At 37.2% G+C, this 68,105-nt stretch overlaps 3 protein-coding genes and 1 non-coding gene across 5 annotated transcripts in view; 1 reads left to right on the top strand and 3 right to left on the bottom strand.

Moving 5' to 3' along the window:
- Positions 1 to 7,389: 7,389 nt before the first annotated feature.
- LOC121429543 (helicase-like transcription factor) lies at positions 7,390 to 42,980 on the bottom strand. Of its 2 annotated transcripts, none has more exons than XM_041626614.1 (21): positions 42,878 to 42,980; positions 36,135 to 36,457; positions 35,188 to 35,354; positions 33,055 to 33,292; positions 31,268 to 31,342; positions 30,263 to 30,619; positions 29,025 to 29,221; positions 27,728 to 27,798; positions 26,105 to 26,625; positions 24,882 to 25,037; positions 24,037 to 24,169; positions 22,136 to 22,274; positions 20,913 to 21,092; positions 20,176 to 20,303; positions 19,444 to 19,523; positions 17,830 to 17,931; positions 16,577 to 16,699; positions 16,042 to 16,154; positions 12,829 to 13,009; positions 11,067 to 11,147; positions 7,390 to 10,622 (listed from the first exon to the last, which is right to left on the bottom strand). In XM_041626614.1, the coding sequence occupies exons 2-21, from the start codon at positions 36,450 to 36,452 to the stop codon at positions 10,458 to 10,460; spliced, it is 3,525 nt and encodes a 1,174-aa protein (XP_041482548.1). In that variant the 5' UTR covers positions 36,453 to 36,457; positions 42,878 to 42,980; the 3' UTR covers positions 7,390 to 10,457. The 2 variants fall into 2 exon arrangements, with proteins under 2 accessions (XP_041482548.1, XP_041482549.1); XM_041626615.1 differs by having other exon boundaries at positions 29,025 to 29,218.
- Positions 39,783 to 39,854, bottom strand: TRNAR-UCU. Its single transcript has one exon. It is a non-coding gene; the product is annotated as a tRNA-Arg (tRNA).
- Positions 42,981 to 63,056: 20,076 nt separating the features above from the next.
- Positions 63,057 to 64,949, top strand: LOC121430029 (WAS/WASL-interacting protein family member 1-like). The gene is made up of 2 exons (XM_041627300.1): positions 63,057 to 63,888; positions 63,925 to 64,949. Exons 1-2 carry the CDS (start codon positions 63,199 to 63,201, stop codon positions 64,195 to 64,197), a joined length of 963 nt encoding a protein of 320 aa, XP_041483234.1. The 5' UTR covers positions 63,057 to 63,198; the 3' UTR covers positions 64,198 to 64,949.
- Positions 64,950 to 67,956: 3,007 nt separating this feature from the next.
- The window catches only part of LOC121430253 (putative uncharacterized protein ENSP00000383309), a 16,448-nt gene continuing 16,299 nt past the window's right edge, over positions 67,957 to 68,105 (bottom strand). The window contains exon 3 of the mRNA XM_041627530.1: positions 67,957 to 68,105. This exon is cut by the window's right edge and continues 980 nt beyond it. Coding sequence (XP_041483464.1) covers positions 67,957 to 68,105 — 149 coding nt within the window.

Raw genomic sequence — 68,105 nt, 5'->3', positions numbered from 1 at the left:
AGTATAATATCAAATCTTACCTCTCTGAATTTGATGGGTCTTCCAGAGCTTTTGGGTGATTGTCGTCACTTGTAAGTTGACATAGTAGTAGCTAAGGAGTTGTTTGATTCGAATATCACGCCAAAGCTAGCTCATGTTTATTCATGAGCGTGAAAGGAGGCGCGGAGATCTCGGCATGTCGAATCTCGGCACATGTCGAATTAAGGGCACGTTACTCTATCCATGCTCTTTTCAGGAAATTTTCAACGGGCGACCTGTGACCAATGCCCTTCTCCCACCCAGAGCAGCTTTTCGCCTACTTACAGCAGTGGGCTGCACTCCAATCTTCGTTGAAGTTTGAAGACCAGGTCTCTTCACAAGCTTTGCCCCAGCATATCCACTATATTTACCAAAGATAACAAGTGCCGATATCAGAGCGCTATCATTCTGTAGTTTATCTATTTGCTGAGCGAACTTTGTAAGAGGGCCTCTGAAGGAGTCACCATCTTCTTTGAGTTTGATGTTGAGGGTATCAACAAACTGGTTAAGTTTTTGCGAAAGCTCTTCATCACCAGCAGATGCCTCAATCCTTTGTCCCCTCTGTGAGAAAGAATTGTCAAGAGACCTCTGTAATCCCAGGGACTCTATACAACTATGCAGACTCGTATAGCAAGCCTTCTTTGCAAAGTCAAAAAAGTTTCCCCTAAAGCGCTTTTCCAGATGGGCCCTTGATTTTTCATCTCTGTTTTCCTTCATTTTCTTTTTGAGATATGACAATGTTTTAACGGCTCTGCGAAATTCCTTCCTATCATCATCGGTTCCGTCTTTTCCGTACGCCTTTTTCCTTAGTGAATTTTTGCATTTTCTGGCCTGAGAAAGAGATTTTGGTTCGTGTTCAATGTAACTTTCACTTCGTTTTTGCTCAACAAATTCATCATTTTCAGCGAAGTAGTTGACGAGTATGTCTGAAAATTCGGTTGCTGCAATTTTAGGACTAACAGTGTCCGTGTTCAGGTCAAAATTGATAATAGAGATTCGATCTTTAATTGCCTGGTTATGAATTTTCCAGCCGTCATTACACAGGTGCGGAATGTTAAATATGCGTCTTTGTGCGACATTCTCTGAGAGGATACCAAAAAGCAAAGCGAAGAGAACGTACCTGGCCATGGTGTTTTATCGGTGACTTCACGGGGAGGCGTCCCGTTACCAAAACGTGTCGTTTCGATGAAATGTAGTTAATTCAGGTGTAGAATTGGTATTCTCCTAGTCACTTGAATGTCCAAAATTTGACACGATACAAAATTCACGAAAATAGTCTCAAACATATAAATGGTCACGATATATAAAAACAAACAGATAAAAGCCTAGGGAGAAGGCAGTCTACTTGGTAAAAATCGCTAATTCGCAGTGGTGTGTAACCGTACCAGAGACGCCATGTTACAGTATTCCTATCATCTAATAGATAATCTACATGTACATGTATTAACGTTTTCTTATGACAACTCAATTAACACGTAACATTGGTATGAAAGTCAACCAGTTTGAAAAGATTATTACCGGTATATAAGCTGCATTACACATCAGTATACAGTATATTCTACCCCACTGATTCATTTCCAAATACAATTGCTTTTTCCCCCTTTTTTTCATTTGAAGATTGCACTTCTATAATTAATGAGCACACAATGGGTTATAACATTGTAATTAAAGGGGTGGCCCAGGCTGAAAGTAATTATAGCTTAATAAATAGAGTAGAACTCACTGAGCAAATTGCCGAAAATTTCGTCAAAATCGGACAACAAATAGCAAAGTTATTGAATTTTAAAGTTTAGTAATATTTTGTAAAAACAGTCATCATGAATATTCATGAGGTGGGCTGATGATGTCACGTCTCCACTTGTCCTTTTGTTTTTCATTACATAAAATTAGGTTTATTCAAATTTTTTCCTCCAAGAACTCGAAAAAAATGGATTGACAATTGATTTAGTGCATTAGATATTTATTGCTGCAACTTATTTCATTTTAATAAGGGAGACATTATTCACACAAGTATGAAATAATGAAAAAAATATGATTTTATGTAATACATGTATAAACATAAGAAAACGGAAAGTGGAGATGTGACATCATCAGCTCGCCTAATGAATATTCATGACGATTGTTTTCGCAAAATATTGCTTAACTTTAAACTTCAATAACTTTATCATTTGTTATCCGATTTTGATGAAATATTCGGCGTTTTGCTCAGTGATGTCTACTCTGTGTATTACGATATAAATATTTTCAGCCTGGACCACCCCTTTAAACACTGTCTTTCGTACATGAATAATCCTAATCAATGGTATTTCAGTTGAAATAATGCATATTAAACCCATATGGATACACATAACTTTCATAAGATAAACTTCTTTTTGTTCCTCAAATTACAACTAGCTGCATGTTCATGGATTTTCAAAATGGACCCAAAACAAGTGTGTGTAATTTTGCCTCGATATCAGTATACCACGAAGTGTTTTGTCGCATTTTCCCACCTCTTTGGTGTACTTGGAGAATTATTTTTTCACAGCAATGCGCATTCTTTTCCACTGCTCTCCGTTGTGTTGGGTTGACCATATTTGGCCAAATCTGGCATGGAAATGGCTGGTAATAACTAGCCAATCTAGCCACACCCTTTTGATTTTTCTGTGTTGGGTACCTATAGTCAGTTTGTCGACTCAGGATACCTTTTTTCGCTCAGCTATGAGCTCGAGAAGCATGTTGCGCTCCGCGATTTACCAATTTCTTTAAAATGCTCAGATTGCTCTCGATCTGCCACTGCAAGCTGGAGTGGGATCCACTTTGACTGTACTTAGCAGACAACATGTGCTCTACTGAGCATGCTCAGAACCATGGACTAAAGAAACCATCATTGGTGAAACAGAGGGGGTTTAAACCCCCTCCGGGTTTAAACCGTGGACTAAAAAAATCCAGGAGGGGGTTTAAAATTCCTTTGTGAATTTTGGCCATAATGTCTGAAATATTTTCTTTTTATGATGTTGAATTCCCAAACAACATTTTTATGATTTATTCCCTTTTTCCTGATTTTGACCATGTCCTTTTCACTGCACGTGGTCTACATGCATTCATGGAGAGTGGGCCCCTTGGGACGAATGTAGATAACATAAATCAAAATAATAATAACAAGTTTCAAACAAAAAGTGGTGAATTTACATTTTGAAATGGTTATTTATTGTTTTCATGGTGTTGCCAATTTAGATTTTAAATTATTGGTTTGAATGACATTCTTTATTCAGGAATGTCACCGCATACTGTGCATGGAAAATGGTATTGCTTTCATTCAAGAATCATACCCATTGTGTCTGTCCATGAAAGTTGTTCATAATTCTTGTAGCTTGTTAAAAGTCAAGCTTTGCAAAGTATGGAGAACTCAAAAATGCTTTCTTTTGAAGTTCTATCAAAATAAATGATAACATTATTAATGGTGTTAAAATGATAACATTCTCCAAATTGTTTAACTTGCACATCGAAAGCAAATGCAAAAATGACAATTTCAAACCAAAAAAAGGAGAAGCTGAAGGGAACAAACAATGAAAACAAACATTTTGAGCTCTCATTGGCTATTAGGAGGAGTTGCTTGCACTGTTTGTTCCTTTTAATTTTCGTTTTCCTGTTTGAATTCATCTTCTTAAATAATTAAATTATTGCATTTGCTCTTTACTTTGTTTTGAGCAAATTTGACTTCAACATCCTATTTTGTGGTATCAACTTCCTTTGTAATTTCATTTAATGAAATGTGACCATATTTGCTAGTTATTAGCATTATAAGTCAGTGGTGAATAGTATGAAATTTTGTGAATCCATTTCCCATATCTCAAGTGCATGTAAAAGTTAAAGATAATCATTTATGGTTCATAAAACAAAAGTACTTTTTTTATGTGTGTGAGAAAATAAATCTTTGCTCATGTTGAAAACCATTCCATGTTTTAAAGTACTATAAAAAGTGTAAAGTTTTGTGTTAATTGAGTTGTTTAATTTCTATGAATTTGATATGACAATCTGCAACTTGAGTGTATAAGATAAATATGTTGACTATTATCATTATGTTGTGTACAGTATATTTGCTTGATTACTGCATATAATTATTTTGTTGTGTATTTGCTTGATTACTGTGCATGTATATTTTTTATTGAAAATATGAGATTTCTACGATTGGATTAAAATATCAACTGCCTTTGATATCAACTGTGACAGCAAGGACAATTACTATTAACTATCAAGTGTAAGTATTTAAATGAATTATTTTGAATACCATTACCTCTTACATTTTAGTATTCAAAATGTAATATGTTTTTGTTAATAGCCCTTGTGATGTTTTTTTCAATGTATATGTAGTATGTACAGTAGTTACGGTACAATTGTCATATTTATTTTCAAGTAAATCACCCTGCCAAATGATTTTGTCCACACAAAATAATTCCACGCTATTTTTGAGCCATTTTTTAACAGAAAATAAAACAAAATTGATGGTGATCGATGACTTTAATTTCAACAAATTCAATCAAATGTAAATATGCATTGAATGACTTACCTCATACATGTACATGTGCATTGGTACCTGTAATATATTGCATTTGAATGTTTATTGGTGACGTTGTACATTGTAGTGATTTGCAGTTATGTGTATTTTTGTATTCATATTTGTATTTATTGAAAATAAATCACCTTGCCAAGTAAAAACTAAAATGTTACTTTGTTTATTCTTTCACCATTCCTTTGCAATTTTTTTTTGTTCTTTTTTTAAAACCCAAAACCTGATTATATGAAGAGGGAGTATCCCCTCCACCAGTAAATGGGAGTTTTTGCACTGCCACACAGAATCAATTTAAACAGGCAGCAAATGCATTGAAAATGAAAGTCAATTCACATTGGAAATCGAAACAGCACTTACATTCAACGTTTCGGAGCTGACAATATTGCAAATATGTTGTTTGTTCTGAGTCAAGGACGAAACTGCTGTTTTGACTAAATGATCCTCGACAAAAACTGCATTGTCATTAAAGGAAACCAAAACCCAAGAAGAGAAGCAATCTTATTGGAAAGAGTGAAATGAGAGGAACAATTTAAAAAAAGTTTCATCAAAATCGGTTATGAAATAAGCAAGTTATGGGAGTTTGAAAACTCTTGTTTTACTTTCTATGGGCATCCTCAAATTGGCAAACGTGTTTAAAAAATGGCTGATTTTGTGGACAACTCTCCATTTGTTTTGTACACAAATTTTCAGATTTTCCTCATCTTTCAAATTGCATCTTGCCTCCTTCTTCTGAGCACAACATATGTCATGGGAAAATATAATCCACACCATATATGTCAAGATCAGGAGGAGATAATGTGAAATATGTAAAATAAAGGGGAAAATATGAAAATGTATGTACAAAACAAATGGAGAGTTGTCCACAAAATCAGCCATTTTGAAGCACGTTTGCCAATTTAAGGATCCACATAGTAAGTACAAGACTTTAATTGTCCTTAACTTGCTTATTTCATAACCGATTTTGATGAAACTTTTTTGAAATTGTTCCTCTCATTTTACTCTTTCCAATAAGATTGCATCTCTTCTTGGGTTTTGGTTTCCTTTAAAGGGTATTTGACAATAGATAATCTGCATTCCAGAAAGCATCTAGGTAGCTATTGCAGAAACTCCCTAATAACCATGCCTAAATGGAAGTGGCAGAGCTATTTTGACAAATAGATTTCAAGCAATGTAAACCCCTCAAAAGAAGTTCTGCAACTCAAGTTTGAGTGCTAATAAATTTCTTAGTGAGCCATCATCACATGTAAAAGTTGTACCAATGGAAAGTATGATGATTCCTCTTTACAATCATGTGTCATTTGTAATGCTAGTGTTATCATGAAATACACAGACATGATAAATATGCAGCAATGTAAAAAATGAAATGTTGCAAAATTCGTTGCCATCTCATGTTTGAGTTCTGCAAGTTTGAGTGCCAATAAATTTCTTAATGTGCCATCATCATGTGTAAAAGTGATAGCTTTAGAAAGCATGATTATTCTCCTTTACAATCATGTGTCATTTGTAATGCTAGTGTTATCATGGAATACACAGACATGATAATACGCAGCAATGTTAGAAATGAAATGTTGCAAAATGCGTCCGTTTCCAATAGCAAATTTCCAATTGTTTTGAGGACGGACCGAGTGCATTCACTGTCGCCGGCCGGCCAGCATGGTGGAAATTCTATAGAAATGGAGACTCTTTTTAGAAATTAATGCACTTTGCAACATTTCACTTCTGACTTTTCTCAATGTTCATGGTGACTGCATAGTCCATGATTACATAATCACAGCAAATGGCATGTCATTGTAAAGAGGAATAATTCAGCTTTCCAATGAAACCAGTTTCATCTTTTATACTTCATTAACTAAAGAGATATTATCCCCAAAAACTGAGTTGCAAAACTTTCTTTGAGGGGTTTATCTTGACCATGCATTGATGGAAAAGCTGTCTCTAACTAATACAAAGTTTCAAAGAAGCCACTTTCTATGCCTTTTTAGAGTTAATTTTACAATTATTGTCCTTTATTTCAGTCTTCTCTCAACTATGGTATCACATTACCTTGTATGTTCTTATTCCATCAAACTTGAATAAAATAATTATTAAAGGGGCACTCCTGGCTGAAATTGATAGGTTATGAACAGATGAAATAAAATAAACAAAACACTAAAAAATTCATCGAAATTTGGTCAAGGAATAACAAAGTGATGACATTTCAAAGCTTTGCATTGTTCCATGCATGTCTTTATGAGATGAGCAAGTTGATGATGTCATATCCCCATTTGTTCTTTTGAATTTTTTATATGAAATTATATCTATTCATATTGTGTCCACCAAGAAAGAACAAGAAAAAAAATGATTGACAGAGAATAATGTCCAAGACATTCATTGGAGCAACTTATGTTGTTTAATACAAGGAGACATAATCATGCACACTTGTAAGAAAATATGAAATGATTATGTTTTCATGTAATACAAGGAGGGAAAGTGGGGACATGACATCATCAGCTCACCTAATTGATATTCATAATGGCATGCTTTTAGAAATATTATGTAAGTATGAAATTTAATAAATTTTTTGTTTACGGATTTGGACGAAAGTCATAGCCTTTTGCTTGGTTACTAGTTATTGATGATGATGATGTCATTTCTGTTATTTTTCTTTATTTTCTTTCTTTCTTTACTGCGCCATGAGCATCTCTTATAATGGATATTGGCACATTACAAATGTCATCATTATTATTATTTAGATTGATATCATTTTCAGCCCAGAATACCTTTAAAATAGGATGTGATATAAACATACAAAAGACATGAAGCAAGCATTATTCTGTTTGAACAGAGTTTAATCATGTTTACCATGAAACAATGTTTGTAACTCAAATGAATACACATGTGAATACGCATCCAAGAACAAAGTGACCAATATGTGATCAAGACTGAAATTTAGTCCCATGAAAATCCATCATAACAAAACAGTGTTCATATGATTGTTGCGTAATAACCATTGTTCAGGAGTTATTGAGATTATAAAATGAAAGTACCAAGACACATCGTCAGATTGAACTAATCATCTTGAAATTTGTCTTATTCATGAAGTCATGGGGGCATAATAGCTCAATTAATCATTAAAGTCGATTTCTAACAGAAACAAATCAATTGAGCGGGAAAGATCACAGAAAATTACAACATAATGAGATAACTGGAATCACTCTTATTGACATTCGCAATGTCAAAATACATTTTTCAACAATTTGTATCAATTTTGGTAAGTTAATGTAACTGAATGAGAATGGCAAGAAATAAAGTTGTAATTTGAAATGTTTTTGAGTCAAATTGAGGTACATGTATATCTGCTTAGTTTCATTTTCATTTCAATGTTTTCTTTTGCACAAGAGAAAGTAGAATATCATATACACTGTACATCAATAAATTCAGGTACGTGTTAATACTGTTCTTTACCCTTTTTTTACAGGTATAAACAAAACCAAATGCAAGGAATACCATCTAAAATGTTTTGGCTTTAAAGTATGATTGCCAGTCACTGAAAAACATAGAAATGGCAAACAATAAAACAACACATGTTAAAATATAAAATCAAGGTCAGCAAAGAAAAAAATGCCATACAATTTTATCTACATCATGCTGGTACTTTTTTGTATCAACATCAAGAGTAGGAAGAGAAACACCGAACATAAGGCATGCAATATCACATCAATAAACAAGTACCGTAGGCTCATTGCCACAAATATGAATATTAAAGTTCATCATCATGTTGCCATTTTTGTCAATATTCTTTAAAGAAAAGAAATGTATCATAAAAATACATAAAAATTATGCATTTACAATGTATACCATAAACCAGTTCAGGTATTTGCAATGCAGGTTTACATGTACCCTATATGTAACTATCTACTCGGGTCTTTGGAAGCTCTGCCTTTGCATATTAGAATGAAAACAAATCATGTCAACATATAACATGCAATATAAGGTGCATTCGATTGCCACAAGTAATGATTGTATTTATTTTGTGTAATTTCAAAACTTTCTTTTTTTTTCATTTTCCCTAAAATACAAGAAAGAGAGGACAGTCAATCTAAGTATCTTAAACGGTATATCATAAATAAACACATCCACAAGCCTCCTCATGAAGCTTTCTACAAGTACCTACAGCTACAAAATAAACAAGTTTCATCTGTAAACAACGCACACCAAATACTTGGCAATAAATTAGCACTGTGTATCGACATAAACAAGAAAAAGTACTGAAATGGCTCATAAATATGTCTTTGAAAAAATATCTACATGTTTTTATCTACTTTTGGCACAGCCATAATCTATGCTAAGAATATATGTTAACATACAATGAAAACGCAAGAAAAATGGAATACAAAAAGGTCATAATAATTATATAACAATGAATAAAAATAACGGAAGACTTTAATAAAACATATAAGAACATCTTTGGTTTTGTAATTCTGTCATTACTTCATTTAAGAAATGATGGTGTACTGAGGGAGACAGTCAGGAAATATGCAAATCTTCATTGGGGTAAAAAAGCCTTGTACCACAAATAACAGGAAAATGATGGCAGCTCAGGAAAAGCAGCATTTTGAAATGGTGGCAAGCTCATTTCGTATGAAAACAGTCTCTTAAATCCTGAATAGACCTCTCTCTATGCAAAAGGTTTCAATTTATGTCCTACCTCTTAAAACAAACCACTTTCTGAACTGTCCTTGAATTTCTCAGATTTTTGAGATACATGTTCAAGGCTTTTAACAGGCAAGTCATCAGGGGTTATGGAGACTACATAACAAAAGTATTGCAGAGAAAATATTATCTGAGAAGCAACTAGTAATGGATGTAACGCATTGCTACTCAATCCATTTTTTTTATAGCAACGACAAAATATCTCTTCTTACTGGATATATGAAGTTCAACAATGGGGGGCAACATATCCCATTTACATGTAGGGCCTATACTAGTTAATATTACAAATTAAGGAGTACGAAGTATGCTATCGTACATTATGTTTTCGTTTTGTGAATTTCTGCATTTTCATGACCATATGGAAAAATTCTATACACCAAATATGAAATTCAGTGGTGTAAAGCATGGAAAATTAGACTCCACTGAAAAATGATGTAGATTCGTTCAATTTATTTCGTAACTGTTTGGAACAAGGTCATTTTACCACTGATTTTAATAGGGATAGGTAGTTTATGATACAGCCACATCTTGGGCCTCCACAGACGGCTTCCCATCAAATGAGTATATAGTGGCTGCATGTAATCATACTCTGCCGAAATGGTATGAAAACTGCTTAAATGCACACAAAAATTTATGTAACACCATACCATATAGTTTGAGTAAAATAAAATCAGCTGCATTATACCTAAATGGAGGGAATGTACACATAAATAAGACACTCTTGTAATATACATTGAATCATAATATTTTGAATAGTTTATTCCAAAGTTTTGCAATCCTTTTAATGATATCATCATCGCTTCTCCTAAAGCCCTGTTGTTCATTTCCCTGAGGATGTTGATTTCTCCAATTCTGTTCTGCTGAATGGATTCCACAATCATGTTGCAGCTGCCATCTTTAACTTTCTGGCAATTTTGATGTCTCTGACTAAGTTCTGTCAACTGAATTTCTACATTCCTTTCACTGCCATTACCATCATCCCTTACCCTGCAGATCTTCTGTTGGGTCTCCTCCATTTAATCTTTTTCTGGATCTTCTGAATTCTGCCATCCTTTAATTGCAATCTTTATCTTTTTTGGTTATTAAGCTCAATGGGTATTTTAATGGTTCTTTTGTTCTAAGCTGAATCCGACAAACCTACCACTGCCATCAAGCCCTCTCTTCCGCGAACCTTCTGCAGGTCTTCTTTCTCATCCTACTGCTGGCTATTCATTCCCATGAGGATCTTGATATCCCTGACCCGGTTCTGTCGTCTTTCTTCAGGTGTTTGCTTCTTGCCGTCAAAGACGCTCTTCATCAGCTGCCTCTTCTTCTCTTGAAGCTGAAGCATGGCTTCCTCAACGCTGTTACGCACCAGGAACTGTGACAAGGACAAATAAACAATCATTCCCATCATCACAATATCAGTGCATTCTATAATCCATTTGCAGGGATGCCAACCACTTTAAAAGAGCAAAGACAAAGTATTTGGGGGAGAAACAACATTACTTTCAACCCTACATGTTTATATTGTGATTCAGAAAAAAAAATCAATGGAGCATGTCATATTTTTTAAAATTAAAATGGGGTATAAAATCTGCCAACAAAAACGACTGGCATCTCTCCATTTGCAGTCAGATGTAAAACAGTGGAAAAAACGTAAATACATGAGGATTTTGTTTTATTGAGACTTTAAATCAATTCAAATAAACTATTGAATAATTTGTCATCTCAGGGGACATACCTACAAACTTCTTAACATATGTTCCCAATTTGAAGAAAAGAGGTGCCAAATGGACAAAACAACCCAATGAACTTGACTTACTTTAGTAATGGTGACATCTTTGGTTTGTCCCAGCCGATGGCATCTGTCAAAGCACTGCTCTTCACATGCCGGGTTCCATGCCTTTCAAACAATACACACACAAAAACAATCTATTACTACTGAGCTCATAGTAAAATCAATCGCAAGTCCCAAATGCGTGCTGTTAATTGGTTGAAAATCAAGTTGCGCATGATTTTTAAAATTGTGATTGATTGCAACTCTTTCTGCAATAGGCCCCTGAGCTCATAGTAAATTTTGGGTTGCTCCTTTCCCACTTCTGTTGTTCAGGGATCCCAGTTGCCACTTAGGCTTGGTCAAAAAAGTCTGAAACCATTTAGAAGGCCCTTTTCCTACAAGGAAAGGTGATTTCTATGGCCAAAAATATGTTGAAAAAGTTTGAATTTAGACCCATGTCTGAAAAGTGGCATCCCTTTCAGTTGAATTTAAAGTGGGATGAAGTATCTTTACACAGCATACAAGCGTCAAGAAAGGACAAAATGAACACTCTTTAATAGACGAGTAGACTTACTTGTCAAAACCCCTAGCACACACACACTCACACGTATATCTTTGCATTGCTTTATTTCCAAGGAATGGTCTAATTGTTCCTCTATTGTTCCCTGTCCTCAAATTGGTCAACATCTGAGGACGTAATAGTAAGGCTTTCAAGGATGATGGTTCTCATGAATTTTCTCTTGTACACTTGTCCATAGGCAAATGATGGCTATAGATGGGCAGTCACAAAAACAGACACACTAAGACTAAACACACTTTGACCCTTAAAGGACAAGTCCACCCCAAACAAAACTTGATTTGAATAAAAAGAGGAAAATTCAACAAGCATAACACTGAAAATTTCATCAAAATCGGATGTAAAATAAGAAAGTTATGGCATTTTAAAGTTTTGCTTCATTTCGCAAAACAGTTATATGCACATCTCGGTCGGTATGCAAATGAGGAACTGGTGACATCACTCACTCACTATTTCTTTTGTATTTTATTATACGAAATATGAAATATTTTTTATTTTCTCGTCATTGTCATGTGAAATGAAGTTTCATTCCTCCCTGAACACGTGGAATTCCATTATTTTAACATTTTGGGCTTCAGGCAAGGAGGTCCTAATCAACAAATTCGTAAAAATCGAAATATTGTATAATTCAAACAATACAAAAGAAAAGAATTAGTGAGTGAGTGACATCATTGACTCTCTCATTTGGATGTAACTGGCTCGGTCATATAACTATTTTGTTAAAAATAAGCGAAACTTTGAAATGTCATAACTTCCTTTTTTTACATCCGATTTTGATAATTTTTTTAGCACTGTGCTCATCTGATTTTTCTCTATTGATTCAAATCAACATTTTTCTGAGGTGGACTTGACCTTTAATAAGGAATGGCTAGTAAACTTACAGGTTCTAGCAGACAGAGCCTAGAAGCTGCCATCAGGTTTAGCCCAACCCCTCCAGCCTTGAGGGAGAGCAGGGGCCCGTTTCATAAAGGACTTGAAACTGTTGTAACTTTGCCATTATGGCAACAACCATGGTAGCCTTGTTTCTGATTGGCTGCTGAGCCCTGTTACCATGGTAGTTGCCATTATGGCAAAGGTACAACAGTTGTAAGTCCTTTTATGAAACGGGCCCCAGAAAAACTTCAGGCGAGTCTGGATCATCTCTGCTGATCTCTCTCATCACACATACATACACACACACATCACTCCAAACGTGATGACCTTTGATCTTAAGAGATGGCTTTAACTTACAGGGTCAAGGAGATATAGCCTGGAAGCTGCCGTCAGGTTCAGACCGACCCCTCCAGCCTTGAGTGATAAGAGGAAGACTTGTGGTGAGTCTGGATCATCACTGCTGAACTCTCTTATAGCCTCGGTACGAGCAACGCGTGACATGGAGCCATCAAGACGGGTGAACTTGAAACCCTTCTCACTGCAAATGTAAAAGCGTGGTATTGAGAATATAGCCAGCTTACTAGAAGAAATACTACATACATGTACAGTACACCAATGTCAGAGGCATTCTGTATCATTCAACAATAAGGCAATTTTTTTTCAAAACTTCTGAGACAAAAGTCACAGATTTGACAGATTCAATGTAATCTGTAACACAAGACAAGACATGAAAAATATAAATAATAAATTGCTACATGTACATAACATACAGAAGACAATTCCATAATACAAAATGTTTTAAGAAGGACAAAAGTCCATAACAACCAACCCTTTTACACCTGACCCCTTTATTTTCTCTTCTTTTTTTTCTTGTTTTACTTCACTTCACAAACAGCTCAAGCCATGACAATTTGAGTGCATTCCAAACTGTCACATGTCATTATTCCATTCCTTTAATGTACACTTCCAAGGGACTTTAGATATCACCACCCCAGCTTTAGTCCAGGAGCCTTTTATAAAACACTGGCATTTCAAAGAATGAAATCCTGTTAGGTGCCCATTTACCTCACCAGGGGGCCGTTTCATAAAGCTGTTTGTAAGTTAAGGGCAACTTTACGAATGACTGGTGAACCTTTCTTACGCACTAAACCATCGCTAATGAATACACCATTTGCATACTTGCCAACTTTAGAAGAAAAGAGGAATCAATTTTTCACGCAGAGTAACGAGCGTGTGACATTTTGCGCGGGAAGGGTGTGGGGGTACCCCCTGCCACGGTTAGAAATTTTTGGAATTTTAGAACATGAAATGGGGGGCTTTCCTTCACTTTTGAAGTGCCTTTTACCTGTCCACAAAGAAAAAATATCTTAATGTTGTCCCAAAGTAATGAAATATGAAACAGGAAAATCAACAGGATTCATTTCATGAAATTGTACCATATATTTTTACTTCAAAAACATGTATTCCATTACAATAATAACTGGATATTTCTCAGAATACTCCCTGTATTTCTAAAGAATTTTTGCTTTATTTTTCACGAAAACAGACTAACAGTCTAAATGCATATGTAACTTACACATGAACTTATGCAAATGCACTGGTACTCACTAACCCAGGAGCTCCGACCCGCGAAGCGGCGGGCCGTGACTGGGCTAGGTACCGGTACTCAATTGCCGGTACTCAGTCACTGCCCACTGCACTCATGCACTGTCTGTATAAATGATCGGAATCACAGTCAACTCACATTCACAATCCAAACGACGCATTGGCGACAGTATCCAGTCTCTACACACTAAATTTGTAATTTTGGCTTCAAAATTTCACGGAAAACTATATCCTTTGGCCATTAATTCGACGATCGTTGAGCTGGATCTTACGTATGCACTTGCAGCGCGGTAACCCACGGAGCTCCGGCCCGTCGGTAACCCGGCGCGGCACAGGCCGAAGCTCCCTGGGTTAGCAGCGAGGTATACTCGCGCTCGCGACGTCGCAGCATGCATTGTATTTGCATATGTTGTCGCTCTAGCTGTGTTTGCACGCGTTTATGCAATGTGCGCGCCATGTGAGATAGGCAAAGTGAAAAACTATGTACAAGAGTGTGTTCAGTTAGTGGAAAAATAATGCTATTTGGGATATCGCGATATCCAGGTGTCCGCACCTTCAGATTGGTCTAACCTTCGCTCCAGCCGTTTTTTCAATATTATCAATGTAAAAATTAATGAAAATCGGAATTATAGAGTTGATATTTGTAATGCGGAATTGGCAATAAAAAATCGGGATGATTCCGCCAAAATCGGAATGGTTGGCAAGTATGCATTTGCCGCTAGAAAGGATCACCAGTCGTTCTTAAAGTCGCTCTTAACTTACCAACAGCTTTATGGAACACCCACTAGGGTCGAGTGTGGCAATTGTAGATCAATGTCCTACCAAAAGACATTGTGTTGCACTCAACCCAGGTGATGCAAGTGGGTACCTTGCAGGATAAGTTTTCTTGTATACATCGAGTGCTGCTGAAGAGGTGGCAGCTCATGATAAGGCAGAGATGATTAACAGTTGGACTTTGTATACTTTGGAAAAGGCACTATATTTTATGTGACCTACCACCAATAAGTCTCCACGTAAGGTTCTGTCTATAGCCAAAATAATAATTTAGTCTCCGAAATCCAGAAATAAAAAAAAAAACTTATCTGAAAACATATTCTTCTTTATACTGTAAAAATTTGAAGTTGAGAAGTTGAATAAAAGAAAAGATACAAGAGTTTCTTAGACACTACTTTTTTTCAGACTGCAGTATGCACATCTAATGCTTGAGCGAACCCCAAATTTTAAACCTTATTTTCTCCTAATTTTTTGAGCTCTTGATGAATTTCCTTTGCATTCAATCAAGTACTTGTCATGGTTATTGTAGGTTAATTTAAACATATAATATATCATTTTTAATCTTAGGAAATGAATTTTCAAGCTCAATACAAATCTCAATATTCATTCTGGTCGACTTATTGTTGGTTTGGGGGTGACAGGTCACTCATTATTATGGAATTACCCCACTGCAAACTTACCTCAATTCAATTCATTTATTATTTTCCATTAAAAAAACAAGATATGTACATTTGAAATACACATGTATATACAATAATAAATAATAATAATAATGAGACTTGTAAAGCGCCAAATCCACTCTGTAGAGTGCTCAAGGCGCATAAAGAGCTAAGAGTTAAATAGCAAAGTTTTTAGAAGATTTTTGAAAGTTTCGACAGAGGTACATTTTTTTATGTCTTCAGGAAGGCTATTCCACAAAGTGGGGCATGCAAAAGCAAATGATCTTTCCCCCCAAGTTTTTGAAACTTTCGGAATGACAAGTAAGCCAGAGGTGGATGAGCGCAAAGATCTGCCTGGTCTGTAGTGATTGGTAAATGAATGAATGAATGAAATGATAAATGAAATGAAATCAACAAAAATTGATCAAATACATAAGCATAGTAAATTAATATTTTCAGCGATAGAAATAAATGGAAAATGAAACACCTGTAGAAAGATTTTTTTAAAAAGCTTGTAAATGGCAGGGGTTACCTGAGGGGTTTCTTCAGCAAGTCAAGGAATGAGGTGAACTGAGAAACAACAACACTCTTTGTTGTCTTGTCTGCTGCCCTCTGTGTCAGCAAACACTCCATCAATGCATCCACCTACAACAAATCGACACACATATATAAAGGTTGTTTACTGGGTAGCATGAACAAAAGAATAACATTGTAATTCAACCTTTTAAAAACAATGATCTTTCTCATTTCATTCTTTTATTCAATCATTCACCTCTCATGAAGAGAAGTTAGGAAAAAATAAGAGATTTTCCTGAATTTAATACAATCTAAAAGAGGTAAGCAAAGGAAAAAGGGAGTTGAGATATTTCTATTCAAATCATAATATAAAATACTATTGTACTCAGTGGTCAGACCAAATTATCTAAATAAACAAATAAAAGTGGAATTTAACAAACTGAGCATTAGACAAAATGAGAATTGTAGGTGGGTCATTGAGCAAAATAGGCAATTAGACCAAATACGATTAGAAATAGACTAAGACCAAGAATATAAACCGTTTGTCCTACCTTTGCACTTGAATGCCACTCTCCTTCTGTATCTTCATTTCCAGTATCTGATCTATCCTTTGGCACATGGACAAGGGACTCTCGGCTTACCGGGTGACGACAAAGAGGGCAGCGCGCACGTTCCTGAAATAGAAATAATAATATTTAACATTTATAGAGCGCTAAATACAAATTTTCTAAGCGCTGCATACTATTACCCCATTCAAATGTTACTTTAGCATGGCTGTCCTAATCGGACACTCGTGCATTCAAGGAATTCCTTCCTACCAGGTACCCATTTACTAAAAGCCTTGCCAAAGAAAATAGTGCTGCGGTGTCCGGAGACTCATCCACTGAGCCATAACACCTCTACATCTCTAAAAATAAGATGCAATAAGAATATAGATCACACATCTGCATATGAAAATGCGAATTAGAGGTTGAGAAATGGTTAAAAACACAATGGATTAATAAAATTCCAGAATATCAAATTTTCTTTTCTATTTTTTTAAGGACCAAATAACAATTCAGGTTTTTAACACTGGCAACTTGTTTATTTTGGGATGGCTGGTCACAATTTGTCAGTGGGGGAATTTATATCAGTGTGACGGGTATATACCATACTTTGTAAAGTCTGTAGAACAGACTATGACTACACGATAGAGAGATGGCTGCGAGTGCAAGTGACAATCTTTTGCAATAAATGTATATACATTCAATTACCCAAGAAATGTGTGCTTTATTTTAACGGATGTGGACTAAGCTGGAATATGGTAACTATATAAATTAGCCAAGGAAACCCTATTTCATAACAATCAGTCAGGCGGGGGTGAAAGTGCATTGAATGCCAATCAGAAATTTCGAGTGGTTCTGACCACTGTCGACATCCATAGTTTAAACACTGCTATGTATACATCCCTATGATATATATATATATTTTTTTTTTAGATTATTCTTTGGGCCTGATGTTGCCATCATAAAATAATGAAAAGTGGCCCGTGACTGCCACATAATAAACCGTAATTAAATAACATGATAATAGTAATTAGATGGAATGGGCAGTCAACCCAAACCAATTGTAACCAGGGGCCGAAGCCACTCGTTCCTGGGACTGAAATAGGGGTTCCCCCTTCACAGCCTGTATGGAAGCAAGCTAGGGTTGTCATCCCCATAGGGAGCCTGGTCAGCTAGGAGCCAAGCTAGACAAGCTAGTAACCTTGACTTCTAACCTCCCCTTATGAATTGTTTTGTGAAAAATATATTTTGTCTGGTACCTTTTCTGAGATGATGACCTCTCCAATACACCTCTGACAGAAGACATGGGCACATCTTGTAATGACAGGATCTTGGATGGACTCTAGGCAGATGCAACACTCCTACAAAATAACAACATCAATAATAATGTTCAATCCTACTCGGAGGGGGGGGGGGGATTATACAGGGGCTCAGGGAAACTTCATCACCAAAATGTGCAAAACAAAAGAGCCCTGGGCCCCGTCATACAAAGAGTTACGATTGATCCAATCAATCATACATGTAAGTCTATGGAAATCCTTCAGTGTCAAAGTTTTTCTACAAGAAATTTGCAAATGTCCTTTGTAACATACGGAAACACACCAAATTGTCAAGAAATCAATGAAGTTATGAAAATATGTCATATCTAGAAACATTTTTGAACAAACATGTATTTTCAAATGTGGGCGTTGCTGGCTTTCCATAGTTGAGTTTGATCAGATCAATCGCAACTCTTTGTAAGACGGGGCCCAGATCGGGCGCTCGAGCATTCAAGAAATGTCTTCCTTTAATAAAAGGTATCCATTTACTACACTTGGGTGGAAAGTAGCAACACAGATTAAAGGAGCAAGTGCTACAGTGAAATTTGAACCCCCCAGACATTGTCCGCAAACATATCCATTGAGCATTACACCTCTCTATATATTGTATTGAATTACCTGAATAGACCAGTTCGTAGTTACTTCATGGACAATTTTGGTCAAATGACCTTTCATTTCTTCCATTTCGATAGGCAGATTTCAAAGCAAGATATTACGTAAGCTTGCCTTACATAGCAGGATGAAGAAGTTGAATAGACCAGGTGACTAGAATAGCACACCAATGAACACTTTATGAAGGTATTTGTTGCATTCCTACTTTGAATGCATATCATAGCATGTTGCACAATGTACTTGGCAAACTGTGAAATACCAGTCGCTCATGGACGCATTGTTGTTTTTTGTGGATGCAAATGAAAACCACAATTCAAAAGAATATATGAATAATCAAGACATCAAAGTTGGTGCTTATCTCATTAGATTTTAAACCACCATGTCACTTTAGTACAAATGACCTTCCTCTGATCATGCGTAGAATCTTTTGATCATGCGCAGAAAGGAACTACGAACTGGTTTATAAGGCAGCATTGAGACAATTAACACAAAATATGTCAGAATGTCTGGGGTTCAGTTGCAATGACTAGAGACCATAATATTCATACAACACTACCACAAAAAAAATCATTCTCCTATATCACCTCTGTAATAATAATCAGTTAAGAACATCATTATTCCAGGTTCATTAATCCAACTTATGTCACAACTACTTTTATAACCAGGATTACTTCATCAGATTCACAAGTAATGTGAAATCAGAATTACTGACAGGTAAATAGTCATATATACATTGCTACAAATAATAGCTCAAATTAGAAAGATTACAGCTGTAGTTAATAACAATGACTGCCGTTAATTTTCAGAAGATAACAAACATATAATCTCCTCAGCAGGCCCATATTGTCAGAGTCACGATAAGCTCAATATGAGACTACTTCTGGAATTACATATGGTATCTCACTCAAAACCAGTCAATATTATGCAATAAATCAATCTCACCTCATCAGCTCCTTGACTAAGGAACGAGACCAAGGTTGCTACCAGCTGAGCCTTTTCTTCATCCGTCTTCTCACTAACATCTATCAATGAAAATTAAATCAAAGCAAAACTTTAAAAAATTAAGATGCATTTCAGACAAGCTGCAACATGCAAACTTATAATCATTCAAAAGGTTAGTACCCTGCTTAAGGCCTGCTTTTACAAACTTTGCTCATTCTCCTGATGACAACAAGAACACACTTGTCAAAACGTCAAGATTGGGTGATCCTTTTTCAGGATTAAAATTTGCCCAAGAAAGATACATCGTGTACAGTGAAACCTACAACACTACTCTTATACCCCTTTCCCACTGGCAAAATTTACTCTACCGCTGTACTGCCTAGGTGGGGCTAAAGAGCCCCATCTATCGTCTAAGTTCAAGCCCAGCTCACTTTCTTTTCTCACAGCGTTTTTTGTAAAGTGCGCTAAACACACCATTTGTGCAGGATCATTGGCCCAAAATAGCAGGTTTAGCCAAACATTGCAGAGTTAAGCATGAAAGACTGGTTTTTAGATGCTGTGAGGAACGATACCTCGGCTAGCCAAGATGGTGCTTGATGTATGTAACGGGACTGGTCGGACTCACCTCACACTATCAGCAACGACCCTTACCCCCTCCCCTCCTTTCTTACTTGACAATGAATACCAATCAAAGAATGAATACCATTATTATAATAGAATCATAATACATACCAGTAGCGTGGCATAGGTTAGCAGCAGCCTTAGCACAGAGAGCAGGATGACAACAGAGTTGTCTCAATCTCATGAGGATTGCTAGAATATCACCATAGTGATCTAGGACAGTGCCTTGCTGGAAATATCTGAAAGAGAGGAAGATCATATATGTATTATATTTCATTAAATATGTATATACTTGTACACTACAACAAGCATTTGTTCTTATCATGGTGTACTACAAAACTAGATGGATTTTTGGCTGCGCGCAGACAAAATTTATGCCTCCACTATTGTCAGATCTATACATTGCACATCTAACTTCTTTGTTTGACCTTTAACATTGTGATCATCAGATTATCTTCATTCACATAGGCATACATGAGCCAAGTATAAGTATGAAATTGATCCCTCAGACAGGTTATCATTTATCAGGGGAGACATTTCAGGTTTTTATCGACCTTTGACCTCAAGACCTGCAAATTTCTATCCTCCCTCCAATAATCCTTTAAATATTTCTTCAATTAACATGAGAGCAGGTTATTTCAGTTATGTAATGTCCAATGTTACCTTTGACCTCATGACCCAACCTCCATTTTGGCTTAAACATTGTAATTAAAACAAAAATATGAGAATAAAAGTGAGAATGCAATTGTTAAATGATAAAAAAGATGGTTTCCTATGCGACTTAAACAATACAAGTAAACATCGCCATGACACACCATCAGTCGCAAATAAACAGAAATTCAACTCACTTGCTGACGGCCAGTCTGCCATCTTTCTCCATGGTCTTGTAGACCTCTTTCTCATCATCGGAGAAGTCCACATACTGGAGGACGACATTCCGAGCCGGTAGATCCACCAGAGGTTTACCGTTTAACTTCTGGGATTTCATCCGACGCAGGGCGAGGGTGTTCATCAACTTACGCACCCGACTGAGGATAAGATGAGAAGACGATGAGGAAATAAGCAGGTCTCTCATAACACAGAGATTTAGAAAATAGAATAGACCTGGGTCCCATAACACAAAAAATTATTGATTAATCGCATGCTCGATTTTCATGATTGATTGTACATTGTAGTCAATGCAATCAATCATGAAATAATGTTCTACAATATTTACTAAGCCTTTTCGTGTTACAGGACACAGTTTGGAGTTACCTCATGGTCAAGTTTGTTCAAATTGCCTTTCCTTTTTTCCATTATGATAGGCACATTTCAAAGTAAGATATGTAAGCATGCCTGACATAGCAGGATGCACCAATTGCAAGGGCCAGGCGACAAGAATAGCACATGATAAAAAGAGACAATTTTAGGGGGAGGAAATTAAGGTGTCTCTCATTACACAGAGATTATGAAAACAGAATAGACCACGGGTCCCAGAACACAAAGCAATTAATCGCACGCTTGATTTCCACAATTGTACATTTTAGTCAATGCAATCAATCGTTGAATGTTCTACAATGATTGCTAAGCCTTTTTGTGCTACAGGCCACAGTTTGGAGTTACCTCATGGACAAGTTTGTTCAATTTGCCTTTCCTTTTTTGCATTATGATAGGCACATATCAAAGCAAGATATTATGCAAGCATGCCTGACATAACACTATTGCAAAGACCAGTCAACTAGAATAGCACATCAAAGAAACACCTTTTTAGGGTTTTGTTGCATATCTACTTTGAATGCATTAGCATGTTGATATTATAATGTATATGGCCAACTATTGAATACCAGTCACTAACGGATGCATTGTTGCTTTCCATTGGATCTTATAAAAAGCACAATTGAAAAGGAATGTAATCAATGACCAAAGATATTTAATACTGTTCTGTGATACTTACTCTATGCCAGCAGAATCATTGTTAGCAATCGGTCTCCCGATGATCCTCTGCCACCAAGTATGGTTTGATTTAAAGGGTTCCAACCCAAGGAATGCAATCAACTACCAAAGATCTTTAATACTGTTCTGTGATACTTACTCTATGCCAGCAGAATCATTGTTAGCAATCGGTCTCCCGATGATCCTCTGCCACCAAGTATGGTTTGATTTAAAGGGTTCCAACCCAAGGAATGCAATCAACGACCAAAGATCTTTAATACTGTTCTGTATAGGCGTACCTATATAGACAAATTAGAAAGAAGCCAAATATAATTTTAAGATAAATTTTTGCACATATAAAAGAAAAATATTTGCCAACTGATTTTGGTAGAAAATGTGTGTTGTTAAGGAACAATAATAAAACTATGTCTGCATGTGCTCACCTGTGTTGGTAATCTTTAGTGTGATTGGATTTCAGCTGAGATTTCAAGATTTCACATAGTCAAGTTAATGAAAATGTACCAGGGCCTCATCTTATAAAGATGGATGGCCAGTAACATCAACATCTATTATGAATGTTTGTTCAAAATATTTTCTAACATGATGCATATTCATGTATTCATTGTTTTCTTGAAAATTCACTGGGCTTCTCTTTTTTACAAAAGGAATTTTGCAAGTTTCCTGCAGAAAAATTATGACACTGATGGATTACCATATAGTTAAGATTGATTGGATCAATCGTAACTATTTGTAAGATGGGGCCCAGATCTAATCAATGATGAAATGTGGACAATTAACTTGGATTTCTCATAAAAACATGGTTTTCTGCCACTACACTCCTTTTAATAACAACAGAAGGAAAACATGAGAAAATACTAGACCAGAAGATGAAAATTATCACAAGATTCAATTACTTTTCATTTAGGAAAAAACCAGTGGTTCATACATGATCTGGGGCTCATTTGCATAAAACTTGTTAAAACAACAAATTGACAATGACAGATTAAAGCTACTGAAATCATTAAGTTTAAACCGAGCGTTCCACAAAAAAGAAAATCAGTTTCAAGAGACAGATTTCACAATAATCATACATATGTTTTACTATATGTTTTACTATAAATTTGACATTAATGGTAACAGTGGAATCTCACCTTTAATATGAGACCAACATCTTTAGCAAATTTTTCATGCATGGCAGATTACAACCAAGAAGTAAGGCATGTCAGAAATGATTTGCACAGAACCTCAATTGTGAATCTGAATCCACTATCATTTCAGAGATCAGTGAGAAAATCTTAACAAAGAATACAAAAGAAATTCTGAGAAAATTGTTGAATAAGCAAGGTCATAGCATCACAAACCATCTTATTCAACTTTTCTGAGCTACCTGATTTTTGCATTAAAATTTTTAACTTGTCTTGCTCATTAATGCGTGAAGTGTTTGTCTCATATTAGCAGAGCTGCCAACCAGAAAAAGAACATTTCAGTGTTTTTGAAGCTGAAAATCAGTATTTCAGTGAAGAAATCAGTATTTTCAAAGAATACCATAGGACCACAAGTAAAGCTGAAACTTAAGAAATCAGTATTTTACATGAAACTATCAGTATTCTTCTCATTTTTCAGTACTAAATACTGAAAATCAGTACTACTTGGCAGCTCTGTATTAGGTATCAAATTATAGATAGAGAAATAATTGAGTTGTATGATGATGTAAAATTAATATCATAATGCATTGGAAGACAGGAAGACCAAGACAACCATGTCATCAAGCAAAAAGGGGCACTTGTTTTGGCCTCAAGTCTCCAGGTGGGTGTTTCATAAAGCTGTTTGTAAGTTAAGAGCGTCTTTGAGAACGACTGGTGAACCTTTTTTGTGGTAAATGGTATACACCATTGATGGTTTAGCGCATAAGAAAGGTTCACCAGTCATTCTTAAAGTCGCTCTTAACTTACTAACAGCTTTATGAAACGGCCCCAGATATTTGGAAGGGCATTAAGGCCATTCCGAGGGCATCAGAGGCCATGGCCTTAGGGTGATTTGAGCCCTGCAGTTTTAACATACCTGTGAGAGCCCATCTACATTTGGAAGTGAGGGCGTGTGCAGCCTGTGTCTGGAGGGTGCCATGATTCCTGATGGTATGGGCTTCATCCAGAACTATCCGAAGCCACTCAACCTTCTGCAGGGTAGATTTCTCCTATTTACAGTCACAATCAAATATTTTTTCATTACTATCCAAAAAGAAGGGTTGACATGAGAAACAGTCTTAATCCACGATCGCTCAATACTATCATAGGCCAATTCTGAAAGGCAGGGTTCTATTTAAATTCACTTACATGCTTTCTCATTACTAACCAAAATTAAGGAGTTCACATGAGAAAACACTCTATTTTCACAATCATGGAATGTTACTAGCTTGTAAAGCTCCATATATAGGGAGGAAAGTTCCATCCTCAATAAAAAAGTGTGTGGTCCACCAGATGGATCAGGGAGGCTTTCAACATTCGTGTGGAACGGAAACTTAGGACAATACACTCTCCCGTTGATGTCTGATCATATTTTAAAGCGTTGTTGTGCACCATCAACAACTTTGCCATCTACGATGAGGTCAAATGAAGTTTACAGTTTTGTAAAGTGAAAGCAAGATTGTGAAAACAAAAAGAAAAAATCCTTTCTTATCATCACCCCAAAGAAATGAACCTTTTTTGGTGATAATAAGTTACTGATAAGACGTATATTCTGTTTATGTACTTTTATAGAGAGTGATTTGCTGCACAGGAATATCAAACAGGAAATCCGTTTATTTACCTTTACAAAACTGAATTTATGATTTTGCTGTGTACAAAACAGAATTCCATTTTAGATCAAGATTGAAAGGGAAGAACATGCTTTCAGAAACTGAATCATACCTTCTTGGCCTTGTACTCAGCAGCCATAGTATTATAGGTAGTGATGACAACATCTTGTTGCTTGAGATAATCGGCCTTCAGTTTCTTCTTTTCTGCTCCATAGTACAGACACACATTCACCTGGGCCTCATCAGAAACATGTTCACTGAATTGATCCTTTACAAATTATATTCAATTTTTCATTAAATAAAACCCAACTAACAATACAAAATGCAAACGATGTTCCTAATAATTCTTCTGTTTGATTCATGAGACTGGCTAATGCACATAGGTCACCCAGACGGGAATCGAAAACCAACTTTCATGTATCAAGTCAAGACACCTTCAACAACTCACCTTCTCACAAACAATAAAAATTGAATATATGGAAAATGAGCAAAAAACTTTATGATTATGTCTTTTAAACAAGGATAAAAAGAAATGTGGACTGATATTGATTATCTTCCTATTTCAAGGTAGAATTCAGGAAATAAATCTTTTCAAGGATGCAAGAAAAAAAATTAGAAAAGAGCCTTACATTGACAAACCTTGACTTTCTCTCAATCAAAGTTGGATCATTTTGAAATGGTCGACCATGCTAATGAACAACTCTCATCTCCAAGCCTTCTGTGGAATCATCAGGCCTAATTCTTTCACCCTTCTCTCTTTTAACAACTTATGCATACTATCCATTGGAAGTAACTTTATTATTCCCTCACTTCTCGTTTTCTCAATTTTTTTTACACCAAACCATTCACTATCATATACATGTAGAAAATAAAATTTTGATTTGAATAATGGTGGAAAACATACAAATGGAGAACTATTCCACAAATACTTCAAAACCAAACATTCTTTGGAGCTGATCAGTTAACCTCAAATTCAAAGGTCCGTATTCTGAAATCGGGTTTAACTTAAACTCAGGTTTAAAGTTGTGGTTTAAGTATGGGAAGCCATAAGTATCAAATTTTTTATTAAGTTGTATGTTTCTTATGTTTACTGTGCTCTTTCCTGATTCATTGATGGTGAAGACAATCTTTTATTTATACTTCGTACACAATTATGGATGATTTGAGAGCCTAATGAGCTGAAGTATGATATCTCTACTGTTAGTGATTATGTAACAATTGGCTGTCCATACTTAAACCACAACTTTAAATCTGAGTTTAAGTTAAACTCGACTTCAGAATACGGGCCAAAGACTTTAAATATTAGATATGCTAAGAAGCTATTTCTATACTCACAATCCAGTTTGAAAGTACAGACAGTGGGCAAACTATGAGAGTAGTACGGGGACCCTTAGCATCTCCATTTCCAACGTGACCTTTGACCCCAACTCCAGTCGGTTTACTTGGTCCAGGTACTGCAACATTTGATGGACCAGGCGAAGAGCTCGATGGTACTGGTTTACGAGGGCCAGATCCTGAGTTGATTGATGGGCTAGTTCCAGCATGAGAGGTGGCTGGCTTACTAGGGCCAGATCCTGAGGCATTTGATGGACTAGGACCCGGCACTGAGTTGATTGATCGGCTATCTACAGTGTGAGAGGTGATTGGTTTACTAGGGCCAGGTCCTGTGGCAATTGATGGACCTGGTACTGTGTTGACTGTTACGCCGAGTCCTGGTAGAGGGACCCCTTCTTGGATAGTGGATAATGTCTTTGATGCATCACCTGCAGGTGTCTTCTTGCCCTTTCCTTTGCCCTTCGTAGCACTCTGACCCTTTACTTTGGGAACTGTGACTGATTTTGACTGCTTCCTTTTAGCTGAAGCATCGAATAAGAACAGAATAAATTGATGTCAAGGATGTTCTGTACTACAAATCTGGCAACCTGAATTGTCAAAAAAATCTGATTCTTTATTCCTTTTATCATATTTTCGAGCCTTAATCCTCTTTTTCTTTAAATATTTGAAAAACACTTAAAATTTAATCCTATTTTTACTAAACAAGAGAAAATCCTACTAATTGCCAAGTGAGCTCTGTTACTAACATGTTGCAAAAAACACAACAACCTTAATTGATATACAGTAGTATCAAAGAACTTATCAACCATGATGCCCCAAATTTGCAGAGATTGTTTTGAATCCATGCTCAGAAACCATGATTAATGCAGCTTTTGTGCATTCATACAATCTGTATAATGCTTATATTACAGCACTACATGTAAAGTCATGCCATCACTATTAAGCCTTTGAAGCCTTTATTTGGACGGACGTGACCCTGAACCTGTATTCTTTGTAGATTATCGGCAAAATAAAGAAATACATGACATTTGAAATAAATTATCTCTTTTTCTCCTCGGTAGGGTAGTATATTTTGGTCATTTTTTAATGCTAAAAACTTACAAATGAAAGTCAATCGTCGACAAAATTATTGACTGATTTTCTCAAAAATGACATCAATTTTAAGGTCACTAGATATCTGAAACCCTTACTATTCAAAGCAAATGACTTAAAGCCGTATTCCAACTTTTAGGGTATATGGCTTTTCGGGTTCAAAGAGTAAAGGGTACTGCATTGATGAGACCAATTGTAAATGTCAAAGTAATCAAAATAAACAGTAGACTATTATATTCAAAACAGTGGGCTCATTAATGCTGTAACCTAGTAAAAAGCATCCATGCACTGTGATAAATGTGAAGCATTTATTATTAGAGGCTTCCTTATTACATATCCTGAACATAAATGTACATGTAAGCCTAAGTGTAATAATTACATGAAATATGCATAAACAATGCTTTAAAAGCACAGAATCAAAACCAACTATGTGATTTGGGACAATGTGCCAGATCCTTTCATACAAAAGTAAAGTGCTATATAAGAACTAGAACAGAGATCACACCTAATATGTTATACACATGTACATACCTTTCTTTACAGGTGATGGGTTATCATCTGAATCATCACTGAAGACAAACTTTACATTAGCAGCACTTGCCCTGCAAAGAAAAATCACCAAACAAATGTTCCTTAACCCTAAATCTCCCGGGGTATTTTGATTCTTGTCATTCCGGGGGGGGGGGGGGGGGGGGGGGCCATTATGGCCCCCCCTTAAGATCTCGGCCGCCGATCGCGCGAGCGACGCAAAAATTTGCACGCTGGTAGTGTGCGATGTAATCTACAAGGCTGTATGGTAAAATTTTCCAAAATAATGAGATTTTATTTTATATGAATTAATTATGCTAATTTATGCATAAATCATACTTTTTGCTCTAATTCACTATATAAAGCTCCTAGAATGCTAATTTTTGGTAAAAATTTTCTTTGTAGCATTCTTAACAATCGTAATTCAAAAAAACTTTGGTTTGGAAATAAATTTCTTATGTATTTTATTGTTTTATGAATTTCTTATGTATTTCTTTGTTTTTTTACTTTTTGTTTTTTATTGTTTTTTCAATGGAAATTGTTCCAGACATAATTCTGATCATAAACAAGGCAAAATCAATTAAGTTTAATCAGTAAAAGTAGAAATAATGATACATTTATGAATTTTGGCTAAATACGCAATTTGCATCTACATGAAATCACGTTTATAAGCAATTTTGGGTCTGAAATGCACTTGCATAATGTTGCGTAATGTCGTAACCGCGTACCCGGGCGTCACAACTTTGGTCTCAAAATTTGCGCGAGACTTGAATGTAAAAAGTCAGTGAGCTGCGAGGTGAAAAAATTTTGCGCAGCAGATATATCGCGAAAATTGTTGAGGGGGGGGGCCATTATGGCCCCCCCGGGAGAATTAGGGTTAAGAGAAATACCAGTTGTGATTACTACTGTCTTCTAAAGATGATTTTCAAGTGTAGAAAATGCATACCCTGTAGGAGGAAACTCCTAAAATCCTTGGGTGCCTATGCATCCCAGCTAAAGCCGGGGTAATTATAACATCATGGTAAAGCAGGGCCCGATAGAGGAACAGTTTTCGGGGTTGAACTTGCTACTCTGGGAAAATATGATATTACTATTATCATTATTATCACACCATCCAACAGCTAACCACCTAGTGAAATGTTAGCCTCTCCTACAGTATCATCATGAAACCCTTCAATGATCATCCAACAGCAACAAATCCATTCAATTGAAATTAAGGGAATATCAAAACAATGTATTAAAAAATACATAAAAACAAGCCCAGGGGGTGGGGGAAGGGATGGAATTTGAATCAAATTACCTCTTGGGTCTACCGGTGGCTGTGACTGCTGCAGTGTTTGAGGAACTTGTGACAACAGGCGCTTCATCTTTAATGACAATAATATCTTTACTATTGGGACTTGGACTACATGTATCCTCAATTACTATCACCTCCTCTGAATTGACAGGTATATCCTGGGAATCCTTGATCACTATTACTTCATCTATCATATTCTGCTAGATACAAATCAAGAGAGAGAGTGCAGTTGATATAAGACATTATTAACCTGTTGGAAGGTCAATATTGAAATAATATTGGATAATGGAAGACTATCCTCTATTACTATCACCTCCTCTGAAACAACAGGTATATCCTGGGAATCCTTGATCACCAGTACATCATCTATCACATTCTGTTAGATATAAATCAAGAGAGAGTGCAGTTGATATAAAACAATATTAACCTGTTGGAAGGTAAATATTGAAATAATATTTAATAATAGAGGACTATTCTCTAATTCTATCACTTCCTCTAAATGACAGTTATCTATTTGAAATCCTTGATCACTGTTCATCTACCACCTTCTGTTAGATACAAACCAAGAGAGAGTGGTTGATATGAGGGAATATTGACCTGTTAACAAGTTTTTAATGAATAATAAATGCCTTTCCTGTATTACTATCACCGCCTCAGAAAAGACAGGTATCTTGTGTGAATCCCTAATCACGATTACTTCATCTACCACTTAGGGAGCGTTTCATCAACATTTTCATCCAACAAGTTGTCAGATCTGACAACTTTTCTTGATTCGGATTGCCGTAGAAGCACTGTTTCTATGGTAACTGTCGTATAAACCAGGACTTGTTGAATCAAGTCCTTTCATGAAACACTCACCAGCTGTTAGATACAAATCAAGAGAGAATGATTAAATATAAGAGAATATCAACCTGTTGACTGGTTAATATCAATAAATATCTACCTATTGGCAAATGGATTCATCGGCAAATCAACATCTCTAAGTATAAAACCACATAGAGATTACATATCATAATACTGTATGTGTAAAGACCCTCTTATTCACAAACACAGTACTTAGTCACTTTGAAATCATATTTCAGCAGAGCTATGGTTCCAGCAGACATTATGTGGTTCATTATCTTTTTCTGGAATGTTGTATATGGAAGCTAAAGCCCGTCATGAAAAAAAATGTGACAAAAAGTATTGCCCATTCAGGAGCTAAACCTTGGTTAAATTAAAAGAAGACATGAATATCTGACCTGCGTAACCTGACTTGTCGAAGGCTTGTTGCAATCCATCTCCTCTGCTTCGGGCAAGCTCGGCAAAGATGGAGGAAGACCAACACACTCCGGTGGGAGGTCCGCGAACTCTGGCATCACGAATTCATGCATGACAAGCGATATGACGGAGAGAGTCTTCCCCAACCCCATCTCGTCTGCCAGGATCCCACCACGCACGCTGTCTGGTCGCTTGGCGCTGGTGAAGTTTGTCAGGGAGTTGTGGTAGAGACCGGACGCTGTCTTGTCCCAGAACGTAGGCAACTTGTCGTCGCTCTCTCTGGCTAACATCCAGTGGAGGGCCTGCTTCTGGTGAGGGTACATCGTACTTACAATCCACTTAAAGAAACAACAATAATACATGCTGATTACAACAGTTGCAGTGGTGCTCCAAAGTTAGTTAACCCCACCAGAAAATGAAGACTGCTTAAAGTGTTCAAGTTCCACCACCATGTTTTAGATATTTAATTGCGAAGTCAGGTGATAAAATGTTAGACCAAATAAAGCTTGTTTGTCTCGGCTTGCTGAACATTGTCTACATTCAACACTCAGAATCATGAAATGATTGCATTCTGTGGATGGGTTCACTGATTTTTAAACACAACTGCATTGTATACTGTGCTTACATGAAATTAAGTGCTTCTGCATGCTGCATACTATAACCCCAGCTTTAGCACAGGCTTTATCCACTAAGCCACAATACCTCTACATAAAAAAATGAAAAAAAAAAAACAGAAATAGAAATAGAAAAAGAATAAAAAATAATATTTTAAAGTTAAAAATAGTTTGACTAAATACGATCAAACTTGCCTTTAAGATCACCTATCTGTAAGACTAAAATTCAAATTCCTTTGGATCTGGTGAGGATAAATTGTAACACAAAATACCATTAATAACATTGTAACGTACAAGTAGTTTGATTGAATACAGTCAAACATGGTTTAGATACCACTTGGGCCCCATCGCATACATGTTATTTTAGCATACCTTACTGGGTTCTTGCTCAGTAGTTTTGTCCTGAGATTTGAGATTGTCGAACAAGGTATCCACTTCATTCTTCATCTATAAATAGGGAGGACAGAAGTTTTTATGCATCAAAACTATTGCAACGAGGAGCACAATATACTTGTTTAATAATCTTATTCTTAGCACTAATATTTAAAAGTTCAAGTCCACCCCAACAAAAAGTCAATTTGAAAAATAAATGAAAAATTGAATATGAATAACGTTGAAAATTCTGTCAAAATTGGATGTAAAATAGGGAAGACATTTCAAAAAATTTGCTTACCGTTGCACAATACAGTGTTATGCAAAGGATGGAATTGATGTCCCTCACTCACTGATTCTTTTGCATCAGTACTTTCAAATCAAATACAGGAAATTGCCGTAGAATGTTTGTATATAGAGGTTCACGTCTATATAATGGTTTACCTTTAGATATGAAATTTATCAAAAACTTAACTACATTTATTACTTCTTTGAGCTATATGGTTTCCAATTACATTGATCTCTGAGCAACACGTTGTTTTGCCGGAAGGGGGGGGGTGTATTTGTTTGTAGCTAAAATCGTAAATTTATATTTAGTTTCTTGTCTATTGACTGGTTTTCATTACTTTATATTCTGATTAATGTCGTTCTTTACTGTTGTTAATGTTTATAATACAGTCTGATCTATTTTATCAAAGTTTATTTAGAGTTGTAATAAATACCACTCTGAATGGGCAATCCAGCCATTCATATGTATTTATTTTATTTTGTAATTATATCTGATGTATTTTGCTTGTATTGTGCATGTTTTTATGAATGGAAAATATATACAATACAGTACAATACAATACTTCTTTGAGCATTTGTGGGAATAATTGAATGCTTTTTCCTCTGCCTCTGACAAAAGGGTGTATCCGCTTTTACTACGCGGAAACTCTCTACAGCGCATCAATTCCTTTGAAAAAGCAATAAAAATCACAATGAGGCTTTTCTCGAAAGTTGGTGGGCTGGGACAGCAGATCATCCATGGATTTGACGCGGAAGAACAATTGCAAATATGCCGTAGTCCAGAGTCAAGAGATTCCGATGCTGTCCCAGTCCATTTATTTTCAACAAAAGCCTCTCAGCTCTCCATTGTGATTTTACTTGCATTTTCAAAGGAATTGGTGCATTGCAGAAAGTTTCTTCCAAGGAAATGCGAAAGGTCTGGAGTGACACAAACTTGCTGACGGTAGTTTTGGATTGAGGTAGAAGACATCTTACAAAGAACCTCTGAACATTTTTTTCTAAACTTTTTGGGCCGTTTATCTACTGATGGGGATAATTTAATAACAAGCTTTCTTCGGCCTCTGACAGTGTAATTGACTTCCTGAGGATGCTTTTGGATAAATCATCATCAAACTAAAAGTTTCAAATCTATTTTTCCTTTTGAATGGGGGTGCTGGATTCACCTCACACTCACAACAATGGCCCTTACCCCCTCCCTCCACTTTGCCTGATACAGTGCATCCTCCATCCACAACCCAACCCTCCTTCTCTCCTCCTAAACTTGCCTTTTCCATGTCTTCTTTGGCAGTCCCCTCCTCTCAAACTCAAAGGCCCTTTTTAAAACATGCCTGTCATCCCTCCTCAACACGTGCCCATACCAATGTAACCCAATCGCCTTGGCCGACCAGTCAAGTGCTTCTTCCGAAACCTGCACAAAGGATTGTAGGTAGAATCTAATTCAGTTGAGCACCAACCTCTTTTGAACAATCCTCTATTAAAGGGATAACCTAAAATCTTACCTCTGCCTCTGACAGCGTCACCGACTTCCCAAGGGCGCTTCTGGGATTGTATGTGGAAGACTTCTTGCTCTTGGTCTGTGATGGGGCATTTGATAGTCCTGCTCTTTTCTCTATCATTCCGATGTTGTATCCTCGGCTCCTCAGCCTCTGCTGGACTACAGTTTGGTTTATTTGTGGACCATATAGAGAAATATCGACAGGCATTTTGTACATGTTGTTGGCGCCTCTTGGTACCACTCTACAAAAAAAATAGTAATAACTTTAAATCATGCATCAATCTATTCATAGTTGAATATACAACCGGCCATTTTGCATTTATGTCAGCAAAAATTCCCCCAGAATGTATGCTTTGGAGTGACCATTCCTTTCAGAGTCGCCCCAAGATCTCTCACAAACAATATTTAAATTTTTCAATATTCTAACTGGTAGAATAATGATATTTGTTTTTTATTGCATAATGGCGTGTTACCCCCCCCCCCAAAAAAAAACCCCTTAAAATAAAAGAAATTGCCCCCAAAACACTTGAACACCTCCCTCATGGTAACCCAGAGAGCAGAGCCCAAAAGGTACCGTAAGAAACGGACTATAAACCGCACCGCCAACTTTGGACTAAAAAAAAAATCCTTCTCACATTTACATGCATATTTGAGGTACAAAGAAACAAAAACTAAGTTAAAGATTTCAAAGCATCCAAAGAGATTAACGGTATGCAGAAGTCTGCTGTTCTTGATCAATTCATCTACAAACGTTAGCAAGAAAGAAAGGTCCCGACAATATTGGCCACTTACACACTCACTCACCTCACAGTCACAGTGTACACACACACACAAACTCTCGCTCAGCGGTGACAAAATATTACCGAGTATGCTTGGCGTCTCTTTTAACTTAGCCAGGGAACTTCACTACTTTGAATCGAGAATAAAGTCAAAATTAGTGTCATGAAGGTGGGTGCGTTTGTTATGGACAATATTTAATTAAGATCTAATAATCGCTTCCCATTACCCGCAGCTCATACCCCTCTAAAATACATTGCCTGGGCGGCTACGCCCGGCCACTCGATGTGTTGTGAACTGGCAGACATCGTACATGTACGGGAAAGGTTACGGCGGGCTGGCTCAGACCGCACCTCCGACTTTTGCTTCTATCCCGCCGAGGAAAAGGTGCGGTTAATACACCGTTACTTACAGTAACCATAGGCTGCCACAGGTAACAAATACTAACATGGTTACCTTCAAAGTTGGGGTGCCAAAAACACCCACAATTAAAGAAAAAAAAAAGGAAATCATGCACCCACATCAATTCTACATGTATGGTTGAAAGTCTAAGGAACAGCAGAATCCTGACATAAAGGCATTAGCCAGACCCTCAAAATAGGGGAAAGGCCACGTTCGTTCACTTGCTTTCGAAATTGCAAACAAAAAAGGCCGACGGAATATACCGAATAGGGCATGTGCAAAATAGACTCAGCAAAATTTGCGCATAAAGCAAGTGAGAGAACGCAGCCTTTTTCCCCCCTTTTTTGAGGGTCTGTCTATGGACTCAATGTCGGAATTCTGCGGTTCGTTAGACCTTTATCCATAAAATTCAGGTGGGTGCATGATATCTTCTTTTTTCTTTAATTTTGGGTGTTTTTGGTACCCCAGCCTCAAAGGTACCCATGTTAGTATTTGTTACCTGTGGCAGCCTATGGTTACCTTCTGGGCTCTGGCCCGCGCTCTCTGGGTTACCCTCATGGGTGTTTCATAAAGGCATTCGTAAGTTACAAGCGACAATATAAAAGAATGGTGACTCTTTCTTAAAAACTACATCAATACCAATGAAAATCTAATGTATATCATTTACCACAAGAAAGGATCACCAATCCTTTGTAAAGTAACTTACAGACAGCTTTGTGAAACATCCACCTGGGGGGTGTTTCACAAAGATTTAAATATGACTTACAGTCGCACTTAAATGTCTAATTGTGTGCGATATAAAGGGAATGACCACTTTGGTCAGATCATGCGAAGAGGACGCACACTACTGCGTATTGATCAATAAAGTTGCATGTTCCATATTTAGAACGGCATTTAAGTGTGAATCTAAAGTCATACTTAGAACTTTGTGAAGCATCGCCCAGGTCTAAGATCTCACCCTTCAATCCGTGCATAGTTATTGTCTACGATGTACGACAATACTTCAGCCAGCTCTCTCTTGATGTGACCAACTTGCTGCCCCCATATGTTCTCCACTTTCACGGCATTCTTATCGTACCTGTTAGTAGGCTCTCGAACAAGGGACACCATCTCATTTGTATTTACCTAAGAGAAAAATGTCACACGAAAACTCAGATGAAAAAAAAGATTAAACGTAAACAACAAGGACTTAAAAGATTATAAAAACAAAAAATATTGTTTAGCTTTCTTACCAATATCTGTCTAGTGGAAGCAGTAAAAGAAATGAATGAATAAAGATATCATACAATGTAAGGCTAAAATAGATAACAATTGAGATGTATTATAAGCAAACATTTTACAACCAATATTACCTTTGAATATGATATTTAATTGTTTATAGGACCGCTATTTTTTCATTACCATCATTATTAAACACTAGTAATATCACCACTAAGATCAATAGTTTATCATCATTAATATTATCATTATATCCATCACCTTGATCATCAGGCCCATAGGCTGCCATCATGCATGGTGCGCACATACACTAAACGCAAAGATATCTTGCTCTTGGGTTACGTTTGTGTATGCACTGGCCGCGCCGCGCATTATCTACAATGCGTTTGTTCATAAACTGGTTCTAGCCAGATTTCTCAAATACTGGAACTAGCGATCAAAATCGGCTCCTACTGCGCAAGCGCATTAGCAGAAATATGGCCAATATTGCTCTCTGTTTTGTACAGGATTCCTATGGGCAAAGCCCCGGGAGGGCAACATGGCAAATGTTCGCCTTGTCGGTCTCGGATTGACAGTAGCGAGCGAAATATGACTTTTATTTATCTGCTAAAATACCTTGTATAGGTAATAATAGAAATTATTTTATGTTAATATTACATATAAATTAATTGGAGTTCAAGTACTAACCGTGCCAGAATAGTATTGCAGACCAACGATGTGGCCCAGGACCTGACCAAGGAATACATCGTTGGTTCCAGCTTGGGTCGTTGCTATGGGAATATCCAACCCTAGGAGCTCATTGTCATCTATCCCATCATCCCATGTTGACTGGCTCAAATAATCCATGGTTAAGGAGAGAGCTTCGGTCAAGGAATAACGGTTGCCATAGTTCCGCTTCTTCTTGGACTGTGATTTTTTCTTGCTGTTCTGGGACTGAGAGCCCCTCCCCCATGGTTCTGAGTACCAGGAACTGGGTTTGTGCCAACGGTTCCACCTTCGTGGCATGATTCCTAAAGAAAAATGCAAAAATGTATTCCAATGAAATATGATAGTTGTTGTTGCCCAAAGTTGCGAAAAATAGAAAATGGGCGGGAGGGGAAAAATGCTTAAAAACAGAAGGAGTTTTCTGTCTTATCCCACCATGCTTGCTAATGCTGATTCCACCATGTCCAGGGGCAGCGCAACAGCGGAGACCTGGCCCCTGTTAACACACTAGATCTAAGTAAAACAAGTGGAATGCCTCTGGCCGTCTCACCTGCATCACGCGATTCAAAATAGCAGCAGTGCTGACTTTGAAAACTACTATAACTCGCACAAGATGTTCAGTGATACTTGGTTACTCTTATTTCCACATTTTATGAACTAGACCAATACACTAATACAGAGATAGGATGGTAATTCAACAAATACCCCCATTATGGCCAAAATTCATTGACCTCACATGACCTTTGACCTTGATCATGTGACCTGACACTTACACAGGATATTCAGTGATACTTGATTACTCTTATGTCTAAGTTTCAAAAGTCAGATCAATAAACTTGTAAAGTTATTATGGTAATTCAACAAATACCCACAATTCGGCCAAAGTTCACTGACTCTAAATGACCTTGATCATGTGACCTGAAACTGGATGTTCAGTGATACTTGTTCACTATTATGTCCAAGTTTCATGAATCAGATCCAAAAACTTTTAAAGTTTTGATTGTAATTCAACAGATACCCCCAAATCAGCCAAAGTTCATTGACCCTAAATGACCTTTGACCTTGGTCATGTGAAGTGAAACTAATGCAGGATGTTTGATGATACTTGATTAATCTTATGTCCAAGTTTAATGAACTAGGTCCATATACTTTTTAAGTTATGATGACATTTCAAAAACTTAACCTCAGGTTAAGATTTTGATGTTGATTCCCCAACATGGTCTAAGTTCATTGACCCTAAATGACCTTTGACCTTGGGCATGTGACATGAAACTCTAATAGGATGTTCAGTAATACTGGATTAACCTTATGGCCAAGTTTCATGAACTACATGTAGGTCCATATACTTTCTAAGTTATGATGTCATTTAAAAAACTTAACTGCTTGGCGACAGCATGGCGCGATTTGCGCGCTGTCGCCAAGCGGAATACAAAGAAATCAAGATGGCGACGTAAACACGGCCGTAAGCTCTTCCCATCTTTTCATAACAAATCTCTCATTTTTTTTTATGAATTCTTCTTTAAAAATGAAATCAATATCAATTGATCAATATATATTACAGATTACCAGTTATGATATGTGTCTCTAACCTCTAGCCTTAACATGTAAACGATTAGACTTGTACCATATCTTGTAATAAAATAATTATATTCGCTTACAAAAAGTGGACGAAACTGTCATGTCCGTTACGCTTCGTGTGTCATGTCTGTTAGGCTACATATTGAGCTAGGAATACAGAATGCACTGCAAAACTGTTGTTAAACACCATTTTATGGATAGAGCATGATCTTAAGGTTAAATTAACACCAACGTCAGGTGCATGCAATCTAAGAATTCACAGGAATTTTGATAAGCAATAGGAGGTAAAAATGCTTCGTCCGTTTCGTGTCATGTCCGTTATGCTCACAAAGAGTGCAATTTCTCCGCAACTGTTCAACAAAACAATTTGAAATTTTTTGTGTATGTAACTGATACTCAAATGTGTCTGATAAGCTTAGTAACAATTATCAAAAGACTGCTAATTCTACTGTATAAACATTTGAATTACAAAAATTTGTCTGAACGTCATGTCCGTTACGCTGGAATTGACCATTTATTTCTTTTCTTCTATCTATCATTTTACCTTTCCTTCATTTCTTCCTTAATTCCTTCCTTCCTTCTTTCAATCCTTTCTTTCTTTTGTCCGTCTTTCCATCTCTCCTTTCACCCTTTCTTTTTTATTTGCTTGTTCTTTCTTTCCTTTAATACTTTCTGGATTTGTTCTTTTTTTCTGTATTGCTTGCTTCATTTCCTTCCTACATTTCTTTTTTTCTTTTCTTTCTTTCTTTCTTTCTTATATTTGTTCCTTCTTTATTCCTTCCTTTCCTTCTTTAGTTCCTTTTTTTTTCTTCCTTCACATCTATCCTTTCTTTACCTTTCTTTCTTCCTTCCTTTTATTCTTTCTTTCTTTCTTTTCCTTCCTTCCTTCCTGAATCCTTCCTTCCTTTCTTTCTTTCTTTGTTTCTGTCTTTCTTCGTTTCTGTCTTGCTTTCTTTTTGTCCTTCCTTTCCTTCATTTTTTTTTTGGGGGGGGGGGTAACGAAAGGCTAGAAAAATAAACTTGCGCCTTTTCTTAATGTTTTCTTTATTTTTTGGGACCAGTAGATTTTAGGTTCGGACCAGTAAAAATTTGAAAAACTGGGTATCTACTGGTCCGACATGAATAGGTTGGACCAGTAGAAAAAATGGGTTAGGGTGGAGCCCTGGTTAAAACCAATGATATTTATATATGTATATATATTCTTGTTAGTAAAGTGTTTACTTTGTTCAACAAATTGTTGAGTATATGCTTATTTAAGGCTCCCATAATATATATGATACATATTGCTGAACATCAAAATGCCTAAACAGATACCTATTCATGAGCATAAATGTTTAATGTTTCATTTGTGAACTGATGAGCTTAATTTCTTATCATGTGTTTGCATACTGTGACTTAAGATTGGAAGAAATCATGTAACTGGTGAACACTTTACTAACATGAATATCAATATGTGGGACTAGAGTGAAATTTCACGGTATCTTTGGAAGTTTTTAAAGGTGAAGAAATAAAATATCATCATTGGTTTTAACATATTTTGTCAATATTATACAAATAATTAACGTACACGAAAATCAAGTCAAACAATTATTTGTCCGGGGGTCAAATTCAAGGTCAAAGTAAAGGTCAAGGGTCACAACCTTGTAAATCGCTCCAATACATTATTTGATGCATGTTTTGGATTTCTCTCTGAATTTCCTTTTGATTGGTACCAGTTTCGTGAAAAGTGGTCAACACATTACGTTACAAATAATGGAGTATTTGAAAAAAGATGATCCAGGGATACAGAAAGCACTTTTACGTTTCGTTTCAAGAACGAAACGTTTTAGTAAGGAGTGATGTACTATTTTTTATATTGTATTGTTTATCAAGAAATATGAAAGGATATGATTGTACAAGTCTAATGTGAAAAGAAAAAAAAAAAATATATATATATATATATATATATACACATTGTAAAGAAATGGATGAAGAGAACAATGGTAGGCGTAGCTTAAATCAAGGTTCCCCAGAGCTATCTACCCTTTGGAAAAATTGGTGATGAAGAAAAAATGTCTCTGCCGGGAATCGAACCCGGGCCCCCAGCTTAGAACGCCGGTGCCTTAACCACTAGACCACAGAGACGGTTAGTAGCTAGGGCGAGCCCGATCCGATTGACCGTCAGATAGACAGATTTTCGACACTATACCAATTATATACAGTCCGACCTCTCTCATCCGGCCTCCCCTTATCCGGATCTCTCTATTATCCGGACGCACACTTGCCGAGATTTTTTTTTTTTATCTTGTACCGGTACGTGAGGAAATGAGATTTCAATCTAAACTCAATCCTATACGTAAACTCTCTTTGATTGAATATATTTCCCAACATTCACCCTACACCAAACATATTTTTAATGAAAATATCTCACCCAAATCACCAAAAGAACTTTAGGAATGATAATTTCCAGTAAATCAGGGTGCAGCACAAACATTTCATCACGTTTCTCTTTTTGCTTCGCGGGAAAAACAACACATGTCATGCTAGCGAACTTTAGGCCTCAATACGGACAGCGCCATCTATCATGTTTGAGCCTACAGTCAGTGTAACAATGGCTGACATTGCGAAGCTGCGATACCCGTCGCGATGATCTAATTTTAAAACTTGGTTTCATCGAGTCATTCTCTTTCTTTTGAGGTATGCTCGATGTATACCTCAGTCATTTTAGCAGGTAAATTATCCAAGAGTTTTGGCCATCGATCGATTTAATTTCCATAAAAACAATGCCTATAATTTGCACTGACTCTGCAGTGAATATTGTCTTTACCGTACGCCCACTTAGTGTAGCTACCGCCGGTGGCCTGGGGAGGCAGTCGGCAGCGCAGCTGCGTGTATTTAATATTGGGTCTCCCAGATCCGGATAAATCCCTTATCCGGATTGGTGCTGGTCCCAACGTGTCCGGATAAGAGAGGTCGGACTGTATTCCTTTGTCGGGTGAAGGTGAGTTTTGAACAATGACAAGCCGCCATGCCTCAGCTGGATCAAAGCTATTGCTTCGATACAGTAAACATATGGGAGAAGAAATACAAATGTGTAAAGTTATACATGTACAACAGCTTTTGGCAACTCTTTTTTAAATAAAAATGTTTAAATAAAAAAGAGTTGCCAAAAGCTGTTGTACATGTATAACTTTACACATATATACATAATAATGTATGATATAATATATACAATATGTTCTGCACATTACTAACAAAGCCCACAAGTGTTTTCGCCTTGTTTAAAAAAAAAGAAACAAATTATTTTAATGTTAAACCCATCTGTAAGCACAGGTACACTAGCGCCCCCTCGTCTATGCATGGTTGACCTAGGCATTTACGTCCGAAAAATCGGCACAATGTACCGTGCTGACCAGTATGATTGCATCTTGAAAGGATAGGGCAAGTGCAACTAGTTGGAATTGAGCTGAAGCTAGCGGTTTGTTTTTGGTGAAGATTTGTTTATATGCCATTTTGATTAGAGTTATGGCAAACTATATAATTATCCCTTTTTCATATTAGAAGGATGCACATGAAAAATATTTCACATATGTATACATTATTATTGGTAATAATTTTATTACATGAGAAGTGAGAATTTTATTAATAGAGTAAATGGCGACAATAGTCAAATATGACTTATCGCCACTCAAACCAATATAAGAACAAGAAGCAATGGCCATTGAAAGTTGAAGGTCACGCCCATTTTTGTCAAAACAAGGAGAAAAGGGCGGGCCGTAGCGCAGAACAGACGGACCGATTTGACTAATTTTTTTTGTTTTGTGCGTGGGCCATGGTGAATTTTATGTGTACCAATTTACAACGAATTCCGAGAGGGTCGGGTGCAAAATTGCACTTTCATTGGGTGAATTGGCATGGAATGACCTGAAAGTAGAATTCTCGGGGGCGAAAGTTTCTGGTTTTGTACCCGTACGTGGGGGAATATAGGTAGGGCTCCCAGGCGTCAGTGGGGAGTGACCATACGTACAGTATATGACTTTCACTCCCCAGACGCCTTCAGGCTAGTCACGGTAGACCATCATCCATATAATCGTGGTAGGCCTAGGCCTAGGTGCATAATTTCTGTTTCCACAGAAAAAAAGTATTGGGGTCTAACTTTAGTTACTAATAGGCCCTAGACTAGACCAAAAGCTTCGGTGTCTGTTTTGTTGGTTGTTCAGCTGAACTCTGTTGGCTTCACTCACCAAATACAGAGACCGAAGTTCTAGCGCAATCTGTATATACAGGGGACTCAATGCCATGGCCATATGTTTATGTACTTAAGATCGGCTAAAACTGGGAAGTGAATTTGCGCGTCAGCCGAGGTAAGTCACTGTTTTTTTTCCTTTCAACTTCATTTTTCTCTGTTTTTTGGGCAATTAATGCCAAGAGGGAATATAAATTTGCATTTTGGTCGCGTTGATTTTGAAAATTTTTTATTCATTAAAGGCAAAAATTAAAGAGCCCCAACGGCACGCAACGGGGTTATTTTACATTTCAAGTCCCCCAATACTGGCTGCACGTGCACGATAGCAAGCCGTCTGTGTACGAGGAGAAATTAAAATTTTAAAAAATGTTTAAAAAACTCCTCGAAACAGACGGCTGCCAGCTGTCTAGCCCTAGACTAGATCTACATACCCCAGTGTCTTCCTCGTTTTGCACGGTCGAGGTCGACTCCTAAAAAATGGGCTTATGCAGTTATGGCTATGCCCTGGGGAGCATTTAAACTTGTCAGACGTTTTGTCCGACAAGTAGGCCTACTGTCATGACTCTTTTATCCGACCATTATGGTAACAGTGCCTCTTAGCCAATCATAGTCAAGGAAAGTTGTCAGGGCGTTGTCAGACCTGACAACTTCAACTTGTCGGACAAAAATATTTATGAAACGCTCCCCATTCCTCCGGCCCGCTTCGCCGGACGGAGCTTCCTGGCCTGGGTCGTGAGACTGAGACCCCTTTCCTTCGCTTCGGCTTCGGCAACTTTTTTTGGTCTACCGTTGCGATAGATCCACATTCATGTAACATTCGTCCCCTGACAGAAAAAAAATTATTAAAAGGCCGACTCATTTATAATTCATGTATATATTTAAAAAGTTACATGGCAAAGATACGAGCATCTTAGATTCTTACCAATCAAAGGAGGTTTACAAAAATTGTTGACTCGTCTCGTCTACTCGAGTCGACATGGTATGCTCGTGATCGATCCCGATCGATCGCGCGCGCGTGAACATCAAATTTTCGCGCTCGTGTATAAGTCATAGAGATGTATAATTTTGACACTAGAGGGCGGACTTCATCAAATTGCTGTGAATCCATGTTCGGGGAGGCTAGTCTGCTATGCAGACTCTGAATGGCTCGTGAGGTGGGATCTGCTACTGGTTTGCGAAGCAAACCAGCCTGAAAGGGCGAGCGAAGCAGCACTTCTGCAGCCTCAGTAGACCTAGTCTGCTATGCAGACTCGTTGAATCAGCTGAGGTACACACACTGCAGATGTGGGTCTACATTTGTAGACTACGGGGGAGGCCGCCATCTTAAAGAGGGCAAAAAATAGGTTGCTATACGTGCATTACCTATGATGTAGATCAGGGCTTGGTCTGAAGTTTCCCCTCCTTTCAGTTAATTTTGAGGAAATCATGCTGGGATCGTGTGCTCCTTTCGGCTGTACATCCAGAAGGAAAAAAAGCAGAAATAACAAACTAGAATTCATTGTCCATTAAAGGTCAAGTCCACCTCAGAAAAATGTTCATTTGAATCAATAGACAAAAATCAGACAAGCACAATGCTGAAAATTTCATCAAAATCGGATGTAAAATAAGAAAGTTATGACATTTCAAAGTTTCGCTTATTTTCAACAAAATAGTTATATGAACAAGCCAGTTACATCCAAATGAGAGAGCGATGATGTCACTAGCTCACTCACTATTTCTTTTTGTTTTTTATTGTTTGATTTATACAATATTTTCAATTTTTACGAATTTGACGATTAGGACCTCCTTGCCTGAAGCACAAAATGTTAAAATAATGGAATTCCACGTGTTCAGGGAGGAATGAATCTTAATTTCACATGACAATGACGACAAAATAAAAATATTTCATATTTCATATAATAAAATACAAAAGAATTAGTGAGTGAGTTACTCTCTCATTTGGATGTAACTGGCTCGATCATATAACTATTTTGTTGAAAATAAGCGAAACTTTAGTTTAAAATGCCATAACTTTCTTATTGTACATCCGATTTTGATGAAATTTTCAGTGTTATGCTTGTTGATTTTTTTTTTTTTTCAAATAAAGTTTTTGTTCGGGTGGACTTGTCCTTTAAGTAGAAATCATACGATGAATCACTAATAATCCCATTAAATATGATATTGGAGACTATGCGACGTTAGCTATACACCACGGGTGTTAAAGCTAACATCAGCCCAATCAATAAAGGACCACACCATCTGGTGTTGGAGTTACACTGCCACTGCATGGTATTAAGATTACCAACATTTAGGATGTTAAAATATATCAACACCAGTCTTGGTGTTCAATATGAACACGATCGAGTCGGAGAATTATGAAGTTGGCACCATTTTGTGTTCATTTGACACCCTCGAACACCTGCAGAAACGAAAATTTAAACGAAAGTTTAAATCACCCATAAGTGGTGTAAAAAAAATACCAACACCAGCTTTGGTGTTGTTTCACGGTTCGGATTCGAACCATTTGGTGTCCGATTTCAAGTTCTTCAACACTGCAGCCTGACGGTGTAACTTAACACTAGGGTATTGTTATATACCCCAACAACAGACAGTGTTGAGTTACTCCAGTGAAGTGTAACTTCAACAATAATTTTTGTTAAAATATATCTCTCCAACACCTGTCACGGTGTTGTTTCAACACTTCTGAGTATTTGGTGTTTATTTTACACTCTAAGTGTTGTTTCAGCACAGTATATTGCTTGAACACTGAGTGTCAAATGAGCACCAAATAATGAGAACATATGAACACTCTAAGTGTTAAGTTGACCTTATCTGACACCCTTGTCACGGTATATGCTATATGATACATGTACTCAGTTGACTTCATCGTTTTTCGCCCGTTTTCTGGATGTTCAGTCCATCTCCTTTATAAAATATGCATGGTTATCATATATTTTAACATAAAAATGTTTTGCCTTGTGATTTTAACGTTGCATACAGCATTCAATTGAAAATATAATGTAAAAAAGTGAAATATGTGATATTCTCCCATATAGAAGAACTTATAGAGTCGTGTGTTATAAATCCGCGCTTTTGCCCTCTTTAAGATGGCGGCTGCGCAATACATGGAATCACAGCCGCGGATTACGCGCGCGTCAATGCGAGCGATTACTCTAGTGTCAATAATATACATCTCTATGGTACAACGCCTTCCCCGTAAATCCGGATCCGGGAAACTACCGGTATATTAGTCAGGCACACTGATCTCTCCCCTAATAACTCATGAGTATCATAAAATTACTTTTTATTGATAATATTTAAAAATGATCTACGCATTGGTCCAGTTAATTGATGATTAAGATTTGCAATGTAGGCAACCATCGATCATATTGATTACTTTCTTACATGCGATAAATGTAGAAAAGTTCGTTGACAGCAAAATTTGCATATCAAATGCGCGCATTCAGTCGCACAATTTTGCAATGTACAGGAGGTCTAAATGAGGGGGGGGGGGTAGGATGTTTACAGTGTATTATTGACTTGTAAACATTTCAAAATTTCGGAGAAAAAACACAATGTGCAACATAACAATTCACTTTGATTTTCTGGAAAGTCGGACTTGATTCAACCCGGCTGAAATACTATGCTGATATTGCAAACCAGCTGAAATACTCTGTTGATATATAGCTGGTGTTTGTGATCCTATAATGATTCCAATGGACCAATATTATATGAACAAATCAAGGACAGAATACTAGTAATATAAGGAGAGGAAGAAGGAAAAGGAGAGATATAGGGGAAGAAAAGGGGCGGTTCAGGAGGATATTATAATTTGTATGTTTACTACAATTAAAGAATATTATTACTAAAACTGAGTGTATAAAACCAATTGATAACAATGTCAGACATGAAAGAGATAATTGCAAACCAAACTTATCATATAAAAGCGGTTGCAAAATTGTGAATACAAAACCATACATATTATTGACAATAAAACTTACAAATACTTGGAATACGATTTTACAAATTGTCCGCTGTTGAGTGATCATCCTAATTTATAATCTCAGCTGTATATTCCTTTCTTGAAATTCCCCGGGGGGGGGGGGCACTTGCATTGACGAGTGGATACCATGCGCGACCAAAAAAAAACACCCCTGACGTAAAAAGGATGTCTTTTCACGATAGGGCACGTTACGTACGTAAGGGTGTCAAAAACACAAAAAATAATGAAAAAAGGGTATCTATTTCGCTAGAAAAATTACGTGTTTAGGGTCGAATTCGCGGGGATGATAAAACAAAATTAAAATGTTTTATAAAGGATGTCCTTTTTGCCCAAACAGGGTTAACTTTAGACTAGGGTTAAATTAAACCTGCTATCAGAATACGGGCCTTCGATCGTGTTTAGAGTCCGATTTGCGCGAGGTGTAGAAGTGGGGTCGTACTAAACCAAATAAGGTAAAGCCGACGACCGAAGGACCCGTAACAATAAAACATTCCTGTACTTGTTTAGGGGTTCATTTCAGGGAACATTTGCCAAGAGTATCGTTTTGTTTCCAATACTTGTTAAGGGTAGGGTTTCACACGCCAATACTTGTTAAGGGGTGCATTTTCAGAATATGGAAATTACGTGTTTAGGGTGCTTTTCGAGACCCCATGGTCGCGCATGGTATCCACTCGTGAATGGAAGTGCCCCCCCCCCCCCCGCGGGAAATTATTGTGTTAATTAACTGTGTCTGTGTCGATTGAATATTAACTTTATGGCAAAGATTTCCAAAACGTACACTAAACAGATAAATACGCATTTTGCATATTCAGTTTTATTTGTCATTTTAAAAGTATATACTGAATTTGATTTTCTAGTTTTCTTCTTTTGATTTCAATTGCTAGTCTATAATGGACCTGAGTTTGATTATTCAGGTTTGTTATTTCCATGGATGAACAAAATTATAATATCAATTATATGGGGGCGTGGAATGGTTTTGGAATCGGTGGGAGAGTACATGTTCATTTTCACTTCAGGGAGGTGTCCGAATGCGCCCCCTCTATTCTCTGTTTGATCAGTATAGTCCGGCAGCCAAGGGAGTAAGGTTGCATTGGAATGTCATAGTTTTTTTTTAACTGATTTTGACTGGTGAGACCTTCTGTTGGAGAACGCGAGCAGGAATTGCTCTCGTTTTGCTCTCAATAAAACAAGAGCCACTTCTCACGAAAAAGTGTCTCATTTTGAACTATATTTGAACGGTATTTTTATCTCAAAATTTTCGAGAGCAAAGTTAGTTTTTATGATCCTCCAGAAGGCCATCCCTACAATTTAATGGCCGTTTGGCCCTGAATAGCCCAAGCAAATCACTTCGCTGATGGATTTACGATCCTACAGGGAGTATCCGTTCCCTCTCGATTGTGGCCACTAATGCGCTTATTCTCAGTCCCAGACTTTCACGAAATTTAAAAGAATACAGGCTTGTACTGAATTTTATACCTATTTTTTTTAGTTTAAAAATAAAAAGAGCTTTTGGTAGAGCATGTGGATGAAAAACACGTTGACACGGCAGAGTTCTGCAACATTCTTCGGCAGTAAAGAAGGTGAACTTTACAAATGGGATAATGACGTTCATTAGTGCTGAAAATGGAAATATGATATAGCTACATCGCGTTTGTGTTTTTTTTTTCTGAAAGGCCCAGAATTATGTGACACCGTCAAACAGGAAAAAAGAAAGTGTTGATATAGTGACTGTTCCAACCTCATTATTTCTGTAATTAACTGGACAACTCCAACAGCATCTTCATCATAATTTTCTTCAAACTTATCACAGCATGACTTTAATAATATTTTATGAATCTTAAATGTTACCATAAATTTGACACGTTTGAAATCTATAAACATATTGAAGTTTAAATATGGATCACATAAGTAGGCCTAATCCATGATTTTACCTTTCCATTAATATTCCTGCATTCCATTCTTTTTTTACTTATAGTTAATGCAAATTTTGTTCAGTTCAAATCAACATTGATTTTCTCCCATTTCATTACATCTTTCGTAAACATTAATTCATACAAAAATTCATTTGTTATGAGGAATATAAATATGTACATGTTGGGGTGAAAGAAGAGGCGTAAACTATACCCTAAAAGCAAAGGCTTGTGGGATACGCCTGTAGACAAAAATGCTATAAACACACACTACAGATGAAGGGCCAGAGAAAAGAAGAGAAGGAAAGGGAACGAGAGAGGGAGACGTGAGCGGGGAGGCGGGCATGAATTACTAAATAAAATAGAATGCTCAACAAATGTATCAGGGGGGGGGGGGTATAATTGCTGCAACAATTGCCCATGTTTCATAATTAATGTCACATTGTATGTCACGGTCGTAATCCTTTCAAAATGATGAGGGACTTGGGACGGTATTTGACGTGAATTATTGTTTCGAGAACAGTACTGTTGTGTGCTATATTTCACAGATCCCTGTAGAAAGCGCAATGTATTTGGCTTGCTTTGCTGTAACCCGATGATTTGCATCTTTACTTTTTTTGTTGATTTTGTTTTAAATTGATTTGTATATTCGAAATGGAAAATAAGATGAAAGGGGGAAAATAGGAATTATTTTTCTTTAGGATGTTGTGTAGGCGAATGTTGTCTCGTTTCAAAAAAGTTTAATTTTTCACATCTATTCTTTACGTTTTAAATTCGCTGCGAATGATGGATGTTCAGCCATTGCGATGAATGCAGTCTGCACATTAGAAACAAAGGCAAAACTGTTACATTGGGTAAACTTTGCACTCTATCTCTTTTTTTCTAATATACAACAACTAAAGAAAAATCATCTGTAGCGTTGCTTTTAACTCGTTATTGCCATTGCCTGCTTTATGAGTTCAGATATTCAATAAAACCAGGTATACCTGGGGTTTTATTGAATTAAAATCTGATAATCTTATCACTTCCTTTTAATAAGTCAACTAGTCAATAATGTCAAATTGTTAGTAACATATTAGATAAAAAGGACAAATCCACCCCAACAAAAAGTTGATTTGAATAAAAACAGAAAAATCCAACAAGCATAACACTGAAAATGTCATCAAAGTCGGATGTAAAATAAGAAAGTTATGTTATTTTAAAGTTTCGCTTTATAATTTCACCAAAAAAAGTTATATGCATATCCTGGTTGGGTATGCAAATAGAGACTGAAGATGGCATCGACTCAGCATTTATTTCGTATTTTATTCCATAAAATATTCTCCTCGTCAAGTGAAAAATGATTAATTCCTCCCTGAACACATGGAATTAGCATTGTGAAACAATAAATGGTTCAGAAAGTTGGTCCCTATTGTCAAATAAAAAAACCCGAAATATTGTACAGTGCGTCCCCCCAAAAAACTATACACTTTTGAAATGACAGCCAAATTTAAAAAAATATATCCCGTTGGGGAAAGACTTATATATATATGGTAAGCCAATAAACTTGTTACATATATGAATAATTGTAAAAGAATTTTAAAAGCAAATATCTATTAGTTATTTCCCTTTAAGGATAGCCAAGAATTGTAAAGAACATTCAAGAATGTCTTTTTATTATGCAGGCCTTGCCTATTTAAAAGGCCAAGGAGTTGTATTGTTATTTCTGAATAGAGATTAGGAACAATAGGCTTAACTATGTTATTGACACACTGTTGATTTCAATGAGGTCATTCAAGAGTGTTCTGGATTTTGACTGCTCCTGAAAGGAGAAAGTTCTTTTTAAAGAAAATGCTAGAACCTTCCTTAATAGTGAGTTCTAGAATAGCTGCAAACTATATAAAGCTGCAGTTTCTTGATCACATCATATTAGATCACACCATCACATCATATGAGAGCAGGAGATCACATCACATCATATGAGATCACTTCACCAGATCAGAGCAGTTTATGCATCAATGAACTGTTTGCAGTTATTTTGAGAAATTATCAGTTCTCATCGAGATCATCAACATCATCAACCTGTTCAATGAACACGCTTCAACCCATGGATTGCTGAAATTGACTGTTAATCATCATCAACATCGTCTTCACGGACATTTCAACTCGTTGCAGTGACTCTTATTATTCATCGGACTTCAACATCAGTTTCATCATCGCCATCATTGTGAATTTTCGCCAGTCAACTGGGATTTTATCATTTGGATTATTACTTAGATATAGTATCATCACTTCGGGATTTTTACATCGGACATTTCAAGAGATTTATGTAAGATCATTATTTGTTTTATTTATGTATAATTATTTCCTGTAATAAAAAAAGGGAAATTTAAATTACATCTTGATTGTTATTTGTTGCAGTATCGTAACAAACTCAACTTCCCAATAACACCAAAAAGTTGTAAAACTACATATTCATGCTTTGAGCGCGCACTGCCACTGAAACAAAGGGTATGAAAATTAAGCTGGGCCAGAATTAGCCTTCCAATTTATGTCAGTTTTGAGAGGTAAAGCCTTTGGAGTTAAGGGCGTTGTGAAAAAATTAATGATCAACCTTGACCAGCTTTGGCTGTTTAAGCAACTTTCATAAATTATTAAACTTTATACATGAACACAAGTTACACTTTTTAGGCAGCTTTTCAACTCTGTGGATCTCAGTAATATGTTCATGGGAGTAAGGAGAATAGGGGGTGCGATAGGGCTTAAGTGGGAGAAGTAGATTGATGCAAGAAGAGTCAACAGAACATCTACCCCCCCCCCCCTCCTCTCGCCGCCCTCCCCTCCTGTTGAAACTGATCGCTATTGTCATGTACGCGTGAAGTCCAGAGAAGAATGTTGATTTAATGATAAATTCTGACTTGGGGCATCAACCTTTTCCCATCAATCATTTAGTCAACAATTTATCAATAGATCAACTCATTTAATGTGCAATGTGATCAATCTAAAATTCATTTTTTTTGTTCAATACACTATTTCTTAAATCATCATAATCAGTCAATTTCTTGGTAATAAAAAAAACCTGACAATCAGCCACCCGTCCTTAAGTTTTGAATTAGCTACAATCCAGGAAGTGAGACAGAGAGAGAAAAAGAGAGGGGGGGGGAGGGGAAATGGTGGAGGACAGAAAGAAGAGTGCCCTTTATTTTAAGTCTTACCTTATCTCGCACTCTTGCTTGTAACAGGTACCATCACATTACTCTGACTCTCATGCACGAACAAACTGCTGAGGTCCACAAGATGAATATGCTACGCTGAAATTACAATTCCTGTTCACCCTTGCATTATATGTCAATTTAGTAACTCATTAAATTTTCTCAAACAACAAACTGATCACAATTTATCATTAATTCATCAAAACCCCCCAACTTTGCAAGTTCAAAACGAAAATCTGAAAGAAATTGCAAGGCTAATTCCGGCCCACCCTAATCTTTATACCCTTTGTTTCAGAGGGCAATGCTCGCTCAAGCATGATTAGTTTATCTACTTTTTGGTATCATTTGAAAGTTGACTTTATTGGCTCTCCATATATACAAGTCTCTCCCCCAAAGTGATATATTTTTTTTTATTTGGCAGCCATTTCAAATGTGTATATTTTTTTTTGGGGGGGGGACCCAATGTATAATCAAAACAATAAATAACAAAAGAAATAGAGAGTGATGGATGTCATCGGCTGACTCATTTGCATATCACTGTTTTGTAAAAAAAAAAATAGCGAAACTTTAAAATGCCATAACAATCCGTTTTTAATATGATTTTGATGAAATTTTGAGCGTTATGCTATTTTTTTTTATAAATCTCTATTTATTCAAATCAACGTTTTCTTGGGGTTGACTTGACCTTTAAAAACAAAAACCTGTACTGACCGTACAAAAAAGTTGTCAGCCTAACAATACACTAACACAGGACCTGTTACAAGCGGTAATATGCCAGCGATACTTAATGTTGGAATAATTACACATTGAAATAAATGTTCTGATCGAGTTCACAATCCGAAAGATGTGACTGGCTTATATACATGATATACTCTCAGCAAGTTTACGTGACGTCTGACCTTCATCCAAGAGTGATTTTTTTCCTACCCCGGCCGATAATAATATTGTATGGGTTCTTTTATGAGGAACGACGGGAAACGAATTGGGTGTCCGGGAATTTTGGAATTTTTATAATCTTTCGACAAACGCAGACTCGGGATGCGTAACATAGGCGGATCCAGGGGGGTCGAGGGCCCACCCCCCCCCCCTATTGGCGGAGCAAAAAAAAGGGGGGGAGAAAAAAGGAGGCAAAAAGAGGAGGAAAAAGAAGATGAGGAAGACGAGTAAATAAAAAAAGATGAGGGGAAGACTGGAAAAATGAAAAGAAATATTTAATGTTACTGTAACACTGTATATTTTTGTATTGACTGATAATATATATTTTGTTGTGGTAGTGTTCGATGGCGTATCGAGCTCAGTGTTACTTACAACCGAATAAAGAAAGAAGGAGGCGATGACCATTCAATTCCGAGACAATATATTTATTCACCTTTCTTAATGGTCGACAGGATGAAGTAATGCAATACAAAAGGATATCGATGAGTAGTATATAAATGACGAAAAATGGATAACAATGATATGGAAGCTAGAGTACTCCTTTACTTATGGCCATGTGATGGCCAGGAGGGGTGGAGCGATAGCTCAAAAGCCCCCAAAATGCCTCTATATATATTTTCCACTCTGTATTTATACTCTCTGGACTAGACATCCATCACAATGTTTTATTATTCTTCGACCAGTATATAGACTCATACCATTTCTTGATAGAAAGACCACAGTGAGTGAGAGTGAGAGAGAGACTGGGAGAAAGAAAGAGAGAACCAAGTATGAAGAATAAACCTTGAGTCCTAATGGAAGAATCCTTGTGAGAGTCATATCGTAAACAGGTGGACATAAATAAAGCAGTGTTGGACATAAACAAAGCAGTACTGGGTAGTGAACCCTTTTGATTACAGTTAAATTAATAGTTCTTTATTTTAAATCATATATTGATTATTTTCTACTCTTACATTATTCAACCAAAAATCATCGTCGAGCGGCTGATCGGGGAAAGTATGGCTGAAAAAAATTCCGCCCCCCCCCCCCATTGGCGAAGGCTGGATCTACCCCTGCGTAAGGCCAGGAATTTCAGATACTCAGTGAAATATAATAGTTCATTGCCCCGAAAACGATTTGAAAGAATAGGGGAGATGAAGAATGAAACAAACAATAACATGTACAGTTTTTGGCAAAATATCAGATGTGAAAACGGGCACCCGCATGCTTAGGCAAAGGGGCTAATGTCTGTCATTTTATGTATAATAGTACATATATATGGAGGGGTTGGGTGAGACAGGCCTCATATGGGCAAAATGTATAACCATCCCCCTTTCGTTCCTTTTCTCCCCCCCCCCCCTCTCTCTTTTGGGGATGTTGCGATCAATGGGGGTAGTGGGCTGCAGAGGCAGAGGAAAGAGGAGAGAAATATATAAACACACCAATGCATAGATTCAAGACTAAAGCTAACTTGAAATACTACCATGACGACTGGTGACAGTGTCAGTCTTCAGAAAGCAAAATGCTGAATATTTGATAAAAAATCGGATATCAATAACGAAGTTATTGAATTTTAAAGATTTGCATTATTTCGGTAGAGTCTTTATGAATATTCATTTGTGGGCTGATGTCACATCCTTACTTGTTTATTTTTTTGTATTTTATTATATGACATTAAGTTTATTCAATATTTTTCTATATACCAAGAACTAATATAATTGGATTGACAACTGATTATTGTGCATCAGTTCTTTATTGCCACAACTTAATTCATCGTAATGGAGACACATCAGTGGCATATGCATGAAAAAATGAAACATTTATGATTTCATGTAGTAAGATAAGAAAAAGGAAAGTGGGGATGTGACGTCATCAGCCCATATAATGAATATTCATGATGATGTGCATATAAGTGTTTTAAAATTTTTTTTATAAACTTTAAAGTTCATTAACTTCGTTATTTGTTATCCGATTTGAAGAAATTTTCAGCATTTTGCTCTAAGACCGGACCGGACCATCCATTTAAAGATAAATTCCAGTATTGGTAACGATCTCAAAATGACTTTTTACAGAATCTAATATGACCACCCAAGTGTCTGTTTGTATGAATAAAAAATATGTGCCAAAGGATTCTGGGAGAAATTGTGTAATTGCTGAGAAATAAGCAAAATAATCGCGGATTCGGTCACTTCCGTCGGGTCTTTATTCCAGCAATAATAATACACTGTCCCACGTGTGCCTATCTGTGTTGGTGATCTTCAGTGTGAACGTTTTACAGCGTAGATTTCAAGATTTCACAAAGTTCAGTTTATGTAACTGTACCAGATCTAGATCCTCGATGATATACTGACAATTAAGCCTTGTTTTACAGACTTTCTCATGAAATCAGTGTTTACTGCAAATACTGGAATTTCTCTTTAACCTACGAACACCTTTATAAACACCAACCAGGTTTAAACAAAAAAAATGATGAACACACAACAAGCCCCCCCCCCAACAAACACTCGCACATGCACACCATGGACCTATAACGAACACACACGACCACAACTACCACATCCGACAACCATCAAACGCTCTTCAACATCGATAAACCATGCATGGAAGTGAGAGTTTCCCGGGAGAACAATAAAATTGATGCCGCTATTTGGAAGTTTAAATGCATCTTCATTGGTCAAGGCACAATCATCGTGATCATGGTTTTATGCACGATACAGTAAAGGTCTACGAGCTTAGCCTATTCAAAATATCTTCAAAGTTGGTTTTAATAATCGATCTTTCATGCATGACAATATCATTTGCATTTGATCTTTCTTTATAAAAAAAACAACATGAAAAAATTATGAATATCATAAATAATGAAAAGCTAAAAATGAATTGTCGAAGGTACAAAAATTTACATTTTCTTTCCTGATTGGCATTTTTGTTCTATACCACACCTGTTTAAATCACATGTATGAATGTGCGATATAAAGGGAAGCAGTGGGTCTTGTGGTGTAAAAGCTGTCAGCTCTTCAACAAGTCAACCCTAACATTATCAAAAAGAAACTATTCAGAGAACAAATCATAGAGGCATAATTTTGAAAATTTCAATCAGGTACAAAGTGAGAAATTTCAAATCTTATTTTACTTTCACATCCTGGTCAGTGACGTCACCCATTATTTGCTTGGCATTTTGTAACATGAAATATGGAGTAATTCAAAGGGGTAGTTCACCCAGGCAAAAAATATTGTTAGAATATCAACAACAAAAAAGAATAAAAAATGTTGTTGATTTTTCCTAGACAAATCCATCAAAGTATCGAAATGTTATTAGAATTTTAGTCATTCGATTTGACGCCATGTTCGAGCAGCATTACGGCAAGCGAATGGTAAAAAAATCAATGAATGTTATTTACTCAGAAAATTTAAAATGTTTTTAGTGCCCCTTTTGTATATCAATGGACAAATTATTTTACACTCATGAAAAGAAAACAAAAATATATCACAAGGATACATGAAAAATGAAATGCATACATTATATATGTATATTAGATAACATGTGGGGCACCTTTTCGTAGAACGTTTTCGTAGAATAAAGAACGTATTGTTTTAACATTCACCAATAGTCATTATTACTTTTATGCTATATCTGTACAACAAACTTTCTTCGGTGTGAACTTCCCCTTTCATTTGTATTCACTGTGAAACAATCACTGCATGATCGTAAATGTGCAATGGCCTTTCGTAGCAACCAACCAACCTATATGATCGAATTTTTAGTTTTCGTATGATAAATTGAAATATTTTGTAATTCGGATAAGAGAACCAGATCAATAGCTAATATGTGTTATCCATTCATATAAGATTTTTGTTTGGTTACGTTTTATCACTACCTGCCATTACATAATATCGGTTCTGTGCTCTTTTCATAAGAAAACGTTTGATTGATTAATTGCTTTCTTCTGCATAAATAACAGAAGTATGAATTGAATTTTCATTACATAACAAACATAATATATTGGTAATTGATTTTGATATGAATCACAAAAAAAACTAAATAAAAGTCATTCTAAACAAATGTGATCTACTACCAACAATAAAAAATATAACAATTACAGTTTGCAGGAGAAGGAGTGTCATTTTAAGCAGATTGCTTGAAAAAAATGACAGTCCCGGAATAAAACTCGTTAAATTAATAAACACATTTACATAGAAGAATGGAAATGTTTTGTTCAGCGTGTATATAAATGCGACGCAAGATAACCCACCAGCCGAGTCTTCATCCCCTAGCGGGTCTGAACCTCGAGCCGAAGTAGCGTGTGAACACAGTTAATTTGGTATAATGACATACTATTTTTATGGAGTTGTCATCGCTTGACCCAGCAATTTTTATTTAAATCTCTTTTTCATTGGGCCGAACTAAGCCTTAACAAAAAGTTGTTCTGAATGAATAAGAGAAAAATTAATCGAAATCTGATGTAAAATACGAAAGTTTTGACACTTTGAAATCTCACCTATTAACAAATAGACATTCATAATCACGTCCAGGGGCCCGTTACAGAAAGAGTTGCAATCAAACGCATCTCTAAAAATCATGCGTAACTTCATTTTCAACCAATCAACAGCGCGCATTTTGGACTTGTGATTGATTTTTTGACTTGCGTTTAAACGCAACTCTTTCTGCAACGGGCCCCAGGTCAGCATGCAAATGTGAAACCAATGACATCAGCAAGTCACAATATTCATTTTGTTTATTTATTGTGTGATATGTGGAATATTATAATTTTCTCCTCGTATAATGTGTTTCTTATTTATGAAATCTGAAATATATGACAAGTAAATATATACCTCAATGAAATACAAAAGAGAGTGTGTGATCTCACCGATTTCCTCATTCATATTCTGATCTTAACGTGCAAACCATTATCAACAAATATGCAAGAAGTTAAAAGTCCATAACCCTTTTCGTTTTAATACTATATTGTTTGACATTATTTTTCAATTCATGAACATATTTTTTTTGGTTGGGAAATAATTGTCTTTTAAAGCAAAAGCTGGTCATACGCAATTGACACAAAAGCTACTATATGAAATATTCTCATTTAGTACAATGTACATTTTTTTAATCTTAAAAAACGAAAGTAAATTATATCATTATTTACCCGACATGTTATACAAAATTACACATCCCATCATCACAATGTCCAATAACAGCAGGAAGAAAATAAATTTAAAAGAAAGAAGTAAGAAAACCCGAGAACAGCTTAAATCGAAATCACTGTATACTATGCAATCATTAAAAAGAAAACAACTTAAAATGATTGGTTAACAATGGTTTGACTTTAAAAAAATCTGAGCTAGAAGGTCACACTTGTCACCTGTGTCTGTGGTGTTACAAAACTGAAGCCCAGAAAAAATTGCGTTCGAAAATAATAATTTAGTGCTTCAAAAATTGAAATATAGAGTGACCGGAAACACCATCTTAATTTCATCCCATACAATTATGTGCACTATTTAGGCGTCTACAAGATGCCTATTTACAAAATCGGTGTTGCCTTGTAGTTTTAGCTTTTCACTCTCAATAATGGTTGTTTTCAGGGTTTATTAGTTCTAATACATGCACTTGTATACATGTTTCATCTTGGTTTGGGAATTTTTTAAATCGGCTGCTCACAAAGTTGAAAAAATGCCTTTAATATGCAATTATATTCTCTTGGTGTACACAAACTAATCATTAACCACATGCTTGACAATTTGATTTTAGCATGTTCTGAGCATGGAGGTGTAGAGCCTTATTTTCATAGATCAGAGAACTTTCATGTCCAGGTTAGATTCATTTCAGTATACTATAGGTCAGAGAACTTTCTATAAACAAGTTGGAATGTGAGATGCAATTCAATACCTTTGCTCAGTGTTTGTAAATATCACTTCATTGTTTAGCCAGACATGGAGTTGACCTGGATTATGTGCTTCAGTTCATTGATTCTCTGTATGTTCGGTTACACACACATTGATGCACTATACACACCTTTTGCTGATTGGCTATTGATTTCTTTTATGTTGCATGCACTACTTCCTGATTGGTTATCTGATCTATCCTATGTTTCATGTGTTATAGATAGAGTGTGTCCACCCAGAGGACACACTACCTTTTGATTGGTTGATGTTTATGTGAATTGGATGAGATAGCTTTTGGAAAGGCAGCAGAAATAAAGTGGGCCATGTGCTCTCGGGGAGTTGGACCCTAGCTTTGAACAAAGAAACTTCTCTGTGGAATTTATATAGTTATAACACCTGTGTAGTGAACCCTAAGTATTCTAACTCCAGTAGCCACCCTACATCTGGTAGCAGCGGTGTTCTACAGTGTTTTCTTGCTGGTCATTTATTTTTTTCTCCCTTGATCGTGATCATTTTGGATGTTTTCTCCCTTCATCACTTCGGATACTTTGTGGAATCACTCTACCGGTACTTCGTGCATCTTGGATACTTCGATCCCGGCTTCGATACTCCATGACTGTGTACCGTACTTCCTTGGATATTGGCAGTGATTAGTGGATTTCCTCCATCATCATTGTGAAAACTTATTGGATCTCTTTACTCTGGAATATCTATTTTCTGCAGAGATAGGATTATGTCTTCACACTGATTGCCATCTACTGTTGTGAGACTTTTACTTTACCCTTGCTTACGCCTATATTTCTCCCTGTTGCTGTTTCATGATGTTTCGCCTGGAGCTCCCTGAAGTTTTTACAGGAGAACATGAAGCTGATTTTCAACAGTGGGTAAAGAGATTTGAGGTCGCTTTAGATGCGTCGGGGTCGACTTCTGGCCTGAAGAAGGAAGTGTTTCTTCCAACCCGTTTAGGTGGCGCAGCATTCTCATTATGGGATGGTATGCCCACAGATGTGAAAAATAACTATGATGCAGCTAAATCAAGACTCTCTCAAGTCTTTTCAAGAAAGGGTTTTCTAGACATCTTTAGGACGAATGCAGCAGCTAGACCCAGAGCAACTGAGGAACCCTTAGAAGTTTATGCTGCAGTTGTTCAGAAACTTGTATTAGAGGCATTTCCAGATTATGAAGAGAAAGCAAGGAATGGTGAGAATCTAAGACGCTTCATTGCAGGTCTTGACCCATTTCTTCAGTTGAAGGTTCGAGAACATGGTGCAAAGACAATAGAGGAGGCATTACAGATTGCAGTAAGGATGGAAAGAGCATTGCACCAAAGCCCTATGCAGCATCCTCCATCGACTGAAGCTCCTTTCAAACCGCAAGTCGCCAGTGTAGACCATGATGCCTTATTGGACAAATTAATGGAAAAGATAGACAGGATAGATTTGCAGGTCAAGGAACTAAAGAATAGTCGAGATGGTATGCCGGATAGATACAGGCCCAGATCTACTTTTGAGGGACGTCGTTCTTCAAGCCCATACAACCGTCGTTCTCCAAGCCCATATACCCGTCGTTCTCCAAGTCCTTATTCTCGTCGTTCTCCAAGTCCCGGGATTTCTTATCGTACTTCAAGAAGGGATTTTGGCCGACGCTCGCCAAGCCCAGGAAGGCATCCTTCTTCGAGATATGGTGAATCGAGGTACAGATACGAGGAAACACACCCTCGAAATCAGAATGAAAGGCATCCTAACTATGATGACTCAAGATATATGTATGATGAGACACGCCCTCGAGACCAGAGTGATAGGCGTTCTAGATATGATGACTCGAGGTACAAGTATGAGCAGACACATCCAGGGCAACGTACTTCCTATCGTCATGATGAGAGTCCTCGTCGAGTCCACTTCTCCAGGCAATCGGAAAACTTTCATTAGCTGATGATGAGGGTCAGTCGTCAGCTCGGACTACAACAACAGGCCCCAAAATCAACCATCCATCTCCTTATATCCCTGTCCTTGTTGACAAGACTTATATCCTAGCATACCTAGATACAGGGTCATTCATATCGTTAATGAGTACTGACTTCTTTAATTCAATTCCTCCACCTCACAGAAGTCCTATTCAGAAAGGAGTAATTTCTGCTACTTCTGTTACAGAAAATTCACTGGACATAACAGGTTCTGTTTGCTCCTCCCTGCATCTTGGGAACAAGGCTCTCCAACACATGTTCTACATTGCTCGGAATGTTTCACACCCCATTATTCTTGGCTGGGACTTTTTCCTTCGACATAAGGCAGCGGTATCTGTAGCAACTTCCTCCTTCAGTATGCCTGGACTTCAGATACCCCTTGCTGATTATCGTCAACATCAAGCTCCCCTACATTGCAATGTATCTTTGATAGGAACAGTTACACTACCCCCTCTGAGTGAGGTACACGCACAGGGGAAGTTAACATCACTACAAGCTGATCTTACTCCACATGGTTATGATGGGATATTTGAACCCTCACTTCATGAGAAGCTTGAAGTAGCTGGAGCAAGATCTTTATCTAGTGCTCAGAATGGGATAATCTTAGTACGCTTGGTTAATCCTTCTTCGATGCCTATAGAGTTACAGTCAGATACACATTTAGGCCAATTTCATTCTTTGATAGGCGACCAGGAAGAGGAGTACAATGTTGTTAGTGCAATACAACCAGGGACTGATAAAACTCCTCCAGCTTCTTCCTCTCTTCATAACATCAGTGACACAGTTAAAAATCACACCAATTTTATTGATGCTGAATCTGATTTGACAGAGAGCGAACGACACCAAGCTTTAGAGTTACTTGAGTCTTACAATGACATTTTCAGCTCTGGACCAGAAGATGTTGGAGAAACAGACTTCCTCCATCACAGAATCTATACAACCACAGAGATGCCTATTAGACAGAGAGCCTATCGAACATCACCATCTATGAGAGTAGAGATACAACGACAAGTTGACGATCTCCTAGAACGCAATATCATTGAGGAAAGTCATAGCCCTTGGGCTAGTCCTATTGTCATGGTACGCAAGAAGGATAATACTTATAGATTTTGCGTGGATTATCGTGCTCTGAATGCCATTACCATTAGGGATTCACATCCTATCCCTCGACAGGATGACTCCATAGATGCGTTATCTGCGCCTTCCTACTTCAGTGTAATCGATTTGTCAAGTGGATACTGGCAAGTCAAAATGCACCCTGCTGACAAAGAGAAGACCGCATTTACCACAGGCAGTGGACTCTACCATTTTAACGTGATGCCTTTTGGGTTAGTGAACGCTCCCATGACATTTCAACGTTTAATGGAGATTGTTCTTCACGGCTTACATTGGTCCACATGTCTTGTATATCTTGATGACTGCATTGTTGTGGGAAGAGACTTTAATCATCACCTACGCAATCTAAAAGAAGTGTTCGATCGCTTTCGTGATGCTGGACTAACACTCAAACCGTCAAAATGTCACTTCTTCAAGAGGAAAGTTACATATCTTGGATATGTAATCAGCTCGGAAGGTGTCCTCCCTGATCCTAGTAATACAGAGAAAGTGACTAGATGGCCACAACCAAGGACTGCCACTGATGTTAGATCATTCTTGGGTTTAGCCTCTTTCTACAGACGCTTTATACCTGGATTTTCACAGATTGCATCTCCAATGACTAGGCTTACTCACAAGGGCACACCCTTCATCTGGACCACAGAGTGTGACGCTGCTTTCAGTCACTTAAAAACTGCTTTGACTAGTCCCCCTCTTCTAGCATATCCTGATTTTAATCATGGTTTCATCCTATCTACAGATGCTTCACTTGATGCAGTTGGGGCTGTCCTCTCACAAGTACAGCAAGGAAAGGAAAGAGTCATAGCCTACTTCAGTCAGATGCTGACAAGACCTCAGCAGAAGTGGTCTACATATGACCGCGAATTGTGGGCGATAGTATGTGCTATTCGACATTTTAGGCACTATCTCCGAGGTCAACACTTTGATATTGTGACAGACCACCAACCTCTTTTGGGTTATAGGAAAGTCCCCATTCAGGATGATGCAACAGGAAGAAGAGCTCGTTGGATTGTTGAGATGAATGCCTACTCATTTGACATAAGACATAGACGTGGTCGTTCTCATCAGAATGCAGATGCTATGTCAAGACGCTTGGATGGTCAAAGAAACGACACGAAACAGGAATCTGTTGAGTGCAATGCGGTGACGAAAACACCCAAGGAGAAGGTTGATCTAAATATTCATCCTCCCTCGACATCCAAGACTACTAGTACTCAGACATTTCACCAGCCTCTTTCATCACCGTCATCTACTACTGGTACTCAAACTACATACATTCAACCTACACCAGTTAAATGTGATGAAACTCAACCTACATCGGTTAGATGTGGTGAAACTCAGGCAAACAATCTTCCTAACGTCGAGAAGAGATCACATAGTGATTTGATTTCTGACCACGACCTACTTCAACACCAACGGTTAGACGAAGACATCTCTAAGGTTATGGAGTATGTCAAAGATGGATATCACCCTACTTGGAAAGAACGTCGCCAACAATCTGCTCGTATGCGACGACTACTTTGGCAGCTCCCTCGTCTTGTAATTAGGCAAGGCATTTTATGTAGGAAGACCTATGACAAGCCTAGAGAGATATACACTTACCAAACTGTAATCCCAAAATCCTTATTACAGAGAGTTCTACATAATTTGCATGGTCACCCTTCATCTGGTCATTTTGGTGCACAACGTACATTGCAGAGAGCTCATTTGTCATTTTACTGGCCTTATATGCATAAGGATATAGTGGATTATTGTAACACCTGTAAGGCATGTGAATCTTTTCGCCTTCCTAATCCACCATACAGAGCAAAGTTAATGACTATTACCACTACACGTCCTCTGGAGAAAGTGTTTGCTGACATAGCTGAACTTCCGAGATCTAGGAACGGATATAAATATCTGCTGGTGGTAGTGGATCATTTTAGCAAATACTTGAATTTGTATGCGATGAAAGACCAGACAGCACAGACAGTGGCCAGGCACATTTGTGAAGATTACATCCAAGAACATGGAGTGCCTGAAAGCCTGCACACAGACCAAGGAAGGCAGTTTGAATCCAAACTTTTGCAAGAATTATGTAAAAATCTGGGAATAGAGAAGACAAGGTCCTCCCCATACCACCCTCAAGGTGCGGGTGTTGTGGAGAGAGCCAATAGAGTCCTGAAAGATCAACTAGCCAAGTACATTGCAGACCAAGGTGGAGACTGGGATAGCCATTTACACCAACTTCAATTGGCATATAACTCTAGTGTACATTCTACCACTGGGTTATCACCCTACTTCATAATGCATGGACGAGAGGCTAGGACTCCAGCCAACGTCAACTTCCCAACGCCAGCAGCTACCTCACATCCTACTTCGACTCCAGAAGGTTACACAGATTCACTGAATAAACGTCTGTCTACAGCCTTTAGATTTGTGAAGGAGCATACAAGGAAAGCACAGGTAGCCCAACAGGAACATTATGACAAGAGAAATAGGACTATCACTTATTCCACAGGTGATCTGGTTTGGTTACATGATCCGGTGAACGTGCGGAACAAGCTAGAGCCGAATTGGAAGGGACCATATAAAGTTCTATCATCATGTACTGAGGGACTGAACTACAAGATTTCTAGGAACGGAGATGTAAAGATTGTACACCACAATCGTTTGAAGCCTTTTAGGTCAAGGATGGGAACTCCTACTTCCTCCTTCGGTAAACCTACTTCCTCCTTCAGTACACCTACTCCCTCCTCCAATACACCTACTCCCTCCTTCAATATACCATTTTCCTCCCTTAACAGGTCTACATCCTCCTTCAATAGGCCTGCAGACTCTTTTGATATTTGGTGGCAACCACAAATACCACCAATTCCACCCCGCCAGGCAGACGAGGGTCAACTACCAATTCCACCCCGCCAGGCAGATGAGGGTCGACTACCAATTCCACCCCACCAGGTGGACCAGGGGCACTTACCAATGCCAGCCCCCCAGGTGGACCAGGGGCACTTACCAATGCCAGCCCCCCAGGTGAACCAGGGGCAATTACCAATGCCAGCCCCCCAGGCAGCCGAGAGGTACCCGATACCCATCCCCTTCCCCCAAGAGGATGGAGAACAACTACCAATGCCAGCCCCCCAGGTAGACGATGGAGACCTGATACCCATCCCCTTCCCCCAAGAGGATGGAGAACAACTGCCAATGCTGCCATGTCAGGCAAATGTTGAGCAACCTCCACGACGATCGCGAAGTGGACGTTTATTAATACCACCTAGGAGATTAAAGGAATATGATACTTCGTGAGTAAAACATTAATCATTTGGAAGCGTATTTGACTCATCATCTTAAAGAAAACTGAGATATATGGATAGTCTTGTGATTAATATTGGAACTAAAGGACAACTACTGTATACAGATAACTTCATTTCGCTGGATATTACAACGTGACTGACATAGTATGCTGGATTAACAGAGATTGAACTTTAATATGCATACAATGAATGGAATACGTGAACTTATTTATCCACACATGACCAAACAGATGCATGAACTCAGTTTTAAGTGTATCAAGACATACCATTGGATGCATGAACTCAGTTGAAATGCATGCATTATAAAATTTTGTTTGCTTTATTATTGTTTATTCATAATGGTCATGGTCATTCGTCATGTGCTAGATGAATCACATATTTCGTTATATGAAAGAACTCCAACGAGTCAGAGATTGATGACCGTCAGACTTTAAATTTTGTTTCATACATCCTTCAAGTTTGAACTCTGGATCACATCTTTTTGGAAATATTTGTCTTCGCTTCGAGGAAGTCTTTAAGTTTGAACTCAGGATCATATCTTTTTGGAAATATTTGTTTTCGCTTTGAGGATTACAGTCAAATACAAGGAATTTTAACTCTGGAACATCAAACTTCGAGAATTTGAAGGATTCAGCCACGATAGGTAATACAATTATACAGTGATAGCCACAACGTTCAGGCAGAATAATCCTGAGGCTATCTACTGCTGGTCTGTACCCTCGCTCTACAGATCAGATAGTTTTTTTTTTTTTCAATCAGCAATGATCAAATCTTTCTTTGCATGGTTTTTTTTCCTCGAGAGAGAGAGACGAACCACGACGTTCGGGCAGAATAATCCCGAGGTTCGATCTCAGGTTGAGCACCTTCGCTCTGCTCTTCCTACTAGGATAGTTAGTACTTAAGAAGAAAAAAAAAGAATCTATTATCTGTGCAGTATATATGATGTTTAATGTAAATGTCACATGTGGTTTATATGACATGCTTAATGCTACTTACTCAAAAACAAGCAGGAATACAGAAAAAAAAATACCAAAAGATATGCTACTCAGTTAACATGGCAAAGTGTAAGAGAATCTTTTTCTTCCATATTGGTATATTTTTGTAAATGCCTATTTTTGATAGGACTAGGACAAAACATACATGAATTTATGCCATGCATTGGATATAAAGAGAAGGCATACTTTTAATGGATGATTTAATTGCTAGTACGCTCATTATTTATTTATTTTTTTGTCAAGAAGTAAAAGTAAACTGAAAACTTTCTTTAGACACTTGGTGTAGCGGTTTAATTTTGAATTATACTGATCTTCCAACGTGTAATTGGCAACGCATTGAACATTTACAATGGTATAGCTTTGTTCGTGTTTTCTTTTACTATTCCAAACTCAATGACATGGTATAACTTTGGACAGGTGAAGTTGTCATGGTATAGAAAATGGCAAACAAGTAATGTTTAGTATTGTTTTGCAATCCTTGCAGGACACAGTTTTAGGACAGTGTTTGAATAGAGAAAGGTGATAACACTGAAAGTTATGTTTCAAGAGTAAATAATACATATACTGTACACAGCATATAGCTTGAAAGAAAATGTGTTTAAAAAAAAAAAAGATAGAGAGGAAAAAAAGTAGTTCACTGTAAATGTACACAGCTTATAAGTTAAAAGAAAAAACAAACGGTGTTTACAGAGGACAATATGGGAAACAAAGGAAATATTTTTTTTTTCTTCTCTTTGAAAAAATTGATTTAGTACAGAGATGATGTGTTTGAGATTTTGATATTCATGTTGTTTTTTTTAGGCTGTGGAAGTATTGTCTTAAGTTTGACAACTTGGATTTTTCTATAATTCAGCTGATGTTGAAAACAAGGATTTTATGCCTTTCAATTTGATATACTTATATCCAGTTGAGATACAGAATCATTCTTTTCTGGTTTCAGATGAGAAGGCTAACTGATATAATGTTGAGTTGGAGAGGTCAATATTTATTGACATCTTAGTTTACAATTATTTTTCATGATTTAAATGAAAATACATAGTCGTAATTTTTCTTGTGGTTTTTGCAAGATTCTTTCCACAATATATCCAAAAAAAAATGTATTCTGTAGATATCAAAGAAGGATAAATGTGTCTGGTGTAAACTGTATGATGTTTAACAATAATGCAAGACTGATTTTGGTTTGAAAAAAGTTGGTTAGATAAAAAAAAAAAAAAGGATAAAGAAATTGGAAGATACATCTCAATTTGAAAAAATGAGGACATTTTTACTGTAAGAGAGAGTATTATGTAGAGCCTTATTTTCATAGATCAGAGAACTTTCATGTCCAGGTTAGATTCATTTCAGTATACTATAGGTCAGAGAACTTTCTATAAACAAGTTGGAATGTGAGATGCAATTCAATACCTTTGCTCAGTGTTTGTAAATATCACTTCATTGTTTAGCCAGACATGGAGTTGACCTGGATTATGTGCTTCAGTTCATTGATTCTCTGTATGTTCGGTTACACACACATTGATGCACTATACACACCTTTTGCTGATTGGCTATTGATTTCTTTTATGTTGCATGCACTACTTCCTGATTGGTTATCTGATCTATCCTATGTTTCATGTGTTATAGATAGAGTGTGTCCACCCAGAGGACACACTACCTTTTGATTGGTTGATGTTTATGTGAATTGGATGAGATAGCTTTTGGAAAGGCAGCAGAAATAAAGTGGGCCATGTGCTCTCGGGGAGTTGGACCCTAGCTTTGAATAAAGAAACTTCTCTGTGGAATTTATATAGTTATAACACCTGTGTAGTGAACCCTAAGTATTCTAACTCCAGTAGCCACCCTACAGAGGTATTGGATCATGTGGGGAGGGTTTTATGATCAGGGGCTCGCAACACAAAGCTTAGCAATGATCGTAGAACATTGTTCTACGATTGATTGCATTGACTACAATGTACACATTCAATCTTGTAAATCGGGCGTAGAAATTAATCACGAACCCCGGGGGGCCACTTACATTGACGAGAGGTACCATGCGCGACCAAAAAACACGTAAAAAGGATGTCCTTTTCATGATAGGGCACGTTACGTACGTAACGTTATAAGGGTGTCAAAAACACAAAAATAATGAAAAAAGGGTATCTATTTCGCTAGGAAAATTACGTGTTTAGGGTCGAATTTGCGGGGATGATAAAACAAAATTAAAATGTTTTACAAAGGATGTCCTTTTTGTCCCAACACTTCGTGTTTAGAGTCCGATTTGCGCGGGGTGTAGAAAGTGGGGTCGTACTAGACCAAATAAGGTAAAGCCGACGACCGAAGTATATACCCGTAACAATAAAACATTGCTGTACTTGTTTAGGGGTTCATTTCAGGAAATATTTGTCAAGAGTATCGTTTTGTTTCCAATACTTGTTAAGGGTAGGGTTTCACACGCCAATACTTGTTAAGGGGTGCATTTTCAGAATATGGAAATTACGTGTTTAGGGTGCTTTTCGAGACCCCATGGTCGCGCATGGAAGTGCTCCCCCCCCCCCCCCGGGCGCGAACCTTTGTGTTACGGATCTATGTGATATTTCTTGATTAAAATGATATGGGATTCTATATTTTTATAGGTCTAGTCGTTTTGGGGGAAAGCGGATGCGCTTCCCTCCCTTTTCTTCAAATTTCTTTTGTGGGGGCCAGGTCTTCCTCAGTGTATATCCAAAAGCGGGGAGGCTGGGGGGAGAGGAGAAGTTCCGAAGACGGGGTGCCTGGTGAGGTCATTTGTGGTGTAGTTGGTGATATGGCGGGTGTGGAAGGAGTGCGTGTGCGTATGAGGTATGGTTGAATATACTGGTAGATAGAACGGGTGTGGAAGGAATGCGTGGTGAGGTATAGGTGAGTGTACTGCGTGATGTACCGGGTGTGG

This window comes from Lytechinus variegatus, chromosome 16 (genome assembly GCF_018143015.1).
Source record: "Lytechinus variegatus isolate NC3 chromosome 16, Lvar_3.0, whole genome shotgun sequence".
NCBI classification, from domain to species: domain Eukaryota; kingdom Metazoa; phylum Echinodermata; class Echinoidea; order Temnopleuroida; family Toxopneustidae; genus Lytechinus; species Lytechinus variegatus.
Note: the sequence above shows the minus strand (reverse complement) of the source record. Positions and strands in the feature narration are given on the sequence as shown.

Coding starts and splice junctions, on each gene's coding strand:
- LOC121430029 (XM_041627300.1), top strand. CDS start 63,199: ATGCATGGACGAGAGGCTAGGACTCCAGCCAACGTCAACTTCCCAACG. Junction 63,889..63,924: donor TACCAATGCCAGCCCCCCAG/GTGGACCAGGGG, acceptor CCAGCCCCCCAG/GTGAACCAGGGGCAATTACC.
- LOC121429543 (XM_041626614.1), bottom strand. CDS start 36,452: ATGCCACGAAGGTGGAACCGTTGGCACAAACCCAGTTCCTGGTACTCA. Junction 31,343..33,054: donor TGACGCTGTCAGAGGCAGAG/GTAAGATTTTAG, acceptor CCCTATTTATAG/ATGAAGAATGAAGTGGATAC. Junction 10,623..11,066: donor AAGATGTCACCATTACTAAA/GTAAGTCAAGTT, acceptor TCCTTGTCACAG/TTCCTGGTGCGTAACAGCGT.